Raw genomic sequence first — 72,089 nt, 5'->3', positions numbered from 1 at the left:
AGGGTGATTGGATTAGAAAGTTTGTGCTGTATGCCGGCGAACTAATTGTGTATCATCTGATCTGAGCACTGCCTTACCTACCATCATACGTGTAGCATCAGAATTTGGAGAGGTGTTGGGGTACTCAGTAAATGAGCATAAAACAGAAATCCTGATATGGAATCAAGTAAGCACTAATCTCCTGATTAAAAGGGAAGTGCAATATCTTGGGTTAAGGATAGTTGAAGACATAAATGAAATTCCAGAAATTAATTTGAGGAGGGTGTTTAAAGAGATCATCCAACTAATGAAGAGCTGGGTACACCTCCCGTTAACGATCTTAGGAAGAGTTAGTTTGGTCAAGATGACTATATTACCTAAGATTACATTTATATTCAATTCCATACCCTTGTATGTTGATAAAACCACCATACATAAAATTCAGCAGGTTATAAATTCATTTATTTGGGCTAACAAAGGGATTAGGCTCTCCTGGAAAAAGCTACGGAGGAGGCAGGAGAAGGGAGGTTTATCACTGCCAGACATCCAATACTACGCATGGGCCTTCGAATTAAAAAAATCTAGACTGCTCTCAAAGATACCAGATGGTTCTATAATAGATTCAATGTTTTTAGCAATGTTAAAAGTATCCAGAGTAGATATAGATGGCTTCTTTTTAAAATTTGGAGACCCTGAAATGTAAAAAATCAAACTAAAGGTACTACAGTCAATGGCGAAAATGTGGTATCACATTAGACCCCTTTCGAAATTGGACTATTATTCTTACTTTTCACCAGTTTGGAACTCACCAGGGACTCCGGAGCGCCTTAACGACAAACTGGTGGTGCCCATTAAAAAGGCTAATTTAAAAATCTGGTGGGATCTGACCACGGACAAAAATATACTACCCTGGCAAGATCTTCATGGGTTGATGTAGGGCACCAGGGCACCCTCTCAAAGTTTAGATTTCTAAAATTAAGAAGCTGGGAGCAAAGTAGAAAAATAACACTCGGTGCAGGCAACATTTTAAAAGAGCAACTGGTATAAAACCTACTGGAAACAAGGAAGTTGCAATCTGGTACTGGTCCTTGCACCTTCTGAATACTATGGACGGAGAGTTTACGTTGGCTGAGGAACTGTGGGGAAATTACTTGCGAGGGAGCAGCTGCAGAATATTTGGCAAGTATCTATGTGCACACTTTACCTCACTGTCAAACCTGCTTTTTTAAGAAGAAACCTCCTTTTTAGGCTTCACAGGGCATATATATCACCCAAAAAGCTATCAAAGATGGGGAACGGGAGTCAAACCAGTTGTGGTAAATGTGGATTGGAAAAAGCAATAGAAATGCACATGTTTTATCAATGCCCTGCAATCAGAAGATTCTGGGATAAGGTGGAAACTTCAATGTCAGGTATTTTGCGTCAGCAAATAAAGATACGCCTTTTATTGGTTATCTTTGGAATGGTGGATGATTTTATGGGTTCCATCAGAAATTTGATGTTCTATGCAATGCTACTCACAAGAAGAGAGATTTGTCGGAAATGCCTCAGCAGTACACCACCACAGCATTCTGAATGGTTGGAATCCCTTGTGTATATGTCCAAGATGGATTTAGTAGGAAAAAAGACTAAGAAGAAAGATTTCTGGAATTTGTTGTTAGCATGGATGGAGAGCCCAAAAGGGTTGGCATAAGATATGAAGGATTCTGGAGATATAAGATCATAACTATGTCCAATGATTACACCGGCAACTTACTCGGTATGTTACTGTTACATCGCATTTTTTACATTGTAATGCTGTTACAACGCAGCTATTACAACGCTGGTTCCATTACATCGGATGCTATTACAACGCAGGATATTACATAGCAGATGCTATTACAACGCATACCATTACATCGTAAGTATTGGTAAGTATATCATTTTTTTTAAATTTTAGTTAATATTATATAATTAATTTAATTATTTTTAATTATAAATAAATATATTTATTTATGTTTTTTAATATTATAAATTAAATATATTAATTTAATTAATTTTTATAATAAGTATGAGTATAGGAGTATATGTTTTGGGGTACTGAGGTATATGTTTTGGGGTGTTTGGTTATTTTTAGGTTTTAGGGCAGGGTTTGGGTTTTGGGGTACAGGGGTATTATTAGGTTTTAGGGCAGGGTTTGGGTTTTGGGGTACAGGGGTGTTTTTAGGTTTTAGGGCAGGGTTTGGGTTTTGGGGTAAAGGGGTGTTTTAAGGTTTTAGGGCAGGGTTTGGGTTTTGGGGTACAGGGGTGTTTTTAGGTTTCAGGGCAGGGTTTGGGTTTTGGGGTACAGGGGTGTTTTTAGGTTTCAGGGCAGGGTTTGTGTTTTGGGGTACAGGGGTGTTTTTAGGTTTTAGGGCAGGGTTTGGGTTTTGGGGTACAGGGGTGTTTTTAGGTTTTAGGGCAGGGTTTGGGTTTTGGGGTACAGGGGTGTTTTTAGGTTTTAGGGCAGGGTTTGGGTTTTGGGGTACAGGGGTGTTTTTAAGTTTCAGGGCAGAGTTTGGGTTTTGGGGTACAGGGGTGTTTTTAGGTTTTAGGGCAGGGTTTGGGTTTTGGGGTACAGGGGTGTTTTTAGGTTTTAGGGCAGGGTTTGGGTTTTGGGGTACAGGGGTGTTTTTAGGTTTTAGGGCAGGGTTTGGGTTTTGGGGTACAGGGGTATTTTTAGGTTTTAGGGTAGGGTTTGGGTTTTGGGGTACAGGGGTGTTTGTAGGTTTTAGGGCAGGGTTTGGGTTTTGGGGTACAGGGGTGTTTTTAGGTTTCAGGGCAGGTTTGGGTTTTGGGGTACAGGGGTATTTTTAGGTTTTAGGGCTGGGTTTGGGTTTTGGGGTACAGGGGTATTTTAGGGTTCAGGGGTAGGTTTGTGTTTAGGGCTGATTAAATTATATTTACCATTTATAAATTAATTAAAATATATTTATTAAATTAAATTAATTATATTATATTAATTACATTTTTAAATTAAATTAATTAAATAAAATACATTATTTTAATTAATTTAATGTAATTACAATTTAAAAAATATTTAAATCAAATTAATTTCAATATATTATTTAAATAAAATTAATTATAATTTGTATTCAAATTAAATTAAATAAATTGATTTTAATTTATTAAATTAAATTAATTACTATTTTCAAATGTATTTTAATTAAATTAATTAAATTAAATTAACAATTACATATTTTTAAAAAAGGTATACTTACCTATACTCACGATGTAATGCCATGCGTTGTAATAGCATCTGCTATGTAATGCCATGCGTTGTAATGGCATCCGATGTAATGGATCCTGCGTTGTAAAAATTCCGATGTAACGGAATGCGATGTAAAAAACCGCGTTGTAGTGACACCAATCCACTTACTCTGGACTGCTAAAGGGTTTCCTCCCACACTCCAAATTTGTTAGCAGTGCAGGTGTATGTTTACACCACGAGAGAGAGATAGCCACAGGAAGAACTATGCTATTGTAGTAAGCCCGTCAGTATCTCTTTCGAGTAAAGGGCTGAAATAATGGACATTACTATTTGCTGAGATGAATGAGGACAAGAATAATAATAATAATAATAATAATAATAATAAAGAGGAGGCAGGGGGGAATGGATAAGGAAGTTCATGAAGAGAGCCTTTGCACTCTAGATATTACATGTGCAGAGGTTCTACTGGAAATCCAGGAATGTGCCGGGGGCGGGCACCAGGTCCCGATGGAGTTCCAGTAGACGTTTATAAATCCGAACTGGAAGTATGGGGACCTATTTTAACCAGAGTGTTCAATTCACCCACGTAGGAAAAAACACCACAAACATGGGGCGAGTCTAAATTTGTCCCGATATATAAAAAGGGGGACAAAACTGACCTAAAAGATTGTCGCCCGATTTCCCTTTTAGATACCTCCCTAAAAGTCATGAGCAGGGTCTTACTTAAAAGGCTGGAGAAATGGGCTGATGAGCACTCTATTTTAACACCTGTGCAGTATGGGTTCAGGAAATGTCTGAGGACAATCGAACAATGTCTTAATTTGCAGCAACTCATCTGTAAATACACTTAAGCAAAGAAGGGTTCTCTTTATCTATGCTTTACCGATTTGAGTAGTGCCTTCGATTTAGTTGCCCACAATTTACTATGGTAAACCCTGACCGATTTGGTAGCCCCTTGGGCAAATATTAACACCTACACAAAAAATTAGCTAGTGTGGTTTGTTTTAGTCCCCAGGCAGAATGTACACCTAAATTCAAAGTGGACGGAGTATATAACAAGAATGCGTGCTAGCCCCAATTTTATTCTCCCTTTTTATCAATGAGGTTGATACTTAATTACAGAAAATTCAAGTTGATGTTCCCAGGGTGGCTTGTTGTCCGACGCCTGTATTATTGTATGCAAAGTACTATTGGCACAGACCCCAGTAGGCTTCCAAAGATTGATGGCTATTTAGGTTTTTTAGAACAACGGAGGATGAAAATTAACAAATCAAAAATGTTCACCATGATATGTGGGCCTAAAAAGAAAATTTGTAGAACCTTTCACATAGATGATACTCCAATTTGTACAATAAACTTCTCCTACCTTGGTATACTGTTTTCAGACAATGGTACATGGTCTCAACATATCACAAATACAAAAGTTACAATGAGTAAGGCCAACAAAGGGATTTTTAAATTTGCAGACAAATTGGGCAACCGACCAATTAAGGAGATGGTTACCATCCATAAAACTAAAGGAATATGCATTGCTATGTATGGGGTAGGAATTTGGGGCCACACAAATAGTTGTGTGGTACAAATTGAAGAAATCTGTTTTATAAAATGTTTGTTCTCCCTGCCATCTTCTGTATCAAACACTATTGCACACCATGAGGTGTGACTGAAATTTTTAGAGGACACCTTGAAGGTAGGACCCTTATTATTATGAGCACAAATCTGGATACATGAAGAAACTGCCTTTACCAGATCCATCATTCTAGATTGTTTAAACTTGGATCATGCTCCGAAAACCTACTGGCTGTTTTATATTAATACTCACGGGGAATTTGTTCAATATGTCTCTATGGTTGGAACCTGAAAAAATATTAACTATGAAAAAAGAAAGAAATGACGGCCTCTTTTCTGTCATTTAGACAAAACCATAGAGCAAAAATGGAATTGAATAAACCAACTGGAGCTCTATACAAGACATATGTGTTAGAAGAGGGAATAATTGGTTACCTGTTGCATGTGGCTCATGCACAGCATCAGTATGTTTTATTGAGGCTGAGATATGGCATTGTACACTATTGTGTCGCATTCCCAAAAGTGAAGACACGTCCCATAGATAAGCCCTGTGTGATAATAAGAGTAAACAAAGCACCCTGCACTTTTTATTGTTTTGCAAATTTTATTATAATTTTAGGAATTTTTATCTCAAGCCCATGTTTTTTAATCATGAAATCAGGTCCCATAAACTGGCAATGAAATTTCTTGTAAGCTTAGAGGATCCTTTGACATGTCATAACACTGCCCTGTTTATTCTAAAATCAATTACTGCAAGGAAAAGTATTGAGTTATAAATTACTAATGGATAACAGCAAATGCTTGTATTTTTTAATATGTGCCAATTTTATGTATTATATTATCTGTGCTTTTATGGCTGTTTATAATAGTCGAATAAAGATTTTGATGATGATGATGATGATGATGATGAAACTACTAATGCCAAAAATGTGATTCATTTAAGAAATTCATTGCACTATATAAAGTGGGGAAACAGTCTGCTCAAATATCCCAGAGTGGGAACTCAAGCTAGTTATGTTACTGTACTCATTAAGAGGTACCTCACTCAGAATAAGGAGATGCTGAAAGGTTCAACTCTAAATCCTTTTTGGCGCTTGTGATGGTATGCTGTACAGAATTGGAAATATAGGGGCATATTACAAAGCAATAGCGATAATTATCGCTATTGCTTGGTTAGCGGGAAAATATTATCGCCGAGTTGCGGCGATTTTTATCGCAGATAAACCTTGGTATTACCAAGGTTTATCGCAAATGCGATAAAAATCGGCCGCAATGCATGAATATCGCTGAAAAGTCAGCGATATTCATGCATTAGCGAGCTAATGCTCTTAGCCATGTTATCCAACTCCCATTGGATAACATGGCTAAGAACTGCTCAGGGCAGTTGTTAGCTTTTGGAGATAATCGCGCTTAGCGCGAATATCTCCAAAAGTTGGTAATAGGAGAAAGCGATGTTAGCAACCGTTTCCAGTCGCTAACATCTTGGCACGCCCACTTTGCATGTCATTAGTGATAAATATCACTGACATGCAAAGTGGGGCCCAAGATGGTCGCTATCTCCTACTAGCTGTCACTAACTGGTGTTAGCGACACCTAGGTAATTGGGAGATAATTTTATCTCTGCTTTCTTGGCTTTTAAAGCCAAAAAAGCGGAGATAAACCCCCTTGATAATATGCCCCATAGTGCTTCTTCTTTTGGTTGAAGGACACCTTTCTGTTTCTCTTTGCACCAGATAAAGGAGGCAAGATGACAGTTTGCTTGCCTTTTACCACAAGGACTGTAATGGGTGGTATGTAAGGTAGTGCAAAAGCTTGCTTGTCGTGGATCTCTTTATGAACTAGATCACCTAATTTAGGGACTCACCAGTCAGCAATGGTTACAACCTTATGTTCATTATTGGTGTCTTTAGAATGGTTCACATTATACAGCTTGTCTTAGCAAGCTCACCTAATCCACTGCACTAAGCTCTAAACGGGCTTCTGAACTGTAGATAAACTCCCAGTACAGCCATAGTATCATTGTAAGCGTTGGAGGTGGATGTAGGACAATTACCTAAGTGAAATCAATCTACTGCTCTCATCACTAGCAGACACTGCAAAACCTTGAGGACTTCTGAAGCATTTGCATTTCTCTGTGGCCACACTGATACAAACTGAGAACAATAGCCACCAAAATATAGTTATACAGGTTAACATAATTTATTAGGCTGATATAGTCAAACTAAATAACCCTCTACTCGATGTTGGAGACTATGAGAGGAGTTGGTCAGGGCCTCTTAACAGTAGATGGGTAACCTTGTTGACATCTGTCACATCTTCTAACATAGTCTCTCATGTTGCTGTAGCATTGCTACGGTTGCATTAACACCAGCATGGACAGATGCCGATCTCTCATTTGCCTCCCTGATAAAATCTAATCAGGACATTTTATTAGGAATTTTCCTTTCTCCCAGTTCTGGTAGAGTGACTACAGGAGTGTTGTCTGAATTAAGGGTGTAGGAATATTCAGGACGAAAGCCTGTGGGAGGCTTTCTCCATGTCTGGTTGCATACAGCCCTATAAAAATATCTGTGTGAATCTTTATCTTAGATATGGTTAAGGCTTCTAGTCTGGTTGTCTGAAGTGCAGCTTTGGCAGGTATGTCAGTCCACATTTCCCTTTGGTGTGCAATCCGTCATGCTGATTGCCCGGAGTGTGCCTCACACTGACCAATTGAATCTTATATTGTAAACCAGTGCCTATTCCCAGACCTGTTTTATTCTTAAAAGGCATTCCCTTTGAATCCTTGAATCCATTCAAGCACCAGTGTTGCGAGTCAACATTGTACTTTTGCACATAAAAGGAGGAATTGGATGATATGAGTCTGGAAACTGATGGATTACCCTTCTGTAATGCAAGAACCAGGGCATTAAGTTCTGAATGTTGCACAGTGCTGTTGTTTAAAATCTTACGCCAGAATTTACATAGCCCTTGCATTGTCATTGCCTCTCGCAAGGTGGTGCAAAGGCTTCAGTGGGCTTTACTAAGCCATGCAGAGCCAGCGCAAAACCAGCGCAACTCACTGCCTTGCGTTACTTTTTTCTGGGAAGGCATTCCATAGGTGAAGTGTGGTTGTTCACACGCACCAACCTGTGGATTTTTGCATATTCCCAGATGAATAAGTTTAGTGAACCTGGGAAAGTGTCAAAGTGCTAGTCTTCCCAGGTGAGATGTAATGAGAAATATGTAATTTTCTCCTCACATTTTCCTCTTTCTACGTGTGCTGCAATCTGGAGCACACAAAGAAAGAGGAAAATGCCTCAAGGAATTGCTTTTTGCAAAAAGGTGTCCCATCCTGCACAAAAACAATCCTGGCTGTATTGAAGGCACCCTTGCACCATGGCGCAAGGATGCTTGGATTGGCACTAGGCTGCACTCAGTGGGACAACACAGGGAGAGAGGTAGGCGTTCCAATGTTAAATCCAATGCATTACTGACGCAGGGATATTTACAACAATTCCCTGCGATGAAACTTCTTTTGGCTGCGTCAAGCATCTTTGAAATTACGCTCACAAGCCTACGCCTCATAATTCCATGTGCCGGAAATGACGCAAGTACCATATAAATAGAAGGCAAGACCAGCAGAGCTGTCTTGCAGCAGATCAGAGAGCATGGACTTCATAATCCTGCAGTTGAGAGTCGGAACAAGAAGACAAGAACTACCACCAGAACAAATACCACAACGCACCCTCAACTATCACCACAAAGGCAGCGCAGGAGAAGGGACTGCATCTACCGGCAATGAACCACCCTCATTGGGCTCTAGGATGAACAAGTCATCAAAATCTATCACCTCAGGAAGGCATCCATTGTGATCCTACTGCGTCAGATCTCAGCACAGCTACAGCTACCAAATTACAGAGACTGTAGAACAAAAGATGTCTTACTTAGAGGCATATGTCACTTTGAATAATGCTGATCTATATTTAAATTTGGTCATTTAGACGTGTTGTTATCATCACTATGCACACACACTCCATCAATATCCAGGTCATTGTGGACCATCGGGGACTATTCACCAATGTACTGGCCAACTATCCTGGGAGTGTGCATGATTCATATATCTACAGAAACAGCATCATCAATGACAGTTTCCAAAATGGACAATATGGCAATGGGCTTCTTGTAGGTAAGTAGCAATTCATTTAAACATACCAATATTCTGCAAGAATATTTGTCCATCTGGCACATTATGTGCCTTGTATAAGAATGACCCAGAAAGTGATTCTGAAAAGGCTGACCCACATATACACTATAATCATATAACATACAGTCAAAAGATGCATACAGCCATAGCAGCATAACAGAAAGTGCAAAAGGAGACAAAAATGGAAATGCAACTGAATACCCTGCAAAAACATGTTAAGTATATTAAGGCACAATGTTGATGCACACATCCCATCTAATTCAATTAACCTATTATAATGTGTAATGCATTGTAAAGCATGTATGGAAAAAGGAATTCAGCCAAATGGAATGTGTCCGTGCATTAAGGTGTCCCTTCGTGTTAAAAAACAATGTACACACGATGCAGGCCTTAGTGCACCATGGTACAAGGGTGCCTGTGCAGGGCCATGTCATCCGAATGTGTGACAAAGCAGGAGCAAACACATTGAATAAAACAAACAATAGAAATATGACTGTGCCTAGAAACTGACTCACTCCTGCATAGACAAATCATTTGCCGCACTTCCATAGTGAAATGGGCCTAGATGTGCCATTCACAATCTGGGAAAGTGTGCATTAAACATAATAAGTACACAGGTATCACTTACACATTGCAAGACCTCACACCTCTCAGTCAACAAATCATGCGCTGCAAAGCACCATCCTGTGTCATGCCCATCAATTGATAGACAACAGGTAAAGTGACACATGTTACAAACTATGGGAAACCCAATGTTAAACACAACATCTAATCATCCCAAACAGTAATCCCACTTAAAAGGTTAGCAAATATGACATACAACTCATGCCATGTATAATCAATTGTCACTAAAGTTAACACATTTATCTCACTTTCAACCTACAGCTGCTCAAATATATGGCCTACAGAAGTGGTTGATGACAGCATTTGGCAATTCCCAGGATAATTCGCAAAAGGCATACAAACATGCACATTGCCGAACATGAAGCATCATAGAAAGAAGCTTTGGCATGCTCAAGTCCAGATTTCGGTGCCTGGATTTTTCAGGTGGAAGGCTACTGTATTCAACAGAAATGGTCTGCAAGATGATCATTGCATGTGCAATACCACATAACATATGTGTCAAAACAAATGTGCCCTGGAATGAGGAGGAACAGCCCCCTGAACAAATGGATAATGATGATGATGAATCAAAAGCAGAAGGACAAGTCATACTCAACAATGTGGCAGGGATAAGACGTCACAGTCACATTGTCACTCAGTTCTTCACATGATGTCGCTATTTAACATTTGAACCAATATGCACTAATTTCTCAAACTCACATGTGCATTAATCAGGCTATCAACATCTACGGATGTGGCATACAGATTGGCATATGTGCACCACCATCTGCAACTGGCAAACTACATTAGTCTTCACTAGCATGTCTACCTGCCTCAAGCAGTGACTTCAAAATTGTTCAGGAGAAGCATTCTTATTAATATTACACATGTAGTCACACATCATGCCTATAGGCAATGTCATTACATCCGCAATTGTGTATAGTATATAACAATGTGATGTGTCACATCACAAACATTACCATCTCCCATGTGATGTGTCAATACTGTGCACAACTGTCCCTGTGAACAATAAAGCAACACTTCATATTTCTGCAAGGACATTTGCAGAGTCAATCTGGGTCATCAATGAGTCACAGAGATGCAAGATACTTGCTAACACATGTTCTTCTCTGTGTTCTACCTGTGCATGCGCACAAACTGCTGGCATTCGTCGGGAAAAACACACTTGCACCAAGGTGCAAATATGGTTGCGTGGTGTGAATGACATGCATCGCTGCAGAAAGGGGCACCTGCATGCCGGAAATAAATACATTTAGGTAGATCACCTCTTAAAATGTGTAATGTGTGAAGCAGCACATATTTAAAGAGTTAAAATGTATGTGTCCCAAAAACAAATGTCACCTCATTGTGGCATCAACGCAAGTGTATATGTACAGTTGAATGCAGATGTGCATGTATGATTGCACATAAATGAGGAAATGTAATAGTGGACATGTGTGTTGTATGGAAAAGCCACATCAACACCCATGTCCCCGCAACATGCACAGCTTTGTGTGTGAGGTGGGAATTTACACAAGCATATGTGAAGCCACACAGGGTGCTTGGCTGTGACATGGTAAGAATTGTCCTGAAGGTAGTGTTGATGATGCATAAAGCAACGTTATCCACCTGCTGTGCAAGTTGACTGTAAAAGTACCAAAACCATCCCAACAATTCAATTTCAAACAAAGCATGGATACATATCCCATGATGTATGTGAAGGTCTGAAACAAAAATGACCACCACACAGTAAAAAACATGCATTATGTTAAAAAGAAACCCTACATGGGCATTGCGTGACACATCACTTGCACAATACCACTTATCTCCACTTCTTCATACCTAAATCAGGGTTTAATCACTCCGACACACAAAACGTGTCACATCTTTATGAAAAATTACGCAAATTTAAAAACGGATCGCATCTTGGTCAATATTGACTCAAATTTAAAAACGGATAGCATCTGTACAGATGCCTTTTACCACCTGAAGCCTAAAGCACCAAAGTTGAAACCTATGCAACACAGAGAAACGTCACACATGCAGATATGAACTGTAAATGGCAATTGCTTATAAACCACAAAGCTTTGTCTGAAAATTACGCAAAACGCAAAATCGTGTTGCATCCATTCAGGAAATGATGCAATGACTCAGCCATGCTGAAAATCAGGAAGTACACAGTTACTTTCTCTTTCACTTAGTAGTCATAGGAGTGTGCTTGGTAGATGAGGCTGTTGTGGATTACTCTGCTAGTTTTTTGACCTTGTGCTGGGTTTTGTCTGTTTTGTGTGCACTTTAAACATTTAGTTGTGTGTGAATTGTCAAATGAAAGTCTTTTTGTTTTCTAACTTGTTGGTTTTTTGGGGGTGATTGCTCATTTGGGGTAGGTAGGTTAGTAATAAATGTGGGATTTTATTTTCTTAGGGTAAGTTTCATTTATTTAACTTTAAGATTAATTTATATTACTATAAGTTTCATTTAACATGTCTGGCAGGTCTAAGAACCTGCGTCACAGAGAGGTTTGGGTCCTCGTGTGGCTAATTTTTCATTTCCTACGTCCAACATCTAGCACCACATGGCCCGGATATTTGCGGTGGAACGCACAGTCCTCCAAATGAGACTTGCTGGACCATCTTGGACTAGAAGTCGGTGGCCCAATTGATAAGTCAATATCTAAGAACACATATGTTGTTTATTTAAAGGTCTACAGCAACAACATGCATTGCTTCCTCCATAATTAAATGAGAAGCACTGGTGGCACAATGTTCTCTGAGAAAATACATAATGATTTAAAATATTATTTTTGCATGTTGGGAGTTCATAGTTCCATATGTCTGAAACAGAACAGTAAATACAATTTAATCGGTATCTTTGCATATTCACAACACACAGTGCAGAGGGTGGAACACTTTGTGTAAAGCAACAAAAGAGCATCTTGTTCCACCATATCACCAGCGATGTGTGAAGATAACATTTGTGGCAGTCACTGCCCGTGCTAATATGGCACATATTTGTCTGCCACTTATACATCACAGCCCTGTTCAATAAGTGTTACTGTGTGTGTTAATTGTAAGACAGTATTCAAAACTTGCCTGTGTGTGCATACTGCAGTTCTCATCATCCACTACCCCGGTGATGAGAACTGCAGTATGCACACACCCGTGCAGGATACCCTACTCTGACAGCTCGCCATGCAGGACTGACCCGTCCTGAGATGGGCAACTTTACCGAGTACGGCTCGCCAATTTTGAAGTAAACCTTCACGCTGCCAGACCCTGACCTTTTCTTTACTGGTGCGCCGTTTCCATTTAATTCCTCATTCACATACACAGCCCTGAAGAGTCACAGCCCTAACACGGTGTGACGAAACACGTGTTGGCTATTCTCTCTTGTATATACTGATCAACACTGAACCATTAAATATACATACTCATTGATGATGGACTCTGAATCAATCAATTGAACGCTTACCAAATTGTGGGTTCTCACTTGAGAACCATTCTAAGATGAACATGTGCACAGGACCCTCTTTGCATTTGTTTGATAGGAGACACGTCTTACTATCTTAGCAGGGGCTGGTTTTGCTGGGTTTGTTCCCCTGACCTGTTTGCACCGGACCGACACTTCCTACTATTACCTACGTTTAGGTACCTGCTGAGCGCCATATCTTCCTGACATTCACCCAAACCCACTCTCGCCCTCTATGACTCAGTAAAGCATTTAAGATTGTGGGACATTCTTGAGGACTTGAAAGTAGATCCCCAACTTATTCTCTTTTAAAAAAATATTTATCGCAGCGCAAAAGCTAGTGTGCGTTATGGAACAGGGGTGGGGGCGTACAGCTGACTTTCCCGTCAGAAGGGGGCTGTTTAACTTGTATACAAACGGATTGGGGGAAGCATTAGCAAAAACTCCACATGATTTACCCTATGTTGCCGGCCGGCCCATGCCGGTACTTCTTTATGCGGATGACGCAGTTATGTTGGCTAGAACTCAAGTTGCCCTCCAAAGGGTCCTTAATGGAGTCTTTGTTTTTATACAGGACTTAGGTCTTAGTATCAATATCTCAAAGATTTATGTAATGAGATATGGGCACAGACCTAAGAGAGTGAAAGATATCGTTCTAGAGGGGCAGAAAATAAATTCAACTAAGAGTTTTTCGTATTTGGGTGTTTTGTTCAATCAAATTGAATTGTGGGCCCAAACTGTAACTGCCAAAAAACTGACGCTTATCCGGACTTCGAATGCCCTGATGGGGTTTTCTAAGAAACTGGTCCGGAAACCCTCTGTGGACCTGATCCAAATTTACAAAGCGAGGTTTATCAGCTCCACGGTGTATGGAGCAGGGGTTTGGGGTCTAACAAAAACAACGCAGCAAGTGGAGAATTCCTTTTTATAATTTATATTGTCTGTTCCCCTGAGTACGTCAGCTTTTATTTTCCACAAAGAGTTGGGCCTTCCTTTTCTATCCGACTTAATTAAAATCGAACCGATATTATTGTGGCATAGTATCTGGATCAAGGAACAAACACAGTTAAATAGAGATATCATTGCTGATTGCCTCAAACTTGATGGAGCACAAAAAATACAATGGATCAGATACATTCAGGATTTTATGACCGATTTGGGCCACATAAAGTATTTTACAAATCCAAGCTCCATGCAGAAAATCTTGCTGGAAACATTAAAAAGGGGGGGGCTTGGTAAGCTAGATGAGCTTGATTGTCTAGCGAACTCATTAAACCTACTGCTAACCAGCATCAAACTATTGTAACTACTTTTGGAATGGAACCAAATTTGTCATTTGTTCCTGCTACGTTTGAAAGAATGTTACTAACTAGATGTAGGTTAAATATATTCCACGGAATGGTTTTGTGGCCCAAATTGAACGACTGGTCAAGAAATCTTGCACTGTGTCCATGTGATTACCAATCATGTCAGTCCACAATTCAATCTGTTTTTTTTCTGCAAATTTTATTCTGAACTGAGAAAAGTGTGGCTAGTCCCGCTTGTAAAAACTTATGGACAAAGACAGTGTTGTTCTGATTTCAGCAATTAGAAAATGACCATGCAGTATGGAGATTTGCCATGTTTTTAAAGAAAGTATTTTATCTAAGGAAAAGAACAAGTAATACTGTTGGCCTATACATTTTTATGTGAATGGTTTTTAAATTTTTATGAAATAACCTTGTTCATCTCGATTATAGTATTTTTGCACATTATGAAAGCTGCTACCTCGGTAGCATTTGTTTAACTGAATGTATTATAATAAAGATTTTTGAATTTGTGCTTTTATGATTGTACATTTGCAACAATCGAATAAAGCTTTATTAATAAATGAAAAAAAGATGGGACAGCCCCCCACCACCCGGAGAAAGGGCTAGGAATACACAGCCAATCGTATAAACCTCCCGGAGACAAAACATAAGAGCCCATATAGTCCATTATCCAAAGAGCTACCGATATCAGCTAGTCCGCTGTATGAATGACACAGTGCTGCGTGCTATAGCTTGTGGAATGTCCACTTCACAAGCACCAGAGAGGAAGTAAAATATCTCCACAGCTCCTGCCAGGTATACAATAGTCAAAACCACCCATATCCAATGAGACAAGGGTATTGCATACATTACCACCATACGTCCATCCTCACCAGACACTTCTGATCAGCAATGCTGGGTAGTCACAGTAGGCGAGATCCATCCGGGTAGGTGCGTGTGAGGTGCCCCCAGAGAGCAGAAAAATAAGAAGGCAAAAAGGAATATACAGATTGTACAGCGTCTCTTTCACCATCAATGCCTATTCAGAGTCCTGATGATGGTCATCTCTTTTCTGCTCTTTGCGTTTGTTAACAATTTTCTTGATGAAGTCCTGAGCAGCTTTCAGCATCTGTAGGACTGTGGAGTGTCCCTCCCATGTCACCTTCAGACGAGCAGGGTAGAGCTTTGCTTATTCTATAGCAAGCTCACGTAATTTCTTCTTGGCCGGCGCAACTTCCTTTTGCGCCAATTGTACAGCCATTGTGAAGTGCGGGTAGAATTCCAGTTTGTTGCCTTGATAATTCACCTGCTGCCTTTCCCGTGCCAACTTCAATACACTATCCCTATCCCGATAGTTGAGTATCCGTGCGACTATAGGTCGCGGAGGTGCTCCCGGTGGTGGGTGTGGAGCTAAGGATCTATGGGCACGCTCCACTATTAGAACCTGTGTTTGTGCATTCGGGGACACCCGCAATTCGGATATTATTGCGATGAGATCTTGCTTCTAAGTCCTCGGCCTTATTCTTAATGACCTCCAGCAGCTTTTCCATACCAGTGCATTTACTGGTCGTTGCATGAGCTTCATCCTCTATTGCCGCAATACGGTTCTCAGCTTCATCCAGCCGCTCCCCCTGCTTGTCTAATTTCGCCGCCATGTTGTCAACATGCTGAGTGAGGGTGTCCAACTTCCCATTATTATCTTGCAGACTTTTTTGTATCGCCGGAAGGACATTTTCCATCGCGTTTCTGGTTGCAGATTTGGTTTCAAGTTCAGTGTCAGAATACACAGTTGCACCTTTCGTTTGTCTCCACGATTCAAAGGAGAGTTTAGATTGTTGTTTGTCTGGCTTCCCCATGGCACTGACAGGTGGGACCCAGATTACAAGAAGCGACGGCCTAATGCTCCTCGGTACAAAGACAGTACTATGTGCCGATTTCTCCTCTCACAGTTGGGTTAGCACGATCTCAGATCTAGTTTACTTACATATAGTATAACAGTTCAGCTAAGCTGGTGAACGACTAGCAATGGCAACAGCATAGGAACAGCAGGACATCTGTTATCCAGAACAGTCCACAGGGTCACGTCGCTATATGCATACAGACTTCTAACCTCATCCGCAGGTGCTGACCATCAGCAGATCACCAAAGAGAACGACGAGGACCCCCAACGCATCCCTGAGAGGTAGAAGTACAGGGTTCGGTACCTGTGTATTGTGTAGGTAGCCCGCATTAGCTGAACCAGATGATGCCACCTACTTCTGTGGGCTCTATCATGACAGCAAGATAGCAGTGCCTCAGTGCAGCAGGGGTCGTAGCGCTGTGTCCTTCAAGTGTTATTATTCCCATCTACAGCAGCAAGGGCGAACCAAGACTTATCTCTCTCCCTCTCTGCAGGCAAATAACCTCACTATGTTCCCAGGACAACAGGAAGGTGCACTTCTCACTGCACCACGCCACAGATATGATTGCAGCAGTGGTGGGCCACAGTCAGCAAGGGGTTCATCTGTCAGCCGCCATCTTAGAACTGGTGGATCAATGAAACACGGTTAAAGGCACCACAAAATGAGCCGTACCATACAGAGAGCCTCTGCCACTATCCTTGGCTCAGAGTAGTAACTTCCCGTCTTGCTGTCACCGTCGTGCATATCCACTAATGACTCCGATATCAATGCTGAGTTACTGAACAGGGCGCCGCCATTTTGTGTTACACTGATGCGCCATCACCTCTGACTGCCCACTTACTGCAGCCTCCATCAGTGCATGCAAGAACAGCTCACAGCAGCAAAGTACTGAGCACAGAAATAAAATCCTCCTTGCACTGTGAGGCCGCTACCATCACCAGCTTCTCACGCTCTCGCAGTTCGATGCAGTTGGGGGTTATTGGGCTGCCATTTTATAGTGGCAAGCCGTACCGCAGCATCGGGAGCGGACATTAATGCAGACGCTGCCTTTTGATATTGAAAGTCCTCCCTTCTATATAGTGCAGCGGCCAAGAGATATCTGCCGCATAAGAGCCGGCTCACACGCCCGGGAGGCAGTCGCAGCACCACTCCCAGCGCCTATCCGCAGATCAGGTCTCGGGCCGCCGCCATGTTGTGTGCCTCCATCCCCATAAAGTTAGTCATCCGCAGGCACCGTTTCTCCACAATCACAGGACCAAATCAATTCTAAAGTTACACACTGGAAGCCCTGTCATTTCCGATCTCTATTTCTGCCATGATATATTATTTTGGTATCTGCAGAGCCACTGAAAATGCCAAGTATTTCGCCTGACCGGCGGAGCTGTCTCAGCAGGCAGCCATCCCGCAGTGTGCCCTCTAGCGCCCCCAAAATAAATCAATATATAAAGCAAATAATAATGGTGAGCATGGTTATCCTTGATGTGTACTTCGACCAATCTTAAATATACCCGATTCTTGACCAGAAATTCGGATATTGGCATCCGGATTCAAATATAATGTCCTAACTGCTTGCCGAATCTTGTAGCCAAATCCCTTCAGTCTTAAAACCTCCCACATGTACGGCCAGGAAACGCTGTTGAATGCCTTCTCGGCATCCAACATTATTACCCCCAATGTGGTATTGGTTGCTTGTGCCCAATCCAAAAAAGATATCACACGCATCTCATGGTCTGCTGTATCCCTGCCAGGGATAAACCTGTGTTGAAGATTAGAAACCAACGCAGAGATAACACCAGCTAGGCGCATGGCAATAATCTTAGAATAGATTTTGCTATTGGAATTGGTTAGTGAGATCGGTCTATATGACGAGGGCAGGAGATCAGGCTTATCCATGTTCAAGAAAACAATAATAGTAGTCTTACATCAAGACACTGGTGCAATCTCCTTTTGCGCGGCCTGAAATAAGTTCATATATTCTGATTTTAAAACTTGCCGAAAAGTCCTATGAAACTCAAAAGGGATGCCATTGGGTCCCACCGCCTTGCCCGCAGCCAATAATGGTATTGCTGCCTCCACTTCCTCCCAGGTACTATCTACATCCATTTTTTCCATTTGAAGCTGTGACAATTTTTGGATTTCGATATCATCACAGAATTTCTCCAATTTCCCTTCAGCTCCAATAATATCATCCTCGGTGTACAGCTGATGATAAAATGTGCCAAACACCTCAAGCACTTCACCGGACTTGTCCCAAATCTGCCCAAGATCGTCCTGAATCCTATTTATCCTATAGGCAACCTCTTTCTGATGCAGTTTTTTGGCCAATATCTGGCCAGAGTTTTCGCCAACTTCCTACACTTCAGACCTATATGTTGCATTTTTAGTGGCTCATTTCGTTGCAAAATTCTGATATAGCCTAATTTTCTGGACAGCTATGTCACTTAAAATTTGTTCATTATTTTGACCATTAGTAACTGCCCCCATAAGCCCAATTTCTAAAAGTCGTAGTTTATTCATCTCTTCCTGCACTTCACCCCACCATTTTTGCTGTTTATTGATAGAATAACTTAAAGTTTCCCCGCGGACCCCCGCCTTAAGCAACCCAAACTGTAGGATCTGAGGCTGAGCCCCGATTATTGTTAAAAATTTCATAGATCCATTTGCACATCTTTTCACAATATATAGGATCAAACAACAATTTACGTTAAAAAGTCCAAGCTCTTGACACCGATCTACAGCTGACATCTAATTCTAACACAATAGGATTATGATCTGATACTATTTTGGGCTTAATATCAATCCTGGCCTTTCTTACTTTCTCTGCTAGTATAAAAAAATACAGCATAAAAGGTATCCCCAGAAGCTCCCTTACTATTCACCCACCATACATCCACCAACTCAAATTCCTTGACAAGCCCTCTGGTGGCTTTGAAAACCTTATTTTTCTTCCCGTTTTGTTATATCAAAACCGCCCACCAAATGGAGATTAAAATCCCCACAGAGGATCAGCGGAGATGGCCATGCCGCTAACTCAATGCTCAAAAAGTTTAGCATGTCTGGATCATCCAGATTAGGACCATATATTGAACAGATCGTCATTGGGACGCCCTCTATCCATAATTCTATAATCACCCAACGCCCACAAAGATCTTCCTTAACAAGTTTACACTCCCCTCACCCAAATCTTTTCAAAATTGCTACCCCTCTCATCGTCGAACCTTGCCGCGTACAACCCAAAAGCTCCATGCCCAAATCCTTCAGCTATCTCCTATAGTTCCATGCACTGTGAGTCTCTTGTACACAAAGCAGATCCACCTGCATTGAAGTTAGAAACTGGGCCATGGTCCCCCTTTTTTTTGTCGTTCAGACCACAGATATTCTATGAACACACAGAGAATGTACCCATCCTTATAGAAAATTGCTTTAAGCGTACCTTGCTTGCTTTGCCCAAACCATAAACTGTATTCCAATATTTAAAAAAACATGATTTTAAGAAATGTATTCACTGTACCCTTGCTGTCCCTGTTGGTGATGGAGAGAATGGATTGTGTACACTCTACTAAACCCCCTACCCCCTGGCGTGAAAAAAGCCTAAGACTGACTATACCGCTGCCTTCCCTCTATATTGTGCCCAGAAATTCCTTTGCGGCAATCTCAGAAACAAAAAAAAGCTTTTTGTATTTGTGAATAATTTTAAGTTTTGATGGATTAAGTAGGGAGGCCTGTGCCCTTCGGCTTGAAATAGAGGGATTAGCTGACACAACTGCCACCTCTGTTGGACTGTGGCCTGACCAAAATCTGGCCGCACAAAAAATTTGCAACCCTTCCCACCTCTCTTCCGATCCGGTCTTGCTAGGTCATACAAGGATTCCCGGAGCAGAAAATTATTTATGCAGATTAGTATAGCCCTAGGTTTACTATCTACCCCCCTTGTGCCACCCCGCACATGAAAAGGGAATCTATGTACTCTCTGCATCTCAGTTTCCCACTTCCATTGACTCAGTTCAAGGAAGGCATCTGAAAATAAGTCAATGATAAATTGTTGAATATCTTTGCCTTCTTTTCCTTCCGGAACACCAAGTACCCGTAAATTGTTCCTTCTAGAACGGTTCTCTAAGTCAATGAGCTTCCAGTTAATATCATCTCTCATAGAGTGCAGAGAAGTTACATTCACTTTCTGATGCACAATCTCATCCTCGATTATAGAGATTTTTGCCTCCGCTTCCCCAATCCTAGCAGACATTTCTGTACAAATCTTGACGACACGACGCACCATATTTTGAAGCTTGCGGACTGCACCCTGTGTATGCAATCCTTCTGCTTTAGTCTCCTCTCGGTGTGTCATTATGGCTTGGTAGATAGTAGACAAGGTGATCTCCTTCTTTGGCAAGATATCAGAATTGTTAGTTTCTCCATTTGCTCCAATGCAGCCACCCGGACCGCCATTCATCTCTCCAAGTTGTGATGAAAATGAATAATCCCACACTAATGACCCAGGTGTATCGGGTCCTTTCTTAGACACTGAATTGGAGACTTCCCTTGCCTTCCGCACTGTTCCTTTATCAGCAGAAGCATCCAAACTGATTTCATCATCATCCTGTAGGACTGAGCTAGTCATACTTCTATCATCTGCCCAATCACCTCCAACAATCTCATTCTCCAAGGAGTTTGATGGCTCTGACATTGAATAACATTTTCCACCCAAGTCCCCAGAGTCAACATCTTTTAACACGTCTCTACCAGGATTTTCCATACTATCTCTAATTTCTAGCTGTACCTCTCTAGAATTCCCACTGGCCGACGATAAGGGCAGAACCCCTGGAGGATTAGCTGGAACCCCTGGTATCTGCTGAGAGAGAACTGCTGATTCTAGTTCATTCACCATATCCATATCCACATTGTCATTGTGATTCTCACCAGGGGATTTTTAGTTTGGACAAGTATCTAGTCCAGCTCCTTCACTACTGCATCCTAAATCTGGAACATACAAAGATTTTTCCATTCAATGTTAACCCTGTTGCCACTTCCTGCATTAACTAGGATGGTGAATTTTGTTTTGTACTAGGCACAGATATGTCAATTGATAGTGCTGGTAATGTTGCCAGTAATGTTGCTACATTCTTAGCAGATGGTGAGGTTGCCAAACCCCCCGATGAGACAGTATCCAGGCTCTTACCTTTCGTTTGCAACTTTTTGAAGATCCCGGGAACTTTTAGTTTCACAGTGACGCTATCTCCAGTTCGAGTGGCCCCCACTGGAGAGACAACCTTCTCCTGCCGTATACCAGCAGCACCGGCTCGTCCGTTCCCAGCAGAGGTTGAACCATGTACAGGAGAGGTTGTAGTGGCTGAGGCAGCTGCCCGAGTCTTAGGGCCCTTGGCATTTTTGGGTGCCATTTCCGACTGCTCGTTCCGGTCCTGGATTTCCAGTGGACCCTCTACCTGAGTCACAGCCACGGCAGCTGCCGCCACCTCTGCCTCTGGCCGCCGCCAAAAACTACGCACTCCAAAACTCCACCAATATCTGCAGTGAAACTCGGCTCGCAGAGACCACAAGGATCCCTTCTGGTACAGGTAATGCAGAAGCCAAAACATTCCCCAATGCTCTTGCGGCCTTTATGCGGCATTCATGCGTCGCTTTTTACTACGATAACCGCCAGGAGGTGCAACAGGGGGTTAGCAGCAGGGAGCGTGCACAGCCTGTCTCACTCGGTCACTGGCGTGACCGCCATCTTGCCTCAACCTAAATCTGTTTATTTAAGGCATCTTTTATATTTGAACAAAATGTAATTAAACCAGAAGTATTGCCAGTTTTTCTTTAACACCTTCGCTGCTAGGTGTTTTCCCCTCCTGTGCTGATCTTGGATGATTCCCATTGTTCATGACGAGCTCAGCTCGTCATCAGCACAGCTCAACCGTGCATCATGACGAGCTGAGCTCGTCATGAGCATGGAAAGGGTTAAATGCCCATTGTTATGGATGTGAACAATACTGCATAACTGTATAATAGTATAACTTGTCATAGGTTTCCTGGGATTCAGCCTTTCGAGCATGGTGCCAAGCCCCCATGTCTCATCCGCAATGCAAGTCATTCTTGTGCTGCCTCAGTCATTTCAGTGTAAAGTATCAAATTAACTGTCTCCAACGGTGTGGAGCAAAGTTTTAAAGCAGGCAGTTTCTATAAAACAAATCTCACCCCCACAACAGACAAATCGTAGCCCTGCCGCACTTACTTCATCAAGGGACCGAAGCCTCCAGAATTGGCTGCTCAACATTATTACTGATTTGGAGCACCCTATTTGTATTGATTATTGTTGTGGTTCCTTGTTATGTGGTGTGATTACGTACATGTGCTCTTCAAAAGACTAGACCCTTATCCCGCCTGACTGTCAAACACTGCTTGTGCGTCTGACCATGTTCATTGCTATTCAGTCATTCACCTGATCAGAAACTCAATCGGAGAACGTGCTTATAGCTTGCGCTGAATTGTAGAGATGTGCCTTATGCAGACTCTCCACAATGTAAATTTTCTGCTATCATTCTTGCAATGTCCGTAAAACATAATGATTTGTAATATTGTATGGACTGAGGCCTGCTGTTTTTCCAACCCTCTCTGTTTATTGTTATCATTACTGTGAGAAGTTGGCCTGGTATATGCTGTCCACTAGTTATAGTGGGCACCTTGTACCAGTCAAAGAAACCCTTATTGATGATTAGGTTAAAGACAACATTTACTGAAAGCTATCCTAGAGGTAGCTATGGAGAGCAGCCTTCAGGCTAAGTCTCAAAGGAATGTAAAACAGCTTGGTTTACCAGATTATAACCTCCTGAATGACCAAATGAAAGGAGAACCACACAAGGTATATATAAAATATATGTATTCATTACTAAACGCTATCTCCTAACCTCTTTATGAGATTAGAGAACAAGGCACACAATATTACAGTACTAGAACAACAGTAAATAGCACAATAAACAGCGGGCTCCAGGGGGAGACCGAACCATATACTAAGAAAGTGGTATAACAACCACGACTTGACTAGACACAGTGCCTAGAGCACGTAGAATCGCTTGGACCCCAAGGAACCACCCAAGGTAAAGACTCGGGGGACCCACGGGGGACGTGTGCAGTGTGAGAACATAGCCACGAGCTCCATACAATCCTATGGGAAAGTTGTGGTTGGAATTTTTTTAAGATTAAAGACACTTAGGAGAGGACTTTGAGCAAACCCCTTCAAACTTAGAAGGTTCTAAGGCAAGCACCCAAGTGAGCACCAGAGTACTCGTGTTACCTAACCCAGGGAAGCCGGGTGCATAGGTGTCAAATGGTGTTGGGAATGTTCGTATTTTTCAATGCTGTGATGCTGCAAAGTGCTGCTGCTGTGAAGAGGAAAAGTGTCTGGTGTGATCCAAGCCTGGATCAGAGATGAGAAGAACCGGAAAGTAGAGGGGACAGAGTCTGGGTCACTTCAGGGTGACCAGGGGCTCGGTAGACAAATGCTCACTGATGTTGGGTGCTTCAGGTGAGTTCACGCAATGCTTGACTCTGCAGCCACGGGGACCAGGAGACGTCGACTATGACCAAATTCTGGAGGTGAGCTTTCCCAGAAAGGATGTCGAGTGCTGGGGGGTCAGTGTTCAGATGGAACACCAGCAAGCCTTGGCAACTGCAACCCATGCGGTTAGAAGAAATAAGCTTCGTTGAAGACCAGCAAGGTCCTGGGAACTCACCAAGCAATGGACAGTTGGGGCACATCTGGAGCAACCAGGAAAGCCCATGGAAAGTTAAAGTTAGCTCCACAGGGACCCAAAGGCCAGCGGACCAGGCATCGCAAAGGGACCTCAAGAGGAATCACAAAATACCAGCCCACGGAACACTCGTGGAGTATAGGCTGGTAACCTTCGGTGGAAACCCTGCTCAGGGTCAGGACTACAAGTAGCCCAACGCACAGCCTCAGGGGTCACCGGAAAGCATATGCTGCTGCAAAAGAGCACAGTCCACATGGGTTTGGGTTGCACAGTCCCCATGAGGTATACAGGCCTCAGAATTGCTGAGAGAGCAGATCAACCTTGGAGACCTCGGGAACCCACCTCCTGTATTGCAGAAATCTTTGGAGTCTTCAGGAGCTTCAGAGATGCAAACCGGCCAGATGCATTGTGGTGCCTCCTTAGCAGGGGAGTAACTCCTTTCTTCAGTCGTCCAGCATTGTGCAGATCGTCAAAGTACTTGTTTTCTGTTGCACAGTTTAGTCCAGGTAAAATCTAAAGTCCTGTAGTCAGGGATTCCTACTTTATACCCAAGGAAGGGGTGAGACAAACTCTGGGGACCCACCTATGGGAGGGTCAGGACAGAGGGGTGGCTACACCCATATCCTTTGTCCAGTTTCACATCAGAGCAGGGGCTGGTAGCCCCTGCACTGGAGCTAGACTATGTACAGGGACATCAAATGTGCCCCCAGTGCAGACATCAAAGCACTTTCGGAGTGCACCCACCCAGCCCCAATACACTAAAGCCTGTCTGGGAGGTGGTTATACTTCCTGTGACAGGAAACCTATTGTCAAGCCTTCCCCTGCTGGAGTTTCGTCCAGCAGCAGGAGGGCAGACTAGTGTCTGTGGCTGGTAGCATCCATCTTGTGATGCCAGGGTCGAGAAAGCTGGTACCGGGTGTACCAGTGTTTGTCATATTTATCCCTCTAAGAGGGTGGAATCATACCTCTCCTGCCAGTTACTGGTGAGGAGGTATGATTCCAAGGTGTGTGACACCAAACACAACATGTTTCTTTGCAGCCGTTTTAAAGTTAGCAATTACCGCAAGGTTATAATGCACCTAAGAGTATATGTTTGGCTACATCAAAGAACAACCCCAGAGAATAGATTCCGAAGGCTGCAGAGGGGCTCTCCCCATGCAGGGGCACCCTCTCACACAAAACCCAGCACCCTGCCTTCAGGATTGATAAGGCCTGCCATAGGGGTGACTGATAGGTTTATATATGCAGTGATATAAGGTAGATATAATGAACCTATACCTAAGTAAGGGGTGCATGCATTACCTTACACATGCTGCAGTAACAGACCTGGTGTGTCCTTTTGAATGGTCTCCCAGGGGTGGTATAATACATGCTGCAGCCCCTGAGAGGCCTCTGGGGTACCTATGACCTGGGTAATTAGTATACCATATACTAGGGACTTATAAGAGTGCCCCAGAATCCAATCTGGAGTTTACTTAAAGTACATGCAATCAATTTAGGGAGAAAGCAGCTAGGCTGGGGTCCTGAATAGAAGGGTCTCAGTCAGACTAAGTCGAAAACAGTGAAACATCAGCAAAAAGTGGGGGTAACTATAAGAAGCAGATCCTACTCTCCTAAAATTATAAATGAAATTAATTAGACGTATCTGTACACATTATGTGGAAATATGTATGCATGTGGGAAGGAAGTATATCAGTAGAATATAGCCAACCCTGATTGGGGATCCCTCATTATATTCACATATTCCACACCCTCAATCACATCTACTGCTACCTTTGTGGGAACATGAGTTAGACATAATATTTATAGATATGGCTCAAACTATGGAATATTATCCCTTTAGCCACCATCGATTTTTATGTTCACCTCAGATCAGATTGATGAAGAGTATCTTTACACCTCTAGTGGGTATAAATGTTTATGTGATGTCCCAGGAGAATTAAGCCAATCCTGTAGAGGTTTTACCATAAATACCCAAGGCTAGAGATGTTTTCACACCTAAATGTCTCACTTGAACCTCAGGTATGTGTATTGGGTAGCACCTATAATGTATGTCTCATATGCATTTGAGGTGGTGCCAGGAGATGTCATTGTTCAGACCAATCTCGGTTCTTCTTTGAAAAGAAAGTTCTTAATATCTCTCACATTGTGAGGGCTATTGGGCTTGTATAATACTGTCCACATGAGATCATTGGCAGAATGGTTCATCTCAAGAAAATGTGTACCTAGTTTTGCCATGTTTTTTTTACTCTTCACATTGCTCTTGTGTTCCATAACCCTTATCTTGACCTTCCTTGTCATCGTACCCAGATATAATAGACTACAGGGGCAAAGAAATTAGGTATATGACATTCATGGAGTTACAAGTGATGTATTTAGTTAAAACCCACAGATAGTTTAAACACATATCAACAGTTTTCATTGCCCTCCTGAGGTGGAATACTTTTCATAAGCCACACGTACTGTGGCCCACAACAGTGGGAAGATCCCAGACTCTCGGCTCCACCTTTGACCTATCCTATTCTGGATAGACATATTCCTGATACTGGTGCTCTTCTTCGATTTGAACATAGGTGGTCATAGTGCCACACCATTGGAATTCAAGATGCACCAGATTTTAGTAACGGTCCATATGATGTGATTTGAGGCTGTGCTAAAAGTAGCTACACAGATACTTCTATTTGTGGTCAATCATTGGTCTCAGGTAGAGCATCTCTATTGTTGTTTCTTGCTCTCTTATGTGCTTATGAAACCACCTGATGAGGATTGTGCCTCTCCCATAGTTTTTCTGCCTCCCGGTTAAAATTGTTGATATCTGAACAGTTTCTGCAAATGCAGAAACTGTCCATAATGCAGTTTTTGTCTCTAGGGCCTTGGGTGGAAACTTTGATTCAACTGTAGATTATTTCTGTCAGTGGGCTTATGGTACACTTGTGTGATCAATTTTCCATCTTGGTCTTTTGATGGAGTATGTGCCCGAGGGGGCTGAGATTTGTTTTAGAGGAAACAGGCCTACTTTAAAGCTTTGTCCTGCACCGTTCATGGCAGTTAATTCGATACTTTACCCTAAAGTGACAACGGTTGTACAATAATTACTTGCAATGTGGTGAGATATGGAATCTTTGGACTGTGCTTGAAGAGCTGAATCCCAGGAAGCCTAAAGACAAGTTATACTAATAATACCCAGTATTGTCTTCACCTGTCACAATGGGCATTTTTTTAAATAGCGGGTTATTCTTTTTTTTCAATGTCATTTTACACAATGAGAATAGATGCCTTACATAGCCAGATGTAGACTGCATTAATTACAAGTACTGAAAGTGCAGCTGATTTATTTATTTATTTATTTATTCAAAGTTTTATATAGCGCGAACAGGATCCTTACAGATATCAGAGCGCTTCACAAAGACAGGGAGGGGCAATAGGAGTAAACAGAGATAATGGGAACAGTATAATAGTCAGTGACATGGTAATAACATGGATGATAGAAACAAACATAAAACCAATCCATATATGATCAGGTAAATAACATAGTAACATGGTAATAACATGGTAATAACATGGTAAGTAACATGGTAATAACATGGATGATAAAAACAAACATAAAACCAATCCATATATGATAAGGTAAGGGAGTAGTATAGAGCAGCACAGGTCATTGATCCGACTACAATGGCGTACAGGTGGATCAGTAAACCAACGTGTATCATATCTTGGTCGGTAGTAAGAGAGTAGCGTAATAGTGCCCCCAACAAGTCAAGTATAGTGCCAGGGGATATGCAGAGCAGCGGTACAAGCAATGCAGAGTCTCTGACCCAACATCTGTAGCGATCAGGAGATCTTGGCCAGAAGCAATGTTTTCACCTCTTTCTTGAAGAGTGCAGTGGAGGTGATTAGCCTTGTTTCAGGAGGGAGCGCATTCCAGATCCTGGGTGCCATTCCAGAGAAGGAGCGTTTGTAAGTTTTCGCTTTCCGAAATCTACGAGGTTTCAGGAGTAGATTTTTAGCACTCCTATTGGATCTCGAACCTCCTGATATAGACAGCTTTTGAGCGAGGTAGTTGGGTGCCTTGTGGTGCACGGCCGCGTGTGTCATAGTTGCAATTTTTAGCTGTATTCTGGCTTCAAAAGGCAGCCATTTTAGAGACTTTAGGTCTGGGGATATGTGCGAGTGCTTTCTAGAGCCAGTAATGAGTCTCGCGGCAGCGTTCAGGGAGGCTCTTAAGGGTGCTGTTGTGGATTGTGGGAGACCGCTGAGGGTCGCAATTCCGTAGTCTATTCGAGGGATGACTAGAGCTTGTACAGCAGTTTGGAAGTCTTTGGCCGGGAGGAAGGGTTTAATTTTCCTCAGCGTGTTAATTTGGAAATTAGCTGCTTTTGTGGCTTTGCTGACGTGCTGCTGCATGTCGAGCTTGGCGTCGAGTGTGATGCCTAGGGATTTCGCCGAGTCCACGATGGTAGGTTGGACATTGAGTGCTGTTAGGTTGTTGAGCCAGGTTTGGGTGGTGGAGATTTTCGCCGGAGGTGAGATGAGTAGGAACTCAGTTTTTAGAGCATTCAGTTTGAGGTGATTATCGGCCAGCCAGGATTGGGTGTTAATAAGCGTGGAATTCAGCTGTTTGATATCTTCCGGGGACTGTAACTTTAGGTAGAGTTGTGTGTCATCAGCGTACATATGGAATTGAACATTGGATGCTTGAAGCAAGGTGGCGAGGGGTTCCATAACGAGGTTGAACAGTGTAGGAGAGAGGGTGGATCCTTGTGGAACCCCTAGATCTGCAGGCACAGGTGTAGATAGTACATTGTCGATCTTGAACCTCTGAGACCGGTTGTGAAGGAAAGACGAAAACCATTTGAGAACAGTTCCCGATAGCCCCATCCTAGTACTTAGCAGCTCCAACAAGTTCTCATGTTTGACCGTGTCAAATGCTGACGAGAGATCAAGAAGGATGAGGAGGCAGGACTCATTACGATCCAGAATTTGGAGGGCGTCATCAATTATGTGTGTCATAGCTGTTTCCGTGCTATGTTTCGCTCTGAAACCTGATTGATGAGGGTTGAGGAGGTCAAATTGATCAATGTGTTTTGTTAGTTGGAGTTGGACACATTTCTCCAACAGTTTGGCCAGGGTGGGGATATTGGTGATGGGCCGATAATTGTTTAGGTCAGACGGGTCAGCTGTAGGTTTCTTGAGTATAGGCGTGACTTGCCCCACCTTAAGGGAGTCTGGAATGTGTCCTTGTTGCAAAGAGCTGTTAATGATCTTGGTCCAGAGAGGGAGGAGCAAGGGGATAAAGTCTTTTACAGCATTAGCAGGTAGAGGGTCTGTGTGGTGATTAGAGGGCTTCAAAGTGCAGAGCAGTTTGTGTATAGCTTCTTCCGAGTAGGTGTCGAAGTACTGCCAGGATGCCTTGTTTTTAGGTTGAGTGTCAGCCATTCTGGTGTAGTTGGAGTATCGATTTACATCCATGATGAGGTCATTTCTTATGTTGTCAGTCTTATGTTTAAAGAAAGCAGAGAAGGCTTCACAGTGTGGAGTGTCATTTGTTGTGCTATTTGATTGTGTGGGTTGTGCCTTTGTTTGGGTCTTGATTAGCTCGAACAGTTTTCTTGGCCTATTCTTCGCTTGGTCCAACTGGCGGCTGAAGAAGTCCGACTTTGTGCGCTTTATTTTCCTAAAGTAGGCATTTCTCTTGTTCTTGAGCTTTTTGAGATGCAGTGCTGAAGGGTCCGATCTCCAGGTGCGCTCTGCCATTCGCATATTACGCCTTTCGTCATTGAGACTGTCATCATACCAGGGGTTAGAAATTTTGGTGGAGACTCTCTTCAGTTGCAGAGGGGCGACTTCATTGACTATTGTATTCATAGAGTCAAGGTAGTGGTCAGTCAGTGATTGAACATCTGAGGCACCTGAAGGGGGAAGGAGGAGGTTGCCGATGTGGGGAGGTAGGGTGGAGGGGTTAAGATTCTTCAAATCCCTTTTCCATGTTTTGGATTTGATTGGTTGAGTAGGGTTAGGTTTAACTTTTTCGTTGATAAAAAAGGTGATAATGCGGTGATCTGACCAATCGCAGGGTAGAATCGCTTCCAGTTGAATAGCGTTCTCTTTGGCAATGATGAGATCGAGTATCGCGCCTCTGTCGTGTGTTGGTTTATCGCATAATTGGGTGAGGTCAAGCGCATTGAGGAAAGTTTTTAGACTATTCACTGAAGTGTCTTTCTGATCGTTCCAGTGGAGATTGAAGTCACCCAGGTAGACTTGAGTGGTCTGCCGACCGGCGTTGGAAGTGATCAGGTCCATGACTTGTTGGGTGAATATGAGATTGTCACCAGGCGGGTGATAAATGAGATGTAGAGTACATACTTGTTTGCCCTCACTGATGATGTCTAGGCAGAGGAGTTCACAGGAGGAGAGGGAGGGTGAGGTGACTTGAGTAACGGAGAGGTTGCTCTTAACAATGCATGCAATTCCCCCGCCCGTCTTGCCAGGAGACCTGTCCAGCCTAATGATGTGATAGTTGGGGGGGACTAGTATGTCCATAATCGGGGTAGAGGCTTCAGTGAGCCACGTTTCCGTTAGAAAGGCTAGGTCTAGCTCCCTATTTAAGACAAGATCCGCGATGTCGGAGGAATGTCTCTGGGCCGATCTGCAGTTTAGTAGGATGCATTTGAGTTTGGGAGAGAGAAGGGTGGTCGAGCTTTCTAGTGTGAGGGGAACTTTCCTGAGGTTGTTAGGGACGGAGCCTCTGTTGTTGAGTGTTGGGAGCCTCAGAGCGTTTGTGGGAATTGTGGGTATGGGGATGTGCGAATTGGAAAAACCTTTTACCGGACCTGGGCCATAAGAGCGTAGGAGAGAGCAAAGGTCGAGGTCCGACAAGGGGCTGAGAACACGACGGGGGCGGTGGGAGTTATTGCGAACGGGGATAGTGGACCATTGCTGGTGTCGTCGGGGGCGAGTGTATGTAGGAAGGGTGCGTCGTTTGTAGGGTAGTGGGATGGTGGGAGGTAGACTGGGCTGTGAGGAGAGAAGGTCTTTGATTGCGTGGATGTCTTTTTTGATTTGTAAAATTTCCTCCTTGACTTGTTGGAGTGTGGATAAGGTCAAGTCAAGAGGGTTGATGAGGTGTTCCGCGGTGCTAATGGGTGGGATGGTATTCAAGGTGTGGACGTGTTTGTGGGCGAGGGGTGTGAGTGGTGAAGGTGAGGCAGGCGGAGGGTGGGAAGCATAGATAGTGACTTCAGTGGGAGGCGGTACAGGTGAGTAGAAGAGTGAGTGAAGGTTGAAGACAGTGGGGGAGACAGGAGGGTAGTGAGGGCTAAGAATAGGAGGTGGGAGAGAGGGGGGTGATAGGGTAAGTGAGGAGGTATGTTCTGTATCTTGTGTTGGGAGGGGGATGACGTTATGAGTGGGAGTGGGGAGGGAGCGGGGAAGGGAGAGGTGTCTGCCATGGGGGGGATGGGGTGGTTGGGTGGATAAACTCCGAGTGATGGTGTGTGCAGATGTAGGCGTGTTGTGGGTGGGAGTTGTTGTGTCGGGTGTGAGAGACACGTGGGTGGGAGTGGAGAGAGAGATGGGGAGGGAGAGGTGTCTGTCGAGGGGGAGATGGGAGGGGGTGAATAAACTTTGGGCGGTGGCTTGTTCTAATGGTGGAGTGTTGTGGGTGGGGGATGGTCTGTCCGAGGGGAGAGGGATGGAGGGGGTGTGTGTGGGGATAAGAAGTGTCCTGTTGGAGGGGCTACTAGTATGTGCGGTGGGGATATTCGTGACTGTCCTTGGGGAGTGGCGTGCTTTAACAGCGGGTGGGCCATTTACTGGGGTACTGGTGGTAGAGGTGTAGTAGGTGGTGGCTACGAGGTCAGGGGGGATAGTGCTGGCGGACTTCTGGGTTCGGGTCCGCAGTTTGGAGAGGTGCTCTTTGAACTTGGGGAACAGGTTGTCTAGTAGTTCCAGGTTCTTGTCCGTGGCTTGGATCAGGACAATCCCGGTATTATAGATTGTAATGGTAGACCTGCCAGGGAAGAGGTGGGAAGGTGTGATGGTGAGAGTTGAGCCATGGGTTGTTTTCTTGGTGATGGAGACTGTGAGTAGAGATAGGAAAGTTTTTCTCCATTGGGCTCTGCGTGAGGTGTGGAAGATGAAATCAGTATTCAGGGCTCCATTGCCTGATGAGAAGTAGGTGTCAGCAAAGGGTGTTTCCGGGTGCGCCCTCAAGAAGTTGTGTTTGAAACGTTTAGTGGCACTTTTGGAGAGAGGGGTGGAGGGGTAGTTAATTCTAAAAGTGTGCTTGCCGTTGAGCTCCATTTTAGAGAGGCTGTGGTGTTAGGTGTCTGAACTAGGGCGATAGTACACGCTGTCAGCCGCTAGTTACAGGGCCAAGGAGGACACTAGTGAGTGAGCACAGATATAGGGGGTGGAAGTCAGTGTGATCCCCGAACAGCCAGTGCGTGGGAGCATCTTATCAGATGTATCCTTTATACAAGGTAGCAGTCAGCTTACACCGTGTGACCAGCTATGCGAGGTAAGGCCTATTAGGTGGAGGCTAAGTTACATATCAGAATGTACAAGGTAGCAGCAATGTAGTCTAGGCTTAGAAAGTGGCTGGGCGCAGTTTGCCTGACAGAGAGAGTTGGATGAGGTAGTAATAATCAGTGCAATATCGTGACGTAGCTTACAATGAAAACCCAATAAGAAAATAAATAAATGCGGAAGCGGACAGCGAATGATGGGGATAAAGGTGAGATATGTGCAGCTTGCCGCATATAAAATACAGGCTAGAATAGAGCTAAACTACTAATGAGTTACTAAATCCCATAAATGTGCATACATATTGCAGTAATAACAGTATAGCACTACAATAAAAATACAATAAAGTACAGGCTAGAATAGGGCTAAACTACTAATGAGTTACTAAGTCCCATAAATGTGCATATATATTGCAGCAATAACAATATAACACTAGAATATACGATGGCAGTGTGAAAGCAATGCATACAGTGTAGTAATCCAGTAATAAGACAATAAGATAAAATAAGATAAAATAAATCAAAAATCAAGAATCAACATTGACCTTAGTTAATAAACACGTTATATGAGGTAGCAATCTGTGCATTACAAATGACCAAAGTACAGGTATAAGTAAAATACTGCAATAAAAGGCAGACATTTTTCCATATATGAGGTAGCAATCTGTGCAATACAAAAAGTTCAAAATGCAAGTAGAAGTATAGTACTGCAGTAACCGGCAGCCATTCTTACCAGAGAAGGTGTAGATACATAATAGAGCAAAGTATTCGGTAAAAAGTTCAAACAATGAAGCCCACCCCGGAGAGAGACTAGTCAGAGATGGCCGCCATCTAGGTGAGATAGAGATAGTAGTCCTCTGTTTATTGCTGTTGCTTAGATAGCAGGGAAGAGCTGCTTCCCTTCCCATTCATACAAGCAGTGGGGATAGAATTATTAGTCCTCTGTCAATTGCTATTAGGGGGAGGAATTGCACTTCCTGTTAGAGCCAGCAATGCTCAAGGCTCACTGTGAGGAATGCTTATCTCTGTGTGTGGGAGTAGGCTGAGGAGCCTCGTGGACAGAGGTACCGGCGGAGATTTATGGCTACAGTTTAATGGCTCCAGCCATTTTAAACAAAGGGGTAGTTTAAAAAGTTTAAAAAGTTTAAAAAAAATGAGCCAGAGGGAGGGAGAAGTAAATACCTTAAGTCTCTGTGTTCCTCTTGAGTATGTCAGCAGATTTTTGCATAGCTTTAGTACACAGAGTGTCTCAGTCCCATCTGATTTGCCGTTATTTGAACCAACAGTATCTCAGTCCCTTTCGCTCTGCAGAGACAAGTTGCATGTATGTGCGTGAACTCACATGCCTGGTTCGGGGCTCCACTCCTGTGTGATCCTGCGTAGTGGCGCTAGACTCGTTGTTGCTGTGGAGCGGGCGGGCGGTGTTGTCTGGTCAGGCTCCCAGAGCTTCGGCTGCCTCTGCCTGGGGTGCCCTCCTATGCTCCAGTAGTGCCGTGTGATCTCTCTGCCCCCTCCCGGTGCCTCTGGTCACCTATGTTGTCGAGGGCTTGGCCCAGTTCACCGGTGCAGCAGTCCGCATCTCTTCCTTGTGGCGGGAGGGGGGGGGGGTGCTCTTTTAGCCCGCTAAACTCTTGCTGTGGCGCGGGCGGGCGGTGTCGAAGGAAAAGCTGCTCCCAACAGCACTATACTAGCTGCTTGGTACGAATTGAAGCCTTTCAAGACGCAAGTGAATCGCTGTATCGTGAGGTTCGGCACACTCGAGGCTGACAGAGGTCTTGGCAGGCTCCCTTTCTACAGGGTGTGACTACAGGGTGATGCACCCACCCCTACCAAGGTAAGGAGTGTGGTGAAAAGTTGCCCTCTCTGAAGGGTCACCCCAAACTTTTTGCCTTCCTTGTCCTCTTTTTCTGGCCTACTTTTTTGTTAGCTTTAGGACTCTGAGCATCTTACCAGTGCTAAAATGCATGTGCTCTCTCTTCTAAACACGGTAACATTGGTGTATACACAATTGTCATATTTAGTTTACTTGTAAGACCCTAGTAAAGTGGTATACCATATAACCAGGACCTGTAAATTAAATGCTACTAGTGGGCCTGCAGCACCGATTGTGCCACCCACACAAGTAGCCTTTCAAAACTGTTTCAGGCATGCCATTGCAGGTCCTGTGTGTGCAGTGCAGCCACATCGATTTGGCATTTCAAACTTGTGGCCAAGCCTTAAACTCACCTTTTATTACACATATGCCCCCCCTATGGTAGGCCCTAGGTAGCCCATAGGGCAGGATGCTATGTAAGTAAAAGGTAGGAAGTGTAGTTTTAAGTTTTGCATGTCCTGGTAGTGACAGACAGCTACATTCATATTTCACCAACTTGAGGCCTACTCCTCTCATAGGCCTACATTGGGAATTCCTTAATACCCTTTTAAGCTGTAATTCCAGATCAGAAAGGAGCACTTTCATCATGTTTTATATCTTCGGAAGGGAAGTGATAAATCCTCTTTAATGGCAAAGTTGGATTAACAATTACTATTTTAGAAATGTCAGTTTTAGAACGTGGGATAAACTGGAGTGGCATGGTGAGCAAAATAATGATGGATTTAACCCAGAACTCTTGACCAGGGGTGAATGTTTTGATTTGTTCTGCATTCCGTCCATCAACTGTGTGTCTTTTAGTTTTAGAAAGTGGGCATTTCTCTGCTCTTACTGCTCTGTGTGCCTGCAGCCTGTGTCCAATACACATCTGGAGTAGGTGAGAGCTACCCTTTTGCAGTCTCTCTAGACAGCCACAAACACAGGAAGAGTGAGTGCGATAGACCTCACCTGGAATCATCTGCATTCTGATAGCTCTTCCTGAACAAGAAGAGAGGGAGGGAACTGATACTTACACGTGAATAGGCAGTGTCCCGTTTCGAACACAAAGAACCTATTACCCTACTGATAGTCTGAAACCAGGCCTGGGAAGAAAAGACCTGTGTGCACTTCAAAGACCATTCTTTGAAGTCAACCCCACTTCAAAGCCCCAACTGAAGATAAGTGCTGGGGCTCTGATCCTACCAAGAGAGTACACTATTGGGCCCGTGAAGAACTCTCCCAGGAGTAAAGACTGCTGTGCTCCAAGGATTGCCACTCTGCTTGACTGCTGCTCTGGAAGTACTGCTTTATGCTTTGCTGTGTTGCCCTGCTGATCTCTGCCCTGCAGAGGACAAGGATGGCACCCATCTCACTTGAACCCAGTGTGACTCCAAGGGCTTGTTGGCCTGCACCCTATTCTGAAGTTTCAGGGCCATGGAAGACTTCTTTTAACCCTGCAACATCTGTCAGTTCTGCTCTGCCAAGTGGTGCCAATCCAGTTGTCGGCCCTTTAAAGTGAGCATTTGCTGTGCAGAAGCATCCAAATCAAGGTAGTGACAACTTTGATCCAATACAAACCAACGCATTGCCATTAAACGCAAGAGATGATCAATGACATCACTTCGACAGACTGCATGGCTCAACAATGACCAACAGCGTAGCTCGAAGGCGATACATCGCCTGCATCCTAAAGGGGTTGATACGCATTTTGGAATCCACGCATCAAGTCTTCAACATCGGCACTTCCTCTATTCAAGGTACTTTTTCAGTGGGACCTGCGTGGATCCAGTAGCCAACCTGCCTTCCAGCACGGTTGGCCTAAGCTTTCGATTTACCATGAAATAGTGCAACCTCAAGTAACCCCTAAGCACTATTTTCTTTTTAGTGCTGAATTTTGATTTATTCTTTAAAAATTCATAACTCTGATTCCACCTATTGGATTTTTGCCATTTTGGTCTTGCTTTACTCATAAAAATCGAATCTATTGTTCTAATCCTTTGTGGAGTATTTTTGTGATGTTTTCATTGTGTTACTGTGTGTGTTGCACAAATATTTTACATTTTGCCTCTTTAGATGAGCCTGACTGCTATGTGCCAAGCTACCACAGGATGAGCTTAGGTTATCTTTTAGTGTGTATCTAGCTTACCCTCACTACAGCAGTGGTTCCTGCTTGTTCATGGTACATACTCTAACAACCAGAAACCCCATTTCCAACAGAGTGATAGGTGTGATTCTAATGATACTTTTTTTTTAACCCCACCAATGTAAAGCGTACTGCTTGGATTTTCAGATTAAAATGGTGATATTGTTCACAGAAGGGATTATTGTGCATGACTTGATTCATTATTGTAGCATTTGACCACAATTGACACAGTGTGATTGTGAGGACCTTATATACTCACCATCTTGTGGGCTTTGAATGATATTGCTGTTATTTGTCTTACAGAAAATTCCTGGCTTCAAGAACAGAGGTGCCAAGTAAGATCACTGCATGAAATTACATCTCCACATGTTTTACTAACTAGTGGAAGAGAGTAATGGTGATAGTGACTGTAGTGATGTTAGTAGTGATGAAGGAAACACCCCTGCGTGCCGATAGATGACTGGCCGAAAGATGTTGAGAGCACAAGAAACGACAGAGCAATAATACCCAATACCATCTCATGGAACATTTTTAACCCTGCCTAGGAGGTCTAGAAAAAATATATAGGCTCACTACTAAGGTAGTTTTAATAAGACATTAGACAGTGTATCCCTTATAATGTTTATTTAAAAATAAAAGAAGTGTTGGCTGTGCAGGGCATGTTGTAGACAACCCTACAATGAAACATGCGACTTTTAGTGGCTGAGGGAAAGTTTTATCCATATATGGGTTTCCAGAGAGGGTGATACAATTTTTAGTCGTACCTCCTTCTCTCCTTTGTTCTGTGAGTTAGTTAGCATTACAATTTTATGAGGAATGTTGAGTAGTTGTACCTCTCGTCCCATCTTTTTTTTTGTGTGTACAGATTTAAATGCTCATCTGGAGTTTCAACGTGTATTCTCTAATCAGTTAGTATCATGCACTCACCTGGTCCCCACTGCTGAGACATTACTGGAGAATGCTGGACCTCCTACCCCTCTCAGAGGCGCGCAAGATCAAGTGACCAAATTCCTCAGATCACTGCCAGCCCCCAAGGGCTGGGGGTTCAGGCCAAGATAAGAAGAGAGGGATGTGTGGTACTGGATCTGCTCAGCTACTGTCTGATATTGTGTAACAGGATCTTTCACTTATGAATCCTTCTACGTTTGCAAGGTAGATGTGCACTGGACAAGAACCTTTGGTTTGTTGATGACTCAATGCACTGAAAAAAACAAGAGGCAGTTACCAGCAGTACACCAGCAGTTCTCTACATTCAATGAACATGCATTACCTTCAATGATAAATTCAGAATGAAGGATGGAGTTACTTGCACTCCCAAGGTTAAACTTGGAACACAGTTTGGGGTACAATGTTAATGCATTTATCAAATAATCTGAAGTGCTTTCTCTCCACACTACTATTCATCAAAGAAACACGAAGCTCAAGAGTTTAATCCTTGCAGACTAAAAGTTCTACGCCAACTTTGCAGGAAGGGTCCAGAGTATAAACAACCAAGAAGTGTTGGATTAATCACATAGAGAGCATGGATGAAAAGTCTGTGGTGTTTAAAGATGTGGCTACTTGCTCCTATTCACTACTATAGGAGGATTAATGTGCCCCAACCAGATATCAAGTACTTCGCCTAGTTCTTCCACTTGACTGAAGTTCGAAGATCTTTGAGGCTTTGACTTAGGGAGTCACGGAGAGTCCGAAGTAGCTGTGCAGGAGGGAAAGAAGAGGAAGATATCAAGGGAGCTGGAGCCACAGAAACCACAGGTTTAGATGGGCTTGAAGGATACTGGAGTGCTTCTCAGTTCTGGCAAAATTCTTCAGATGAGTGGGAAGGGTGAAGCTTGTTATGCAGGGAGTGAGGGCAATCCACGATTCGGGGTTAGGTGGGGTTTATATACCCTCTTAAAGATTCAACAGATGTAAATATATCATGTGTGGCAAGTGGCCATCTTGAAGGTTGTCAAACCTTGGAGAAAACATGTGTTAGTATACTCTCTTTGACCTTACAGAAGAGTCATGTGCAACTTGATGATCGGAACCAAATAACAGGTATCAATTGTATTGTTTTTCCTCAAATGTGCATAATGAAAAACAACACCAAGACCCCAGTAACATGGGGAACAAGGCTTGCTATTAGCTCATTCAACAAAGCAGATGCAGCCATCGCACCCTAACTACGGATTCAACAAAGCAGACGCAGCCATCGCACCCCAACTACGAAAGGTCCTCTCCTTCGAAACAGCGACATTCCCGGAAAGCTGGAATCACGCCGAAATCAACGCCCTCCTCAAGAAGCTCAGGGCGGACCCCAAGGACGTCAAGAACTTCCGGCCCATCTCCCTGCTCTCGTTCACGGCAAAGATCATCGAAAAAGTTGTCAACAAGCAATTGGCCGCCACCTGGAAGACAACAACATCTTGGACCCATCCCGGTCTGGATTCAGACAAAACCAAAGCACCGAGACAGCCCTCATCGCCGCCACAGACAACATCAGGCGCCAAATAGACAACTGCAATACCTCAGCCCTCATCCTCCTGGACCTGTCGCCGTCTTCGACACGGTCTGCGATCGCATTCTAAAGACACGCCTCCTAGAAGCCGGAATCCAAGAGAAGGCCCTTGACTGGACCACGTCCTTCCTCTTCGGCAGAACCCAGAGCGTCCGCCTTCCACCCTTCCAATCCGAAGCCACCGACATCCTCTGCGGCATCCCCCAGGGCTCATCCCTCAGCCTGACACTATTCAACATCGACATGGCCCCCCTCGCACAAGTGGCCCACCATCATGACCTCACCATCATCTCCTACGCTGACGACACCCAGCTCATCCTCTCCCTCACCAAGGACCCACACACTGCCAAAACCAACCTCCACGAGGGAATGAGGGCCGTCGCCGACTGGATGAGGAGCAGCCGTCTGAAGCTGAACTCGGACAAGACGGAGGTACTCATCTGCGGACTCCCCTCAGCCTGTGACGACTCCCGGTGGCCGACCACACTGGGAACAGCACTAACACCCACCGACCATGCACGCAACCTACGAGTCATTCTCGACTCCTCCCTCTCCATGTCTAAGCAGGTCAACGCTGTCTCCTCCTCCTGCTACAACACCCTCCGCATGCTTCGCAGGATCTACAAGTGGATCCCGACCAAACCAAGAAAAACGGTGACACGGGCCCTCGTCAGCAGCAGACTGGACTACGGCAACGCAGTCTACGCAGGAATCCCAGCCAAACACCTATGACGACTACAACGCATCCAAAACGCCTCCGCCCGACTGATCGTCAATGTCCCCCGCTGCAGCTACATCACCCCCCACCTGAGAGACCTACACTGGCTCCCCGTCGACAAGAGGATCACCTTCAAGCTCCTCACCCACGCACATAAAGCACTCCACAACGCCGGACCAGCCGACCTGAACAGGAGACTCAGCTTCTAAACCCCCACCCGCCAGCTCGCTCCGTCAGCCTTGCACTCGCCGCTGTCCCCCGCATCCAACGAATGACCTCCGGCGGCAGATCCTTCTCCTACCTCGCCGCCAAGACCTGGAACACCCTCCCTACCCACATACGGCAGACCCAATACCTACTCGCCTTCGGAAGACTCCTCAAGACCTGGCTCTTCGAGCAGTAGCAGCACCCCCCTCCCACCCCCGCAGCACCTTGAGACCCTCAGGGGTAAGTAGCGCTCTCTACAAGTACTCTGATTGATTGATTGATTGATGAGGTTCTGGAAGAAGCTTGCAGGGATTCAATGGAAAACCACACCAAGACCCTAGTAACAGTGGGAGCAGATAATCTTTTAGTTCACAGGTTCTGGGGGGACGGTTGCAGGGATTCAAGCGCAATGGAAATATAGGCTCTGGGGTACGCTTTCAAATACTCAAGTGCAATGGAATTACAGGTTCCGGGGGATGCTTGCAAATAATCAAGCTTACTGGAATCACAGGTTTTGGGGAACATCAGTCATGGCATAATAGCACAACATACGGCACCACAGGGGTAAAGCAACATAAACCCTATGTGCTATACAAATAAGAAGAGGATTCAGTAAGGGATCGTGACAGAGAGGGCACATGAGGGGGTTGTAGCAGCTAGACTCACCATCAGAAACCTCTGAAGTATCTGATGCACTATTGTAACTTTTTCTGCACTATCTTGCAGTGCTCTCACTCAAGACTTGTTTTGCAGGAGAATCCATAGCTGTATCTGAATGTTTTTTAGGAAGCCTGCTATGTTCAAGCTTAATAACTGGTATTTTAGAGTCCAATTCTTTGCCTTGCCTCTTCACGCTGACTTCAGCCTGTTTCACCTTTCTGCTATAATCCAGGGGTTCCCAAACTGGGTGCCGCTGTACCACTGTCAAAACTGGCTAGGGGCGCCACGACTTGATACTGCAAACATGGAGATGGCTGAATGCAGAGAGGGGGGTTAAAGGTGAATTAATTTGAAAGTTAGAGCCATCCCTTTTCCAGATGTATATTTAAAAAATCGCACTTGAAAAGTGGTGAAATGAGTTAGCTCTTCAGATGTTTCTTAAAATGAACACTAAAAGCATTATAATGCAAATAGGGAAATCAATGTGGGCAGGGAGGGGCCATGGACCCTGTCACAGAGCTTTGAAACATGTCTTTCTTAACTAACCGTGCAGAACCTCTCTGCCATTTCTTCCGCAAAGGGGTGGAATCAAACAGATGGGTGAAAGATTTGCTGTATCTTGTTGAGAGGCCGTTAATGGATTCATTCGCACTTCAGCGAGCCCCGAGCAGTCTCCTGATCTGCGGCAGGTTTTGAGGAGGTGCTTTGTTGCCAACCTGTGTGAAGCCCTGCACATCTGAGAGGGTGCTGGGAACTTTACACGTCCAAGAGGAACTTGCGACTGGCAGCTGCCATTCATCTGTAAGAGTGTGAGCTTTGCCTGAAAGAAGAGCCACCAGCATAGCCTGAGCAGTGATCACTCAGTCAGTGTACCCAGGGATGGTTCAACTCACAGGAGGTGTGGGCCATGCTGGCATAAGGGGGGCTCCAGAGTAAAGCACACTACACAACAGCAAGGCAGCCTTCAATTGGAAGCTGCCCCCCTCTCTTAATCATAAAGTTTCCCTCTTCTGAAAGCACACAAAAGACTTGTTTTCAAATAAATTTAAAAAACAGCAGTGCTCCTAACACACATAATCTGGGAGTTCTCTGAGGACGTTGTTTAGTGGGAATAATGAGAAATAATTATATGTACTAGGTGACATGCATTGGCGCAAAGCACACCAGCTGGGTAGCCCAGTGAGATAAAAACAATGATCTGCAAGTAACGAGTTCAGCCACAGCAAGGCTGACTCCGCCTTTCATCCTTCCGTGAGTACCGGTACAATGGGTACTAATAACACCTCTTGTAACGTCGGTTGTAGATCGCGGTCTGGTCGCGGTCCGTGGTGAAACTTGAGGAATTGTGGCCACAGCTGCTTGCACCCCCGGAGCCACTCACCCGCTTGAGAGACGTTGACCAGTGGCCTGGGGTGGAGCCAGAGGAGGAGGGAGCCAGAGACCACACCGACCGCGACCGTGAGTAGGTGTGATTGCAGGGTGGGAGAGCTGACGTGGGTGTTAGCGCTGTACTGAGCTGGGGTAATAATCCAACACGGTCCCCACGCTGTCGCTGACACACCACTGTGACGTGCTAGCGCCGTACTGAGCTAGGATAACAATCCAACACGGTCCCCTCGCTGTCGCTAACACACCACTGCGGCGCGCCCACCAGAGGTACCCAGACGGCGAGCGCCTGTAGTTCCTGTAGCCCACCCACGCAGGAAGAGGGTGATTAAGTGACAATAAAGTAGAAACGGTCAAAGTCTTCCAACCAGGGCACAATGAGGTCGGGGAGAACGCGACACCCAGTGGAAAATAAGAAGACCATGAAAAAGTTAAAGAAGTTAAACGTAGGGGATACACCTTCGGGGGCACAAGCCGACCAAAGGGAGAGGTTGGTCTCAGTACCCAACCCCGGAAACAACGTCAAAAATCTCAAACAAGTCAGGGCTCTTAAAATTCTTCTACTTAAAGGATCCAATTGCAGCAATCTACACGTCATCAGTTGAAGCAAGCAATTTACCAAATCCAATTTTGCCAATTAGTGCTCTACCTTCCTGGGATAACAACACGTCAAATATGAGCGACCTCTGTACATTATCCAAGGGGTTCTCTCCTAAGGGAAGCAAACTGACAATTGCCGCACAAGTACACCATTCAAATGCCCACGCAGGGGAAAGTGATCCCTCAGAAACTCATAAGCACACTATGGCGGTAGACACCATAAAGGTCCATAGTAGGACATCAACTGACATTATAATCCCAAATGAGGTGGTGGAAGTAAAAAATCTTAAAGGTCCAATAAGACCCCAGGACAGCCCAACATCATCCGACGTGGTGGAAGTAAAAGATCCTAATAGTTCGAAGAGTTTTAAGGAGGGCCCAAAAGGCCAGGCAAATCTACACGCAGAATCCTCGTTCGAAACTGATCCATGGCAAAAACCATTGTTTTTATCAAATGACACAGAACTGGAAGAACTAACGGAAAGGATCTCAATGTATCTAGAAACCCAAGGCAAAGCATTACAATCTGAGCCAAGTCCGAAAAATTTACATCCGAGTCTAGGTCCGGCGATGTCCACCCCACGAGGGCCAGTAGAAAAAAGAAACTTCCAAGACTGCACCATAAACAACAGTATCAACAAGTCAATAAATGATCCTTACATAAATCCTTCTGCTCCAATCACCATCTCGTCAGGCAGTCTAATGGACACTGATTCGAAAGTGGCAATTGTGTCTCAAGAAGATCAATCGCCCATTTGGACTCAGTCACTACTAAACTCTCTAGATCAAGCTATAAAAGCTTTGAACTTTCAATCAAATAAAATGGAGGTGCAGATAGACCTTATCACTTTGGTGGCAGGCCACATTGCGGGCTTAAACTCAAAAATGGATGCACTTACCTCCCTATTAAGAAGTCAAGGGAAACTAGTAGCCCAACCAGAGTTTAATAAAAAACATCCTTGCTGCGGTTGTGGTTCAATAATTGAAAAACTAGCAAGTTTGCCAGTAATTCTGACGGATATTCTGCGGGAAGTAAGACAACAGCACAACACAGCTGAAAAGATCACAAAATTCTCCCCAGAAAAACTACATTTCCGCAGCAGGTCAATTTCAAAGGAGCATTCAACTAGTAATCATCTGAAGGTCTCAGACCACATCTCAAGGGAAGTGGGGATAGAAAGATAAGCACAAGAACAGGAACCAATATCGTCTTCCCAAATTATAAGTGAAGAGGAAAAAATTGCCGTCAAAGAGGACAAAATAGTAACAAAGAGACAAAAGAAAAAGGCCAGGAAAGCTAGACTAAAGTATAAACAGCAACAATCCTTAGATCCAGGGAAGTTGTTTTCAATTTTCAACGTAAACTCTGCCCAGGTCTTAAATTCCGATTGTCCCGCCACGCCTCAAGACGGCAAGACAGGCTCAACCCAGATGTCAGTGAATCAAGAGTCCCAACTTCCACCGAGGGTGGACAGCCCCAGGCAGAGCTCACCCACAACATCTGTTAACCATCACAGCAAAACGAATTTGGTTTTAGCTGAAGCTCCTAGTGGCCCAACGGAAAATCCGTCAGTACTGAAAAACATCTGGATTCATACGGAAGGAACCGCCGAAAATGGAACACCTGAGCAAACAAGGCCCAGAAAAAACACGGGCAACCATACAGGGGGACATGGTCAGTCTAACCCAGCCAACAATAAGAGTCCGCAGCCTACTGGAAAACAGCCTAGTTGTCAGAAATCTGGACCCATTTTAAAAAAAAATAACTCAGGAGAATCAAATGGATCACAGCCAAAAACCGTACCTACCCGCATGTGTGTTACCATTACGGAAAAACACCGCACCTGTGCCCTAACTCAAACTCGCCATAATTTTCCTTCAAAGGTTTATCAAAACCCAGGTACAACTCAAAGCACAACCAACCTGGCGTCGTCAGCAATTACGGACCAGGGGCAAGAGTCCTCCGTATTATCTCCGAAACCCAATGGATTAATAAAGCCCCAAAGTCGATAAAAAAATCCTTTTCCATTCTGAAATAACACCCCACAAATTAACATTCATTCCGGAATACTCATCAAAGGGGCTTCAGGACTTTCTAAACCGGGGCAATCTGCTAAGATTATTCCAGGAAATAGAGGAGTTAAAAGAGATAACTTCTCAGGACCTCCTGTCCGTTGAATTCAAAAGAATCCCCCAGCACATAGAATCTGAAGTCACCGTCACAACGTGGGCTTCAAAAGCCATTGCTGACAAAATACTCTCCACAAGAGATCACTTCGAATCTTGGGGAATTTCGCTTTTAAGAAACACAATCCCAAAATATCCTTTTCCGTTACAAAAAATCACCAATAAAGAAACAAAGGATATCGGGGATAAACGCCTTCCGTTTTCCTGCCTATTAGGAGCCCGTGCTACCTCTCCAGCCGATGCAAGCGTAGCTGAAGAGGTAAATCTGACAGACCACAAACACCCAAACAGGCAGCCGGTTGGGACACAACAGATTGGTCCTGGGTCCCAAGGTTCCTGTGTAAAAAGAGTCCCTAATACGGAGAAAAATTCTTCCCGGTCTCCACGTAGGAGGGTGGAAGCGCAGAGTGCCAAAACCACTTCAACAAAAGTCTCGGTATGCACATGGAATGTACATGGTTTCCACGAAATGGAGCTGGACCATGATATCCAAATCTTTTTTTCCAACCAAGACATAATCATGATTCAGGAGACATGGAAACTAGCTCCAAGTGTAATACCAGGCTTCAAGACCCACTACATCCCTGCAGAAAGACACTCAAAGTTTGGACACCCTCGGGGTGGTTTATCAACTTATATCACTCAAAAATTTGATTGGTCTTCAGAAGCATTGGATGTAGGACTAAATTGGGTACAAGTGATCAGAATCACGGAATCTACATCAGCCGGGCACAAAAAATGGCAAATTATAATCTTTAATGTTTATATCCATCCTGACCGTAAGCTACAACAAGGTAAACAAATGTGCCTGACGTCGCTGATTAAAACGATGCAAAAAACCTATAAAGGATGTCCTCTATTAATCTCAGGGGACTTTAACTGTGATCTCAATGGAAAATTGAGGGCAAAAGAAGTCAAGCGACCGCCCAAAGGAGGCATTGGGTTAGCCTTTGACCCAAAAGCTCTGGGTCTGACAGTTCTAAACGGCAACATGACGGGGGACAGGCCGGCTGGCGTCACGTTCCTGAGTGGTAGGGTCCACTCAATAATAGACTATACAATAGTAAGTGACGAATTAATCCCAGTCATTGAGACCTTTAAAATCGTCCAACGATCAGAAAGCGACCATTTCCCCCAAATAACCTCTCTAAACATTGCGCCAAACTCGGCACCGAAATTAGCAAGTCTGCTTCACCAAGCCACTAAATTCAACTTAAATAAACTAAAATGGAGAGGAGAAATGTTGGAAAGAATCCATTGTGCCGCAACGGCTCGAAAATCCGAGTTAGGGATGCAAAAAAAGGAGGACCTTGTAAAAAATTGGGAGCTACTGGTCCTGGACCTTCTTCACAAATTTCCTGCAACTTCAGGTGTACGGAGTAAGTCCACCGCTTAAAAGGAGCCCTGGTTTACCAACGAACTGAGAACAAAGAAAAGGAGGGTAGCAAATGTTGTCCGTCACCTCGCGTGGAATAAAAAGCCGAGGTTACCAACAAACAGAGGGGTTCTGGCAGAAGCCAGAAGTTCCTACAGGAAGGCTTTAAACATTGTAAAATCTGCCCATAAGGAGAAGTTATGGAATAGACTGTTAAGTGCCGGAAAACATCCCAACAGTCGTGAATTTTGGGGCATCATCAATTACCTAAATAAAGGACAAAAACTCTTTCAAGAAGCGGGAGTAGGAGCCGACACTTGGTCTCAATAAGTGCAATCCCTTTACTGCACAAGAACAGTTGGTCTTCCAAATAATATGCAGGTAACAAACGCAGCAGAGAATGGCCAGTTGGAAATCTACAACCCAGGCACGGAAGGACCGGTGATAAAGGATTGCGCGAAAGAGGAATTGACAGTCCCAGAATTGACAACTAGAGCGGAACTGTGTAAAATCATTATTAGGCTAAAGGTTGAAGGAGCACCAGGTCCGAATGGACTGCCCAATGCCATTTTTAAACATGATCCGGAATTTTGGGCAGAAATGCTGACACCATTGTTTAACCAAATCTATCGTGACACACAGGTTCCTGCATCATGGAAGGGGAACGTGATTCACCCAATCTTTAAACAAGGCGACCATGGTAACCCAACAAATTACCAACTAATGTCATTGATAGATGTGGAAGCCAAGCTCTATGCCTCTTGTATCCTCCTCAAGCTGCAAGATTGGATAGAAGAATCCCAGAGAATCCCCTGGTTCCAGACGGGATTTAGGAGGGACATGGGGACAATCACCAACTTAACTTGCCTGTCAGTTTTAATGGACAGCATAACAGTAAAGGGCGCACGATTATACGCTTGTTTTGTCGACCTCAAATCTGCATTCGACAGAGTAAATCGAGAGCGCCTATGGGAAAAATTGCACCTTTGGGGGTTGCCTTTAAAATTAATAGAGGCAATAAAAGCTTTGCACGAAGATACATGGGCAAAGGTTAAATTGGGAGACGGAGCGTATACAACGAGGAATATACCAACATTCCAGGGCCTAAAACAAGGTTGTGTTCTAGCGCCCACCCTTTTTAATCTATTCCTTTCTGATCTCGCAACAGTGTTGGACACAGATGAGGTGCATCCACCCTCATTGGCAAACAGGCGAATTCCCTGTCTGCAATACGCAGATGACATTGTCCTGCTGAGCAAAACTCCAGTGGGTCTACAAAGAGCTTTAAACATCTTAGCAGAGTACCTAAGACAAGAAGGATTGGACTTAAACAAAGAAAAAACAAAAGTAGTACGTTTAGTGGACCAAAAAAAACTTAGTTACACATGATCATTTAACGGGACAAAGGTGAACGAACAAGGCTCGTATAAATACCTTGGAGTAACAATATCCCAGGGAGCAAAACTAACAGAGCACAAAACCGCAATTCGAGCAAAAGCACAAAAACTAATCTTTGCTTACCGATTGCTAAAAGTAAAAATGAATTGCCCGAATCACAGTCACCTCCTGAAGGTCATGTCAGCGCAAATATTACCATCATTATCTTACGGTCTCGTCACCTGGCGTGGCAAGGAAGCAGACCTGCTAAACGAGCTCCAATCAAAAATTTACAAAGCAGTTTTTAACCTCCCTAATAGTGCTTCAGCACCACAAGTAAGGCTGGAATTCGGTCTGCAAAACCAGAAATATAGGAGCATGAGCGGCTTCATAAAACTGTGTCACAAATTAAGATCTGCAGATCCGGATTCGATGGATTGGTTAAACTGGGAAGCCATAAAAAATCAAGGAGCAACTGGAACGCCTTGTCCTTGGGGAAAATACCTGAAAACCTGCGTGAAAGAGCTGGGGCTGGAAGGAATTTGGGAATCTGTGACGGACAAAGCAACAATAAGTAGACTAGCCAATAAGGCAGCAAGGTCGAAATCTTTTCAAGAGGACAAAGCGTTACTGCTCAAGCGGCGACATGGTTGGACCATAATCAACTCCTTCAAAGCCGGACGACCGCTCGCATATTTAACCTCTCATTTTAATGTGCACATAAAAAGAGCCTTTATGGCCTACAGGATGGGTATGCACAGTTCGAAAGACTTAGCACCTTCTTGGAAAGCGAAACACCAGACTGAGAGCTGTAGACTTTGTGGCTACAAAACGGAAACATTAGCCCATTTTTTGTGCGTTTGTCCGGCTCTCCTGGTACAACATCGAAGATCTGTAACGAGTTAAAAATTCGTACCTGTAGGCAAGCTGTAACTTGCTGGCTAGGAGGGAGTTCAATCATTTTAGCATGCCGGGGAACAAAATTCCTGGCAGAAGTGAATAAATGCTTGAGTTTTGTGGAACAAGAACATGATGAAATAAGCGGTGTAATCTCTGCCCTGATCCCTAAGACCGGTAAACCCCGCACTAACATGAACCAAACATTCTGACCTCTTAATGCCGGTGGGAGTTTACCTGAGGAATCTTGTTTTAAAATTGTGTTACATCATTTAACAATGGAAGAGTTCAATCTTCTTTTTAGTAGCAATTACTTTTTTGTATTATAATATTGACATGTGGAAATTGTAATGATTTTAATTAATTGTGCAATAAACGTTTTGACTTTGACCTTTGACCTCTTGTAAATTGTGCTTATAAATGACAGATGTGCGATGTAACATGCAATGTGGAATAATAGTATGAAAGGTGTATTTTATGAGATAAGGGTAAAAAAAACAATGTGCCACAGGAAGTCCTAGCCCCCCACCCCCTAAGTAGGGGGAATCCGAAGGAAAGTGAATGTTACATTCGCTTGATAGGCGATGCTGTGCACATAACGCAAACCTAGATGTGGTGCCTTGTTGTTAGTATGCATGTTTATGTTGTCAAAGAACCGCTTTACAGCACAGATACTACTTCCTTGCTGCCTGAAATCTTGATTTCACTTGAATCAATATGGAACACTATTTGAAGCAAAACACTTGAGCTACCAGGCTAATAGTTAGGAACACCCAAGAGAGATTTTGCATGGGGGAGGGTGATATGTATAAATTAACCTGCTTAGGGTTGAGGAATATGTAAATGCTTAGGGGCAGATTTATGTCGGACTTGCGCCACGTTTACGCCGCCGTTGCGTGACGCAACGGCGCGGAAACGTGGCGCATCCCTGCGACCTATTTACAACGTGACGCAGCAGATGTGTCATGTTGTAAAGCCCTGCGCCACATGGAACCTCCATCAGGTTTCATGTGGGCGTTCTGTTGCAGGCTGGGCGTTCCCTCGTAGGAAAGCCCTGTAAAACTGACGCAGTGAAATCTACAAGATTTCACTGAGTCAGTTTTACGACGCTGCTGCGTCAAATCCTTACGCCTGCTTGAAGCAGGCGTAAGGAGTGTCGCACCACGTTATGTATGGGTGGCCTCTGTACATTGCAGGAGTTGCGTCGCACTTGCGACGCTACTCCAGCAATGCGCCACCCATACGCCACAAGATGCGTCACGCATCTGCCCTTCTTTGCGCCATGGTGCGCCGCATTGTAAATGCGGCGCATCTCTGGTGCCGCAAGGAGGGAATTGCGTGATGCATCAGTTCTGGCCCATCCCTGCTGATTTGCAGAGATGCGCCAGAACTCATAAATCTGCCCCTTAGTATTTTTTGCACCCATGATTCCCGATGCAGACCCCAGTGCTGAAAGGTTTCTCTTCTATTATTTCTGACTTACTAATGAAACTTATTTCTTAAACAACTGTTATGTTTTCATTTTGAACTTCTATGAATATAATACCTTCATTTTCTTCATCTCAATTATTTTCAGGGAGAAAAATGTAAGTATTCCGAGGCCGGGTGCACAACCCCCGAACCTTCAAAAAATGAGTAACATAATGGGAAGCCGCAGCCAACGGCCTATAGGTCAAGGGAGCGATGGGTAAAAAAAGTTTGGGAACCACTGTGCTATACTCCTCCTTTTGTCAGTATTCGGATCGACTCCCTTTCTTTGCACATTTACAGTCATTGTCTTGAAAAGTATGTGGAGAGCGGATATCAGAATACTGATACCATTCCGTTTTTTATTTTATTTTATCGCAGTCCTTTAAATAATAACCATGTAGCTTAATATATTCAATGCTGAAGGAATCATGACGCTGAGAGTTGTACATTTTCACAGTTGTTTTCAGTAGTTCCCGGTCATGATCTAGAAATGGAACTGCTTCCAGTCTCTGGTGTATGGCCAGAAATTAAGCTTCTCCCTTAACACTGCTCTGAACCATCGAGGAAGCTGTAGAAAAGTTCCCTATTAACTTCATTCCTAAGTGCAGAGCTGGTGCAGCGTCATGCTTGTTCTGTACTTGTTTCAGTAACTCAGGCAGAACTGCCAAGGAAGGTGTGCCATATGTGCTGGTGTAAAGGCATGCAAATGTGCTTCCCCAGGTCTTAATTACTCTTCGGGTGGCACCAGTCCAAGAGGGAGACACATAATCAGTACTCTATGTTTATCTTGGGGGTGTCAGGTGTGGATAGACTGCTTCCAACTGGTTGGTCTAGTGAGCAACCCATAAGCCAATTTTATCATGTTATAGCATAAACGTATTAGCGTTTATAGTCTACTGACTAATGGGTTGTTTCTGTCCCTGACTGCTGGTTCCTCCACAAGAGTATGTCTAGAGTTTATGGTACCCACTACAAACTGTACAAGTCTCCTGTATAAGGTATCTGTGTAATGCAGGATCCCTACAGCATCACTGAGTCCTAATGTGTCAGGACATGGAACAGGTGTGTAGCCAGTTGGTAAGGGCCATGCAGCCCCTTCATTGCTCATGGGTCCCAAACAGATGTTCCTGTGTGTGTATGGTAATTGACCATTAAACCAGCTATGGTGTTCCTGGTAAGTCGAAGGAATTTCTAGATCTAGATAAGCCCCAGAATGTGTGGGCCGTTATACAGCCTTATAAGCCTGAAGCTGCCCTGGGTCAGCGTCTATAGCCTGAAAGTACTCCCATGAGTAAAATGTCTCAAAGGCGTACATTTCATTAGCAGCTATTACAAAAGTAACTGCCCCCGCATTGGGCAAACCTGGCAGCTTGAGATACTGTAACTGATTTCCAGTAATTGTCTCCCATCACAAAAGGGGCCACCATATGATGCATGGAATCAATTGGAATAGATTCAAAGCATTAGCAAACACATATAATGGAGAATAACCTTTTGAGAGTCATGCTTGACAAATCTATGGTAATAGGTGCTCCCTTATGCCCTGTAGGTGGTAACCATTATTACTACGTATGTCTCTGCAATGACGTAATGATGGTTCATGTGTGTTTGCATATCAAAAAGAAACTACTTAAGGGTTACAAAAACATCCAGGCCCAGAGCAGGATCCTAATGTTGCTTGTTTTCTTTGGCTCAGCACTACAATATTTATTTCCACTCCCATGAATGACTCAAGTGAACTTATTTCAATGCACAAAGGCTTGAAAGTGAAATACAGGTTTTTGTAGTACCGCAGAACTCCACTCAATACAAGTTGGATTGGAGTAAATGTTTTTGGGTTACTGAGAGGATCCAAGGAATCTGCGGCCTGTGCTGTTTTAAGGCATGGGTGAAGTGGGCAATTGCCCAAGGCCCCACCTTCCATGCGGCCCTCAGGAAAGATACGGTTCTCTCTATTAGATCTCTGTCTAGTGTAATTGTCTATCTAAAACTCTCTCCTTCTCTGTTTACATCTTTTGCTCACCATCTCTCTACCGAGTGGCATCTTAAGAATTTTTAGGGTCCCAGTAATACATATTTCAACTGTTTTGTGCATCCCTGTTAACGTCCAACATATAATATAGATTTGTCTGGTATCATACAGTCTTGAATTAGCAGTAAATAAATAATACAATTCAAATTTGTTCAGTACAGGAGCTTTCAAAATATGTCTTGTCATGGGCCCATAAAATCCTTAAGATGACACTGTCTGCAGCTGCAGAAACTGTGTTGTGTGTATGAATAGATAATAGCAGAGTGCAAAAGATCAATTTAGGAATCATGCCTTTTGGACATTTTCATCCCTCCTGCACAGAAGTCAGTATCAACCTCAGTGATGGAGTTGTCATATAAGGAATTTGTTGTTTAAACAGAGGGGCTTATTTATGAGTGGCCTTATAGATATGGAGTAAAGACAAAGCAGTGCCAGCCGCTCGGTTGCTTTACTCTGAGCCAGGGAAGGGTTCCATGGGCGTTGCAGTGGGTTTCCCACGCAACACCCATGGATGTTGATGCTGCTCCAGAGTTACTTTATTGTTCAATTAAAAAAAAAATTCAATTTCAAAAAGCTTTATTTGACAGTGAGTCATAAAAGCACGCACAATACATCTATCACAAGACACAATAAATAGTACATAACCATACACAAAATAAGAAATTATTATATTCCAATGATTACTGTTGATTAAAAAATCAGTTAAAATTCATATACGATCCTATAAAAATGAATTCATAAGATAAAAGCAGCATGAATAGCATCATTCATTGTCCTAGTTAGCAGCGGGTGGCAGTAAAGAACGTGTGCGTATAATCCAGGCCCACCTTAAAAATTTGGCTACAGCAACAACTATACGAGGGGTACAATCTGACTCTAATATCCTTAGGGCTTCTATGTGCCTCCGGGTGCCCAGGTTTAAGCAAGTGGGTCTCAGCCATTTGCGTCGTGGGCCAGCATAGAGGGGGCATACAAAGAATAGGTGGGCTATTGTCTCAGTCATGTCTAAACACTTATGACATTTGTCATCTGGGGGTTGCGCCCATTTGTAGGTAAAAGCTTTGACTGGTAGGGATCCTACCCTAAACTGAAAAAACTGTTTACGATCTAAAGGGCTCTCAATGATATCCCAATATGCTTCACAAAAAGGCTGTGATTTATCGTTTAAAAAGCGGCCAGTTAAATTAGTGTTTATACTGACTCTATGGGATGATGTCAAGACCTTTTCCCAGTATATTACTTTCAGTCGTTTTTTTGAGGGGAAGGTTGATGAGTCGGGTTCATCCCATAAGAGGGTTAGATCTAACTTTATTAAAAGAGACCTAAGCTCTTTGAGCCAATGGATTTTGTGGAAGCGATCTACCGAGATCACGTCCTTCAGAGCCTGAACATAGTGTGTGAGTTCGGGGGTGGTCCAGATTGCCTCCAGTACAAAAGTGGGCATAACCTCGCTATATCTACAACATTTTTCCTACCTAAATCAAGTAAAAGCGGAACAGTAGGGGTGCTTTGGGGAACACCGACTAAGCTACGTAAAATGTTATTCTCCGCTTTTGCTAGTTGACTCAAGTTGTTAAAACCCCACTCTGAACCATACAGGGTAGCACTTAACACTTTCATGTTGCATATCTCCAAAGCTGGTGTAATTGGCTTTGTGAGAGAGGATTTGTGTTGTGACAATAGGGCACCTGCAAGCTGGTGAAATTTTAAAGTGGCCATGTCCGTGTGACGTTTCCAACGCATGTTACTCTGGAGTAAAATACCTAGGTAGGTGAAAGCCTCCACCTGCTCTAAGGGTGTGTTGTTCAAAAAAATTCTACCTTTAAAAGATTTGTGCTGATTAAGGGACATGAACTTGGTTTTTGTTGTATTAATCTCAAGTACGCGCAGTTGGCAAAAGTCCCCGAAAGCGTTAACAGCCTTCTGCAGCCTGCTCGGAGTCCGTGAGATAATCAGCGTGTCGTCCGCGAACATGAGGACAAGTACATGAACCCCAGCTATAACAGGGGCATCGGTGGGGGAACTACAAAGATGGTCAACTATACCGTTTATATATAACGAGGACAAGGTGGGGGCCAAGACACATCCCTGCCGAACACCATGCTCGAAAGGGAATGAGTCAGTAACCTCACCCGGGTCCCCCATCTGATTCTTGCAAAGTTGCTCTCATGTAAGCGGACAAGGATGGTCAACAAAGACTGTATAAAGTGACCCTTCAGTCAAGACCACGTTCCTCCAATGGAGTGTAATAAAATACAAGACTTGGTCTATATAGCTAGTGCAGGGACGGAAACCGGCTTGAAATGGGGATAAAATGTTGTGTTCCTCTACCCAAGTCTGGATTTTGTTTTGTACTAATCGACCAATGAGTTTTTGTGCTGAGTCTATGAGACAATGGGCCTGTAATTACTTGGGAGGGATTTATCACCCTTTTTAAAAACAGGAATTAATTCAGCTCCCTTCCACGAAGATGGAATGGGAGCACCCCTGGCCACTGAATTCGCTAGAAGTGCGAAATACTGGCACCAGGACGGTCTGTAACTTAAAAAAACATCGGTCGGGATGCCATCCATGCCTGGAGCTCTGCCGCCAGTCACACAATCTAATGCTATACTAACATCTTTGATGGTAAAAATCTGGCTTTGCTAAGAGATGGCAGAAGGTAGAGGACACTCCTCCTCTTCTGAGCTTCGAGCATATTGGGGCTTAAAAAATTCTAGCCACTGAGACTGAGCAACATTGTTTTGAGGAGGTTCTGCTAGTCCTCCCCTGTCCCATTTAATAATGTTCCAAAATTGCATGGAATCATTAGCTTCACAAGCATTTTTCAAGTCCCGCCACCTATCCTCATCCCACTGTCTTTTTGCCACCCTCTGGGTGTATCTATATAAATCCTTTGCCTCTTTCACTCTGGTGGGATTCTTTGTCCTTAATTCTACACTCAGTTTTTGACGAGGAGATTTACATGACTCATTATAACACCTGGCCATTGGCGGTTTTGTGCCTCTATTTTCTGGGTTCAGAGCCCTCATAAAAAAGGGTTTGAGTCTAGAAAAAAGGTGGGAGTGTGCCTCTAGCATAAATAGGGGAAAATCCGGGCTACTAATTTGGGGATTAAGTCGAGCCAATTCGCTCACGACCTCAGCTTTGAGCGCGTCCAAATTTGCAGGGTTCTCAATAAGTTTATTCCATTTGACATGGCGCATATTATTTGATGCAACGATGTCTAGTGTAGTTATCCCTCCTCTAGGAGGCTCATCTCTGTCCCCCTTGGGCTTGGAATATGGAACAGAGAGGGTTGTGATCACTTTCCAGCCGGGGTTTAATGACCATGTCTATTAGACAATGCCATAGTCTTATGTCCACCAGGAGATAATCAATGCGGCTGCTGTTCCGTCCATTGTCAAATGTGTTCGCTCCCTGCAGGTCTGAGGGGGTTCTCCCGTTTGCTGATAAAAGGCCTCTTTCTAAGCATAAGGCTTTTAGTTGAATAGCTTCAGCTGTCCATCTTTTTATAACAGGGACTTCAAGTTTAGGGATTTCCCATCTAAGAACCTGGTCTGCAGAGAGATCCTGGTCCTCTAGACCAAGTGGTTCGTAAGTGGTATTAAAATCTCCACCCACTATCGGAGGAATCTGCTCCGGGAGAGCCTCAAGCTGAGTGTCAAGAGCGGCTACTACCTCAGAAGTATGCCCCCTGTTAACCCCCTGGCATAGACATTAAAAATAGCCACCCTATGACCATGGGTCCATTCAAGTCTAACCATCATGATATCATTCACTACAGACCCAATTTGTTGCACCTTGCATCGTAAGCTCTGGCGAACCCAAATCCCCAGGCCTCCTGCAGGCCGGCCTTTTGATTTTTTGTTGCGGGGACATAGAAATTAATAAATCCCACATGAAAGACTGGGGCTACTGACAAAGACTCCTGAAAAAGGTTAATGTCGTGTTGATCTATAAAACTACACCATTCAGGAGACAAAACCTTGTTACCAATTCCCGCAAGATTCCATGAAAGCAGAGACAAGCCTTCCATTTTTTGCAAGGTTATACTCGTATTTAAGTGACTCTCTATTCCTCCTAGCATGTCACCCTACCTTGAGAATTTAGTGGAATACAATTAGTTGTACAAAGTTCACCCTCTGATGGAATTCAAACATGTCACTAGGGGGGAATTAGTGTCATGAGTGGTCCCAGCATTGGCCAGCAATCTTACAAAAGGACATGCAGGTGTCAGGGGATCTTGACAGACAACCACATTACCCTGTACCCGATGGTCATTCACTCGGCCATTTGAAGGAATGTTTCTCAAAAAATTGTTAGAGTCACCCTGTAGTCAATCACATTCCTCCCTATCGGTGAGGGCCCCAAACCGGTTCCTCAGACCAATCCCGTCCAACAGGGATGGGATCATCCTCCCTAATGGCAGGTGTGCGTGCACATGTTTTGGCCTAGACCTGCTGGAGCTCTTTGCACACCAAGATCTATCATAAAAAAATTCTAGGGTTAGTGGTATTATTATCGAATCCCTTAGTTGGGGGAGAGTAAATTTCCCAGCACATTAGTCAGCACTTGTTGACTGGAGAAGTTCATACCTATACAATCGCCCTCAAATCTTTTCTTGTGATTGCCCAATCATGTCACCCTTCCAGCCATTAAAATTTCCCTGGCTAGTTGCTGTCTGCCCCTTACAGATATCCTCATGTTATTGGTCAGCCAGTACAGTGCTTTGTCAATTAAAGTAGCTGCAGTTTCCACTTGACCAAGACCCAGAGGAAGAGCATTAGCCAAGACAAGTACTAATGGAAGGGCCTCAGGGATAAACTGGAATGCCTCTCTCTCTAGTAAGGGTTTGTGAATGGCTATAGGGACGGTCGGGCGAGTTGCAAGGGTAACAAGAGGGACTCCTTTCCCAAGATTTTCCGGCTTGCTAAAGTGTTTTGGGGCAGCTGATTCAAGGGCTAGGTCCTTGGTGGTTAAACCCTCAGCATCAAGAGGGAGATCAAATATAGACTGAATTGGGGGCATCAAAGGGACCTGCCCCTTTGGGATGGTTGACTGTCCAACAGTCTCCTGGGGTACTAATATTGTTCTTGTGGAAGGGGCGTTATGCTGCGGTGTTGGTCCACTATTCTGCTCCAAAGCAATCCCCCTGTCTTCAATAGAAGTTAGCCTGGACATGATAGGAGCCAGAATGAAGTCTAATTTCTCTTTAACAATTACCCAGAGTGAACTAGATAGGTCCTCCAGAGATGGCTGGATGTTTGAAGGTAGCTGTCTGGATGATTTAGGCTTTGCTTTTGGAATCCTTGCCTACTTCTGTTATTTAACCTTACTAAGGGGTACCAACCCACCAGCCCTTGTACATCATCTCATGGGTGGGGCGGGCGAGGGGGAAAAACTGGATATGGCATCTTCAGTGCAACCTAGGGAGGATACATTTTGGGGCTGGTCGTGACAACTCGGAGACATGCTGGGTGGATCAACCGGGTCTATCAAATCCTGTGGTAGACCTGGGGATGGAGTCAATAGCTGGGAGGCAGTACCCTCTGGAATATCATGTACCATGGTGTCAACATTACGGCCTGGATCCAAGGAAAGTCTCCTTTCGGTTCTTTCCATTTCCTCATTGCGAATGCTAGAAACCTTCACCAAATAAGAGTCCAGAGTCGCCACTCCCCCTCCATTGGAGTTACAAACCTTGGTTCTCTTGTTTCCCATGATTACTTAACAAAATAATTGGTGGGAGACAGTACCTTTCCTTGGAGCAAATGTTAGAGGGGTGGTCCAGCCCGGCCCCCTCCGACCCTGGATGGCCACAGACGGCCCACCCTTTGCCCAGGATTAGCCCGGCTGGCCTGCGCGCATCCCGTGACGCTGGGGATGGCCTTGATTTTTAAGAGCCTCCAGGTGCGGAAATCGGCTGGAGCGGCTTCCTGCCGCAAGTCACCCTGGGAGCTGTAGACTCCCCCTCACAGCGTCCGCGCCGAGATGGCAGAGGCTGCGGCGGCGGGGGGAGACAGGAGTTGAGAGCGAGACCGGCAGCAAACAGGTGAGGCAGGGAATCAAAGATGGGCTGCAGGCAGTAATGTCCCGGTATGCACAGAGAGAAACTTTATTGTGTAAACCTGGGGCAGCACCAAAACCTTATACCTCCGCAGAACAGGCGTAATGAGAAGAAATATTTGTATTGTTCCTCTTTCCATAGGTGGTGCATTCTGCAGCACCTATAGAAAGAGGAAAATACCTCTCAGGAATTCTGCACGCAATGCAGACACCCTTGCACCGTGGTGCAAGGGTGTCTGCATTGGCAACAGGCAGCAATTTGTGCCCAGCGCAGGGTGAAAGGACAGGAATCTGTCATATTTTATTAATACAGTGCATTCCAGCGTAAGGCAGTGCAGCAAGAAGATTTGTGGTACTACCCTGAGCCAATTTCCCATAAATGAGGCCCTGAGTCTTTGGCTCAGATCTACAAGGTTTGTCTTGATATCCAATGGTAACACAAGTGATCCTAGCTCAATGCACCAATGCTTGAATGTGAAAGAAAGGTTTTTACAGCCCTACAGAACAAACCCAATGCATAGTTGATGTTGTTGTCAATGTTTTTGTGTTTCTAAAAATCCCTAATAGGGATCCTGGGACGACATGGTGATTGGAAACACACCTATTTTTTCTCAATACCACACACACAAACTGCACTAAGAAAAAGACACTTTAACTAAAAAATGTGTTTATTTCAACAGGCTCACTCTTTTGCTTAGCACACCTAAAACAACTACACAGAATATAATTAAAACAGCACAAATGCACGTCTTGAACAACAAGAATAAAATGAAAATGTATACCGTAGTTAAAATGTAATCTAAAAACATCTAGCACCCTAAAATCTACTTATATGCACTATATTATCTTATGTTATGTTGTTATGTCATGTTCTGTTATATTACGAGTATTTCTAGAAGACAGGTTTACCAGATGGTTTCATGGCACTTAGGTAGCTGAAACTTAGTACACAACTAATCATTGCTCACATGATAGCCTGAAAATCCAAGTCTTTAGGCTTTTCCGGAACACAGAAGAGCAGGAAGTGGCCCTGACTTCAGGTGGGAAGGTATTTCAGATGAGGAGAGCAAGTACCGAGAATCTTGAACCGGTACAGTAGCCTGGCTACTGTTTTTGCTTTCTCTTTTATTTTGGAGTATTATATAGCGCAAACTAGACCTGAGACATCGGGTATCAGAGCGCTTTACATGAGCACCAGTTTCGTTACAGGGCACATTCATTTTTTGTGAGGCACGGGGCGATTAAGTGATTTGCCCAGAATCACAGGATGTTGAGGGTCGTTGCCGAGACTCGAACCCAGTTTCCTAGCCTCGAGGTCAGCCGCTCTAGCCGCAAGGCTACATCCTCTCCCCAACTTGATTTACTTGCTTTAGAGCCAGTTGGAGTCTACGGATGAAGCATTTTGGAAGGCCCAAGGAGCAATGATAGCCTGAGGATTTGAAGGAAAATGTACTGATCTTTATGATTCAAGGAGTTGTAAGAAAAACGGAGAGATTACTTCACCTAATTGAGGTTTCATAGAAAAGTTATAATTGACCAGTACTTCTGGACTCTTTACTGATTCCACAGGTCATACGTGTTTCTAGTGATGGCAATCTCCGTCTTATCAGAATTCAGTTTAAGTTGGTTGTCATTCATCCAATCATGGATAAATAACAGTGTTTGGAAAAAAATTACATTCTGGAGAGTTGTCTGTAGTGATCATTAATTGTATATCATCCGCATAGTTGTAGACATTGACCTTCATTTGGTTCAAGTAATGCACCAGCAAACGAACATATAGATGAAAAAAGTAGGGAGACAGGGAAGATCCCTGAGGGACACCACAAGTCAGTCTGACCTTAGGAGAGCAGAAGGCAGAGAGCCTGACCGCCTGGGACATGTCCTTCAGGAACTAAATAATCCAGTCCCAATCTTATCCCTGGAGCACTGCGGCCTCAACACGGTACAACAGAATTTTGGTGACAACTGTGTTAAAAGCCGCCAAGAGATCAAGAAGCACCAATGGTTGGGTGGCATCCTATGCTGCTATACTAGGAGAGCATGGAGTAGTATACCTTGCCCCTAAAACCTCTTAAGGATAATCAGCGCACTGCATACCTGTTCATAGCTAGAAGAAGAAATTATCAGTAGTCATGGAAGCCATGCTTCTTGGGAAAGTCAAATATACATCGCATCAGCTCCTCTCCTCCTAGACTCAGCTCAATAGTGATAGAGCAGAAATATCATTTAATTGTAGGGGTGCATCATAGTCACTTGTAGAACGCATCTGCATATAATCTTGCAAATGTTTTTAACGTGAAGAGTTAGAATTTTTAACTGTATTACAGCAATTACGTGACGTGCTTTAGTTCAAGGAAAAGAGTCATGGAGCTTTAACGTAGATAATAAATGTAACTAGCAGAAACGTTAATTTGTAAAACTCGTGCTGTGAAGCTGACACAGCTCACTTAATAAATGTGCTTGATAAATACAATTTTCTATTAGAAGGTAGATGTATTAATTTAAATGCTAGTAATGATTATGCACATTGTAATGCTGAAAGTGACATCTTCCTATGTTGGCCGAAGTTATCAGTCTGAAATGCATGTACTTGAAAACTCTTGTGTTAGAATTAATAGTTGAAATTAATGTACCCTGCAGATTCTGTTTTCTGGCGTTTTTATCTCAGGTGGAGAAGCATTCTGCAGAATAGTTATGTCTTTGTTTTAGTAGCTAGGCAAGGGGAGAAGAAGTTACAATTATGTGACCTAAGTTGATGAAGGAACGCTGTTACCATTCACAAAGAGGAAGGTCTGAGAACCAAGGACAAACTATTGCAAGGAAGGGTCATAGACAACACCATGGAAATAACATCCTAAACTGTACCCTGAGTGGATGGCATGATTCGAAACGCATCGTGGGAATACTACCTGTGGATAACTGGTTGTTGGAATTAGGGAAATGGCCCCCCTGCTTCGAAGAGAGAGCATCTTAGAACAAGCTCATTCTAATGATAGTGGCTTTATGCTACTTGACCCCTTGATAGTGGAGCGACTTCATAGGAAGATTGCACACACTAAATCAATTTTCCTATTTCCTTTGAAAATGCTTATGTAGAGGTGTCAATTCAGCACTAGATTAGGGATAGATTAATGTTTTGTACTGATCAACCCATGATACAGGGAAACCTGGCCTCATGTCTATATCCTACTTCTTGAATTAATTGTCTTGGTTATTCTGCACCGACTAAATCGGATGCACTGATTTATCTTCATGCTAATTCTGTTATATTTCTATACCCTCGTGTTGAGTTGCCTCTAGGTCCAGTTATTTTTTTGCTTTGTAATAAATTAACTAACCTTACCTAGTAGTCCATGGATTTTTGAAGGACAAGAAGCATTGTTGATTAATTGACTGTGAATTACGATTTTCTACCCTTTACGCTTGCAAGCTGCGAAAAAGAACCATTGGATTTGTGTATCTAGAACAGGTCTGGAATGAATGGGCCCAGCCCTTTCAATAGCTTGTAGTAGAATGAGTGATATGGCAGCATCAATTGCAGACAAGGTCTTCTCTGGTAGTACTGTGCATGATAATCAGGGGTGAAGGACCACTCCTGACAAGTGATGAAGTATCAGGTTTTTTAAACTGTATCTTAACGAAGATGAAAATGTCCTTTAACACCTTAGGATTTTCTGGAATAACCAATATGCATCAAGCTGCTAGTGTAACATGCATTCTCTTATACAAATAAGGCAACAATATACACTGTTATTATTATTTTTCTTGTCTGAGCTTGAAATAGAGATAACAAGGCACTTGTCCAGGTATCTTGTCAATGTCATTGTCTGAGTGACTTGACACTTTCACAGGTTCTTGGACAGATATGGACAGAAGGTGCCTGCATAAAATCAGACTTTTATGATTCTTAAAAAATACAGAAAATTGAGTCTCAGCCTGCTCAAGTTGAAGTTAGCTTAATGGTCTTTACATCAGATTAGCCATGAGCAAGGCATTGCACCTACTCAGGCATATCTGATGCGTGATGGTGAACAAAGTTGCAACTGCATCAATGGCCTACATGCTCTGTTGATCAGGCCAGTTCACTGGTACTCCTCTGTATGGGGCAGGGGTAAACTGCCATTTTGCAGAAACCGTTCTAACATAACATAACATAACATGCACACGTTCACCCTTAGGCATCTTGGCGCTGAATAACAGATGTTTATTGTTACGCAACTCAATGGTACTCATTTTATGAACCTCAGATGGATGAACGGCTGAGTGGACCTGCCAGGATTTGAACCTGTGACCATGAGGTTGAACACAGGCCCCTGCAGTAGATGCTTTAGTCCACTGAGCCACCACACCCTGCAAAGAAGACCTTTGTGTGAAGTGGTGCACTGCAGGGAACTCCAGTAAGCTTGTTTCTATGCGTTATTCCAGGATGGGCAGATTGATGGTGCTATAGTGCTCTCAACACTGTTGTAACTCGTGAATACCATCCTGACAAATTGCTTATGGTAACCAGAAAGCATGCCTTAAGTCTAAGGGGCAATTTGCAAAAAATAACTATGGGCCAGTATTAGCAAAATAACTAAAAGCATATATGTTTACTTATCTCTATTGAACTCCAGCAATGCAAACTATGTCGTTGTATGTAGGCTACTATTTAAAATGCGCAAAAGATCAGTTTAGAAAATGTGCATGGATGATAATGCAGCTGTGACATACAGTTGTTTTTCAAAGGTGTTTTTTAGATGCTGCAGTCTTCTCACTCACTCAACTGCTTATTGGTCTTATGTGTACATAGGTGAGCGTGATGCAAATTGAGAGAACTCTGGGTTTTTAGCCAACAGACATAAACCAAAGTAACTACAAGTTCAAGGATGCAGGGAGCTGTGAACTAAAAAAGCAACTATTGGCAGAATAAGTTGCATGTGATGCTGAGGAAAGGGTTACTTTTGGGAGCTATGATTGACAGCAGCGTGCCACGAGACGGTTCATGACATTACCTCCTGTCCCTCTCTCGCTTCCCTCTTAACCAATGAGGCCCTTTGCCTCCCAAGACCCACTCCCAGCCTATAAAAACACACCTACTCCCACCACCTCCTGTTCTTTTTTGTCTCCCGAGGGAGAATTACCTTGGCTATATTCCCCTCTGTGTGGGCGTCCAGGTGGTTCATCGGGTACTGGTCACGACCTGTGCGGTGCATCTGGCGGCAAACCTCCGGCTGTGTGCCTCTGACTCCTCATTGGAAGGTTGTGGAGCGCTTGCGTGTGGACTCCTTGAAGGAGTCCGAGGGTTCACTGGTGGCTGGGGCTGTGTTTCCCGGTCACGGTCGCAGTGCGGCTGGATCGGCTGAAACCAGAGGCATTTGGGAAAGATATGTGCTTTTATGGACATTGTTCTTTGTTCCGAATAAAGCTTTATGAAATGAAATTGGAAAGACAGTAGGACAGATTTGATCCCACTTTTGGCTATTTAATGCATCTTTTCTTTGTGTCCTGATTGGTGTTTGGAACTTGGATCATCTCCATTGGTTTAGTGCTTGTTTTCCCTGGGACTATTTCTGGGGCTGGTGCTTTGGTTTGGTGCAGTTGTTCTTCAGACATGGGGCAAAAGCAGTTAAGTGCAACAATGTGGTGTCCTCCACCTCACCTCTGCGGATGGGTCTCCTGTGCCCCAGAAAAGGCCTCATGTGTCCTGATAGGGGGGAGATGCCTCTCATGTCTAGGGAGGATGTTCAGGGCTTGAATATGGTTGCTGTATCCAAGGCTCCAGTCCTAGGATGCTTGTTTCCAACCAGGGAATCCTGGCCTGACAATTTGGGCTGGACTGTTCCCATTGGGCTCAGGGTCAAGACTTATTTGCATATGGCTGAGTCCAAACTGGAATGGCATGGTGAGCAAAAAAACATGGATTTAGGCCAAGATCTCTTTACATGGGTGAATGTATGACATTGTTCTGCATTCTGTCCATCAATTGTTCTTTTTGCATTTGTCACCCCGAGTGGGACGGGTATGCCCAGACATGGGTACTGTTCTCTCCATGCCACTGGAGTCAAGCTATGCTGGCTGAAGAGGGCTGAACCTTGAAACTGGTCCTAGGATGCTTGTTTCCAGTCCAGGGAGGGCCTGGCCTGGCAGTTCAGGCTGGACTGTTCCCATTGGGCGCAGGGTCAAGACTGATTCGCATATGGCTGGGTTCAAACTGGAATGACATGATGAGCAAATAAAATGATGGATTTAGGCCCAGATCTCTGTACTGGGGTAAATGTATGACATTGTTCTGCATTCTGTCCATCATTTGTTCTTTTTGCATGTATCCAAGGCTCTACAGGCACATCCTGGAATGCCTGTTGGACCTTCCTGTTCTCGGATTGTGGATCCTGGGGATGCGTTGTCTCCTTCAGATGGGGAGGGCCCTTCCATCTTCTCTGGTGGGAAGTATGCCTCCAGGGAGGAGAAGTGGGGCATTTTGGCACACTCCAGGACAACTTGGGGTTTCCTACTTCCAGCATGGACAGAAAGGGGGGGCCCTTTTTCCCCAGTATGTGAAACCCTTTAGGTTGGGCACGGTATGGGAGATGGTGATGCACGAGTGGAGAGAGGTGGACAAGGTCCAGGTCTTGCGCTTTCTGCAGAAACTATACTCAGTGGAAGGGGATGACCCCTTGCCCTACTCTGTGCTGTTGGATTAGATTATGGCTACACTGATTGGGAAAAATGCCATTCAGCTTGTGGACTGTACCCCTGCCGATGTCACTGACAAGTAGGTGTATTCAGGCCTTAAAAATTCCTTTGCTGCTGAAATTTGGCCTTGAGGACAAGTCTTTTTTCGGCTTACTCTGCAGCCTCTCTGGTGCAGGATTTTGACAAGTTGACCATGGCAGTGCAGGATGCTTCGGGGTGTTCAAAGCTGCTGGCTGCCATGGAACAACAGGCTAAGCTGCTGGCAGACATTTCTTCATATATTATTCGGGCTTCAGCTATGTCCACTGGGGCTTTGGTGGCTGCCCGACAATCTTTGTGGCTCAGACAATGGAAGGCGCATCCTGGTGAGAAAGCTGCCTTTTTAAAACTGCCTTTTGAGCTAATTGGCTGCCAAAATTTTGAAGGCTTTCAAGGAGCAGAAACATGCCTTGCTTTATAAGGGTGGTACTTCCTCTTCTGGTAAGGGTTGGAGTAGGTACTCCAGGTCTTCCCCAAAGCGCAAGTCATGTCAGTCTTTCCAGAGGAGAAGATGTCATCCTCGTTTTTCTCCTAAATGTACTGCCCTTCCTCTTAAGGGTACTTCCAAGAAGAGCCCCTGACAATTACAGTCCCTGGGGGTCGATCCCCGTGGGCGGCAGGACCAGGCATTTCTTTCCAGTATGGTGTCATGATGTCTCAGATCTTTTGGTCCTGGACACTGTGGAAAATGGTTACAGGATCGACTTTAGGCAAGTTCCCCCGGATAAGGGTGTTCGTGGTTCGTATGACTCCTGTATCGGCCACCAGACTGAGAAGGTTGGCACTATTAGAGGGTGTCAAGGAGATACTGGCAAAAAAGGGCATTGCAGGGAGGGTGCTGGAGTCAGAAGTTGGCACAGGAGCCTATTCCATTTTATGTCTGGTTCAAAAGGTCTCGGGGTTGGCCTGTTCTAGATCTAAAGTGGGTCAAATCTTAGGTTCGGGCCGCTCACTTCAGAATGTTAACTACTCAGGCGATTATTCCTCACTGGTGCCTAAGGCTCTGCTCAGAAAACCACAGGTAGCAATATCAAATGCCTGCACACTGAATAACAAGGCTGCATATTCTACAAGCCAACTGATTGGTCTTTAAACTAAACCAGGCACTCCCTGTCCCTTTATCTCAACACTCAAGGCTTCTGCTTTCTCTGTTTATGACCTTTTCCCATCTTTCTCATCCTCAACTTTTTGCTTTGTTTGTTTTTCCCTCTCTTACTCTCCATGAATATATAAAGAAGAAAAAAAGGGTTGGTACCCAAAAATGTGTGCTGATTGCCTGCTCCCACCAGCAACCACCGGCTCAGATTAAGCTTTGAACATCATTCAATCAGAATATATAATGCAGTATAATTGTGTGACAACCAGATGGCAGTCAAGTGGCACTGCTTTCTGTGCCTGACATCACCTGACAGTCCTGGCTTTAAAGCCTATAGTACTTTACATTCTGGGTATTTACACTTTTGCCACTGGTGAACTGTTTGTCAACCACATCAGAGTAATGCTGCTTTGGCCATCTACATTAAGTGGTTGAGATTCAAACCACCTGGTGGCTTGGAACAACTGCATGTGATCACATTTCTTATTAGCATCAATAAAGATACATTTGTTTTTGAAGTAGCATTTTAGATTCTATTTTTTAGATCTATAATCTGCACCTAACAATACATAAACAATGGTTAGCCCTCACAGCCACTTCTGTCTGGCTCATGTTTAGTGTGTCTGCATGGTGTGTGAGGCATAACTGTTTGGTTCTGGCTCTCCTCACTATATTGTCACAGTGTCATGCCTGTGTCAATGAAATTTCACACACAAGTATGCACATATGTCATGAGGTGGACCCCATTTTATTACTTTTTAATTTATCATTTCAAGATGATGTATGCCAATCTTGGAGTGGTAAATAAAAAAATAAAAATAATTGTGAATGTACATTTTAGGAAAGGAGCAAACTGGCAGCAAACTGCAGTTGGAAGGCCTTTTATTAATAATAATCTCAATAATAATAATCATCATCATCATCATCATCATCACCATCATCATAGTTATAAAACTATGTAACAAGCAGGGGCAGAGGAGCAACAGTAGTGAAGGTGAGGTGGGGGACAGTAAACACAGCCGAGGGATGAGAGTGATGGAGGATAATAAGAAGAAAACTGAGAAAAATAGTCTGTGTGAGGGAAAGCCACATAGAGGTGGGGAGAGTTTAAATGGGAAGCAACAAAACACATGCACTCCTGTAAAATGCTTAAAGGACACTAAAAAAGTAGATTCCTGAATGCAAGCAACCTGAGCAGTGGAAGAATACAAGTCAACTAATAGGAACACTGTGAGGCCGTAACGCTCCTTGGTGGGACAAACCCAGGAACAGGGAGGAAACCGACAATTGAGTTTAGGCAACAAAGCTTAAGCAAGGGACTTACCCAAAGCCGCCTTTATGTGTTGGGAAACCTGATCAAACCAACAGACAGCGTTCGTTGTCCATAGACAAAACCTTAGCAGATCACTGTGAGAGATAAATGGCAGGATATAGAAAATCAAAAACAAAAGGATGGGTTAAGGGTCCAAGAGAATATTTAACTACCTCTGCACAGTTACATCTCCCTTAACAAGAATTATATAACAAAAAAAGGAAACTGTGGGTCTAGAAAAGAGAAGTGTCTATGTGTGTGTTGATGGCTCTATGTGTGCCTTGAACATGAGGCATACAACCGGATATTTACATAGTGTGAAAGATATCCATCAGTTACTTTTCCTGTACTGCCCATTTCATCATCTGGACCACTTCAAAGAGTGGGGAGTCCATGTTGTAACCATCTCAAAAGATATTATAATATCTTAGCAGTAAGCCGCGTGCAATTTGCCGCGAGGTTGAAAAAAAGAGCTATGTCGTCTGCAAGAGAAGTCTATTATGTGCGCTGAACTGACCTGTCCGTCGGTACTCCTGGCAGCCAACTGGGCTGTACGGGGAGGTATCAGGACAGAGTGTGGCATCATCTTTGTTTACTTCTGCCGTCATCTGATTGGGTAAGAATGACGTCATTGTTCCACGACACAGAATCATGGGAATTGTAGTTCCTAGCTCAAAAACGTGGCGTTTCATGTAAAACTGGTGATTATAGGATGTCTGATGTTGTAGTGTATTATGACTTCCTACATTGTGCATTATTTCGTACATTGGTGCAATAATATAAAGACAAGTTATTGGGTCACATATGTCTGCTCATACTGTCGAATCATAGGATAAGCATATCGGTATAGACCCACTCCACGGACTCATGGGAAATGTATACCCACTCCACGGACTCATGGGAAATGTAGTAACTGAATAAAGTACGTGGAGATCCGTGTATATCTATCAACCAGGGGTTATCATATGTTATAATGCGTTTCCTACTAACTCCGATCGTGTGGGAAAGTGTGATATTATAGTTTAGTTTTCCGTTCGATGGTCTTGTATTCGGACCACTTCCTCTGATCCACGCAATCTGGCAGGAACAATTTGTGATGTCACGATTTTTGATATGTCTGTAGTGGCAGATTGTACTGCGCCTTTTAAGCTAGAGCATTACAATAAATGGATATAAGGGGAGTCTGTTACTACATAACCCCTAGAGAACAGATAGTGAGACTCTATCCCTGTTTTGCACAATTAACAGTGTAACAACTTCAAGTTAGAACTCATATAGTACACTTGATAGTATCCATAAATCCTGATTCACTGTGCTCAGGTAGGCATAAATGGACAATTTTGAAAAATCGTATTCCTTATTTAGAGCGACATCCAAGGAATATCCTCATTAAGGCCAGCCTTGTCGCAGTTCAATTTGTATACCCACTTCTGCTCGATTCTGGACAAATGTTTGGACACGTCAGTTATATGAGCTGGAATTGTGGGTTGTTTCAATACGGTCCACTCAAAATCTGTTGGTTTGTGCCCTACTTGTAAAAAGTGGTTTGTTAGTCGGGTTGCCTGTTTTTTGCACCTTATCGTGCTTTTATGTTCAGAAATTCTGGTTCTTATTTTGCGAGTTGTCATCCCGACATACCTCAGGAGGCAGGGGCAGGTGATAAGATAGATCAGGTTACTGCTATTGCAATTTGTAAAACGCCTTTGTTCCCAAGGGCGACCAGTCCCTATCTCAATATTTGTGGAGCGCTTCGTTTGTGGACAGGCTGTGCAGTTCCCACAGGGATGGTGTCCAGTCACTGGCGGCATATCCCATAGTGTGCCAACTTGGTGTGTCTCTCTTGTCGGTGGTCTGGTGTGTATCAATTGGTCTCTGAGACTAGTACCTCGTTTGAATGCAAAGAGGGGCTGTTCAAGGGAGTCCGTTCCAGTGTTCAGGATCTTCCAATGTTTTCTGATGATTTGCTGAATCGCATTGGATCTTTTACTGAAGGTGTTGACACAGGTCATCCGTTGGTTCTGCACTTTCGGTGGAGATGGCTCCAATAATGCCTCTCGATTATTGTTTGCTGCCCTCTTTTTGGAACGTCGGATCAATCTCCTTGGGTAGCTTCTATCTCCAAGCTGTTCTTCTAGATCTTTGGCTTGCTTATTGAAACTCTCTGTGGTGGAGCAATTCCGCTGAATACGCAGAAGCATATATACCACAAATATATACGTTCTGATTTGCATCTTTAGTCCTCTACAACGGAAGGTATACACGATCCTTCTTTTTAATTTTAACATCAACAAGCTCCCTAGACAGGGTAATACAAGGCTTTGTGCACAGAGAACCCAGTGGGAGAGATGGGTTCTCTGTCAAACCTTTTATCCAATTTTACTTACAGAGTCTCTATCTGTTCAGTGGTCGCAAAGACAATCTTGACTAAATATTTTTCTACACTACAGAGCGGTGCCCCATTATCCTGAGCTGCATGCCAGGTGAGGAGAAGCACATTCCTCTCGCATCTGAGGTGAGCCTGAGGTTAAACTCTCTTCATAATCAGGTTCAGTTGAACCCATATGTAAATAGAGCAATAACCTGAAAAAATGTTGTAGATTGTGATAACTTATACTAATGCTGGTTTTGTTATCCTGATTTGTTTTGTCCTTGTCTATGTGTGTGTGTCTTGGTGACGTCAACATCTGGATATCTTCTATCTAATCAGGAGGATTACCACGAGTGAACAGGTGATACTATATCATTTTTTGTGTTCACTATATGTTTATTCTTTTGAGCAGTAGCAAATACTTAATGGGTCCTGAAGAAGCGGTAGATACCTTTTTGGATCTTTAATTTCCGCAGAAACATGTCGACCAGTAAATCTAGTCAGTAGTCATTTGTTTAACCTACTGACCTATTTGCACTCATATGTTTTTATTTCTTTGGAAGTGGATGGCTCTAGAATAAAGTGATTATTGCGTTCACTCTCCAATTTTAACAAGAGCACTTTTCTTTTTCACAAATCTTTTTATGCACTGCTTTCAGTTACATATACACAACAGCCACTGATCACTTGGGTCCTAACACCATTGTAGTTAACCATTTCATTATAATATCTTTTGAGGTGGTTACAACATGGACTCCCCACTCTGAGAAGTGGTCCAGATGATGAAACGGGCGGTACAGGAAAAGTAACTGATGGATATCTTTAACACTGTGTAAATATCCGGTTGTATGCCTCATGTTCAAGGCACACATAGAGCCATCAAGACACACATAGACACTTCTCTTTTCTAGACCCACATTTACCTTTTTTTGTTATAGGATATAGAAAATCCCACAAAAACGTAGATGCAGATCTGTTGAAACAGCTAATTCAGCCGGTAGTTTTGCAATTTTCTCGAAGGTCTGAATGCTGTCTTGTGAAATCCATTCAGGTGTCGCGATGTGTCACCAGGATGACATATTTGCAAACAGAAATACATTTCTAGTTGATCTCCATTCAAGTCCAGAGTTCAAAAGAAATGACTTGTCACCTTTGATCGAGTGAAATAACAGAGCAGAAACCCTGCACTCGGCTTTGGGGAACAAGGAAAATTGGTTGTTTGTGAAATCACTTTTGCCATCAATGGTAATTTTAATGCAAACCCGATTCACTTTCAAAGCAGACACTTCTAAGGCCAGTAACGAACAGTGAAAATGAAAGCTGAAGACATAATTCCACAAAGTGTCATGTTCGTTCGGTACATCAAAGAAGCGATATTTTACGTGATGTGTGCAAAAAATAGGAAAAGCCTGACTAAGCACCAACACTTCAGAAGCTGGCATTTCGTAATCATTGATATGTTTGTTCTATGTGCGCTAGCGTATCATAGGTGGCAGTGAGCTTACGAGTCCTTAGAGAATTGAAAATGACTTGACTTGCAATTTCTTTGAGATAGAGAAACGACTAGAAACAATTATTGCAAAACAACATAGGCACAGCTTAGACCATATTATGACATGGCTCCTGGTTGCTACAATATGAAAGTAGGCCTTACAGGCATACATGGAATTAAAACAAAAGCAGCACAAAAAAAAGAAAATGATTAATGGAGCTGAAAAATGTTAGGTCACATACATTTAAATGTACTAATTGATTAATGAATGAATTAACCATAATTGTGTCTTCCTTGTTTTTATGATAAACCACGTCTTCACTCTTGGCATGAAGTAAATCTCAGGACTGTTAATGTTACTGTTGTTTATTGTTGCTGTTAGACTTATCCCTTTCTGCAGTATCATCCCAAAACGTTTTGTCTTCACCCTCCTGTTTTCTGTAACAGTTTTTCAGGTTTTGCCTGATCAGTGCTTGTGCTGTGCTTGAAAAATCTATTTTAGTTAATATAAATCTTAAAAGGGGCTCACATCCCGCTTTCACTTTTAATAGGTTGGTGTGATTATACCACTACATTTTCCATTGGTTGTTTCTATTGGTTGTAGCATACAATTTTCTGTCGTTCTTCAAATGTTAATCTTACCAGTGTCCCATCGGCCAAGTGCTCCTTTTCATCTGCTTCGAACTTCTTTGCTTTCTATCACTATCGCTATCAGCAACTCTCCCACCCCCTTTCCTCCCCTCCTCCCCGAGACCTGACGACACTTATCAAGTTTCACTAAAGTCATAATCAAACTAACCTCTTTGTTATCGATCACTTACACTAAAAGCAACCCTCTGACCCCTTCCCTCTCTCACCATGTTCCCCCAGACCCCTACACCACTTATCGAGAGGTTTCACTGCAGTCAGAATGAAGGTATGATTAGACCCTAGCCAAGGGTATGTTGTCAGTGACTTTAGAAGAATCCGTTTTAACGGTCGAAATAGTGTCACATCCTTATGGCAGCATCTCTTTCATATTCTTTAAACATTATTTCAGGTCCAGTTTTCAGAGCGGCAAATCTCTCTGCCAGCGTGAAGTCTATTAAAGGGGGGAGGCGAGGGGGCATGGCTTACGCGCCGGCGAGTGATGGCGCTTCC

This window comes from Lissotriton vulgaris, chromosome 2_1 (assembly GCF_964263255.1).
Source record: "Lissotriton vulgaris chromosome 2_1, aLisVul1.2, whole genome shotgun sequence".
In the NCBI taxonomy this organism is placed as follows: domain Eukaryota; kingdom Metazoa; phylum Chordata; class Amphibia; order Caudata; family Salamandridae; genus Lissotriton; species Lissotriton vulgaris.
The sequence above is the reverse complement of the archived record's forward strand: the minus strand, read 5'-3'. Positions refer to the sequence as shown.